Source organism: Phaethon aethereus (genome assembly GCF_964289735.1).
Source record: "Phaethon aethereus genome assembly, chromosome: Z".
Lineage (NCBI taxonomy): Eukaryota > Metazoa > Chordata > Aves > Phaethontiformes > Phaethontidae > Phaethon > Phaethon aethereus.
The window spans coordinates 42,139,483-42,200,430 of NC_138577.1; the positions used below are offsets into that span (position 1 = coordinate 42,139,483).

Here is a 60,948-nt window from a genome sequence, read left to right on the forward strand (position 1 = left end):
AACATAGAAATGATTGAGTTTTCACTGCTGAAAGATGACTAGTTGAGTGTAAAAGCACATGTGGTGCAAGCAAGCTGCTCTGCAGTGCTCAGAACGTACTCGGCAGTTAAGTTGGAGAGCAGAGGATTAGGTTTGGGACATAGTTTCTGGAAGAACAGAAAGAAGAACAGTGAAAATCAATTTGCTACAGCGAACAGGTGTGAGAAATGCTGCTGGAGGACTTGGCGTAATTTTTGCACTCTGGGATGGCGACTCCAGTTAATGTTTCAGTGTCTTTATTGTCATTGTGCGTACGTCTGGAGATGCATTGTCTCCCATGAAAGGGTAATCCAGCCTGTTCCATTCTCTTGCCTTCAAGCAGTCAAGTATTGGATTTTGCAGCATGTGAGACAAAAGGCTCCTTTGCTACTTCTCAGAATAAGATTACAGTTGTCACGTTTCTCTTTCACCAGTGTGCCTGGCACTTCAGAGTATAGCTCAGACTTCCCTTTGTTAATTGAAGAGAAAGAGGATCTTTATGCGCTTCTGTTATTGGTAGTTTTTATTTTCATAATTCATTTTGCTATTTAATACACATGACTTACGCCTAAATCCCCTTCAGGATTTGGGTTGGAAAGTTAGGTTTCAGTTAACTGAAACTTGAGCAGCCTTCTCAAAAAAATCCCATCCCTAAGAAAAGTTAATAAAAAAAAAAAGTAAAGATACCATGCCAACTTTGTGAATACTCAATACAGTGCAACAGAGTTGACCAGAAAGCCTGAGAAAACTGTCAAATGCAGTTTTGTGTCTCTTAAAGCAAACCAGAAACGCGTGATGGGTTAGAACTGGTGGTGAGGATGGTCCAGGCAGTGATGTTTTTGGTCATCGGTTGCTTTGGAAAAAGATGGAAACAATACTGGTAACTGATATAAAAGTAGCACTCACTTCTGGGTGATAGGTACAGAGATCTGGAGCAGTCATGTTGCTTCCAGGCTTTGTGTCCAAACCCAGGCATTTCAGCAACAAGGAAAACCACAAGGTCTGCTGAACAAGGTGTAGGTGACTTTCTTACAGGACCATTCCTGATGCACCTTTACTAGTAACCAAACCTCACTGTGCGTAAGTTAAGAGTTTGCAGGCTCTATATGCCTCAGCTTATTGAAAGTGTTAGACTAAGTTACATCAGCATGAATATAAATAAAATTGTGTTTGGTATTTTATGTATTAGATTTAAATGCTTTTTACTGCTTCCAGTGTGGAAGGAAGGCTTGTTCTCTTCAGCTTCTTTTCCATAAAGGAAAACAATGAGGAGTTTGTTCAGCTTCTGCGTGCAGAAGAAATACATTTAGGCATTCTTTGCATAACTGTGGGGAAGAAGGGGTTGCTAGCTTTCTCATTGTTCAGCTTGTTTCTTAATCACATAATGCAAGTTAACTGTGAAAACACTCTGTGAAAAATAATTAGTGGAACTATGAAGTGGTCTGTGCTGTACTGTGTTCCTATACCAGGTGCTTCTGAGTTTAATTTCGTTGAAGATACCTGTCTGTCTGTCTATCTATCTGTGTCTATATGTATGTAAACAATGTATACACTATTGTTTCAACCTGTTATACCATGGCAAATGACCAGTAGCAACTGAGTGACTGATACTTTGCAAATAGCCACAGTGTCAGTGGCTTTTCTTCTTAAGAAGGCATGTGGCTTCAAATTTGGTGGGTTTTGTTTGTTTCTTTTTTTTTTTTTTAAGTATTGTATTCTGTATTCTGAAAGTCTTGTCTGTTGTGTTTGTTTTTTTTTTTCCCCTGTGTGTTCTCTAGTGACTTTATAACATGCAAGACACTGATGTCAGGGGGAGTTCCCCTGCTTTCCTCCGGCCTCAGAACGGGAGCAGTCACAAGTCTTCGGGGTATGTCCCGGGGAGAATTGCCCCTCTCCGTCCCCCTCCACCTTTGCAGAGCCACGCTGCAGCTGAATTTACCTCTGCGAGACAAGAAGCCCGGACAAGACTCCCGTCCTTACCAGTGGATCAGCACCGCCGCCAGGCAGAAGCCAACAGGCATAAAAATACTCTCATTTGCTTTGCCGTTTCTAGCCTTTCACTTTTTGTTGCACTGGGGATTTTTTTGGGAATAGCTTCAAAATATGCTCCAGATGGTAAGTTCTTTTGCAAACAAAAATCATCCTAGTAGTTACGGTCCCTGGGAACATAATTCAGTAATTCGGCATCAGGATTAGCGTTAAAAGTTAAGTGCAGAAATAGAACGCCTACTGCAATTTTCACATGGAGGGAGGCAGTGTTTGGGGGGGTAAGATCAGCTCCTTTTTCTGTTACCAGTGTCATTTTTATAGGTTTTTACTGTGAATTACTTCATTTACTTACACAAAGCAAAAAGGCATAGCAGAAAATAAAGACTACTGGTGAGGGGAAAAGAAGCATGAATGTTGTATAAATGTAATTATTTTTGTCTGCAGAAGCAGCTGTCTGATAATTTTGCAAACTGCAGACAAAATGAAATCCTGTCTGTTTAAGCAGTAACTAAGGAAGGTAGTAGAAGAGTGTTCAAGGAAAAACATTTAAAAATCTGCAAGAATTTACACCAACAGTATGTGTTTGCTTTGTTTATAAACAAATTGTGCAGGGACCTTTTTGATCTGTTAGCCCCGATTTTTTTTCAGCTCATCTTAGAAAACTGGGCAACTTTCATGGAATTTGGAAAACCTCCCAAATGTGTCAGTGGTTGTAAAGCATGAACAGGTGATGTGATTAACTGCTGATCACTAAGTGTACATCCTTCTGGTCAAATACAGCTAGGAGTTACTATGAGGTACAGTTGCTAAAGGTTGGTAATATGATTAGGAGCATGGGTTGTTATGTTGTTTGGTTGGTTTTGGTTTTTGCTTTTTTTATAAGGCAGGTTTCTAAAAGCTAAACAGGGTTTTGAGTTGGAACTGTTGGCTGTTGGAACTGTTTAAGTCTGTTCTAAGACAACAGACTTAAACTCCTCAGTGACTTTTGGCATGGTAACTCAAAAGATTCTGTTTCCAAAGTCAGTGCAACACAGGCTGAATAAATTAGATAATCAGTTGAAAATTTCAGACGACAGTACAAAATGAATGCCCGCCTCTAACCAGAGCACTTCTGGTGGTGGCTTGCTGAGGCCTCTTCTTGGGTGAAGTTACTGAGTTTTCCTAATAGTTATGAAGGAAAACAAAAAAAACCCACCAACCCTGAGGGAGCAGTGAAGGGAAAGTTACTGCTATGTTGTGATCCAGATCACTGGTAACAGGGGTACATAGCGGCAGTAAGTGCTTCAGTTGTTGCCAAGTTCAAGAGAAGGCTGAAGGGTGACTTAGTTGACTCCGAGAAGTACTTTGTGGGGGGCAGAAAACATTTCTGCTTTGATACCGAGGCTTCAGCTTTTAATTAAGTAGAAGCTGTAGATTCTGACGATGGTTTTAGTAGAAGTCAGGTGTTACTGTGTGCTGTGGGATACGTAAAATAATAGTCCCTTTATGCTTTAAAAGCTGATAATGTGAAGAGGATTTTAAAAATGTAAGTGATTTTGGAATGGTCTTGCTTCATCTGCAGTAGCTCATTCCAGAGGCATTGAGTTGTGTGGATTTTTTGCACTGAATGCATGGTCAGTACATGGTTGATGGATCACTGGGGATACTGAGGATGTTGCAGGAAGAGTTGCTGTCATTTAGTAGATGGGCTTTTTTTTGTCTCCAGTAATGACTTACGTAAGGGCTAAGGAGTAACCCTAGGTCGTGACTGCTTTCCTTCAATGTCCCACTGCTGCTTGATGGAATTCCAGGCCAGTTTTCAGCATTAATTGTTGCACTGTGTCTTTCTGAAGTTTCCCTGCATTAGCCTTTAAAAAAAATCAGCATGCACCGGTAGAATAGTTTGAAAACCCTGACACAAGAGAAACTCCTACAGGCAGCAAGGAAAGTCTGGCTGAAATTTTAATCTTGCAGTATTGTTGTTGCAGTAACTCCCCAAAAGTTTCCCAACAGGTTGAAATGTTAATACACTCAGTTCCAACCTAGCACATGCGGTACTGCAGCCAAGGACACCAGTCCTAGCTAGGTGTGGTGGAAATTCATAATTGGAAATCCATATTGTCAGTACTTTTAACGGCTGTTTAAAAGGCAGTGAAGGGAATGTGAGACTTAGTAGTAATTGCGTGTAAATCCTAAACCTCCGGCATACCTTCCCCAAAGGGAAAATGATACTTGTCTGCATTTCTGTTGCTGCTTGTCAGCTGGTTTCTTTTTTCCTTCTTGCTTTTATTTTCCTGTCATCATCCTTTTTTTTTTTTTTTTTTTTCCCTAAGAAGTCCTGAACACTGGAGATCAGGGAGAACACTGTAAATGCAATTTCCTTCCCCATTTCCAGGAGTTTGTGCTGCAGGGTCAGGATGACAAGCTGGGGAGGTTTTCAGGGAAAAGTTCTGCTTGGCCTTTGCAGCTCTTGGCTGGAGCTTGCCCAGGGTAAACAGGATAACAGGATCCTCAGAAAATTTAGCTGCCAAACTGTGATAAACTTCTGCTGAGCATAATGTAACACTGATAACTTTTTCCCAGAGGCCTTAAAAACTCCAGACTTGGTGGCTAAGCAGGTAGAAAGCAACTATTTAACTACATCTTGAGAACTGCTTCCTGCCTTTTCTCCTGCCAAATTTCATAACCTTGCTCCAGCACATGGAAGGTTCTAGATTTTTTTTTTTTTTTGGCAGGGTGTTTGTTTGTGGTTTTCTTTTTGTTTGTTTGTTTGGTTTTTTTTTTCCCCTCCACCATTTGCAAAAATATCACTTTCTCCCCTCCCAAATCTACTAAACCTTAAGGAGAGCTGACCCAATCTTACAAAAATGCTCTGAAGCTTGAAGAAGCTTGACTTGAAAAATTTTCAACATGATTGGTTCAATTTGGCAAGGCCATAACTACCTAATGTCTTCTGGTCTGTGCTTCTGTTTTCATTTAACCTTAAATGTAGAGGCAGTGACTGTGGTCTGTAAAATCTAATCAGTAATTTTGGAGGAAGCATATGGTAGAGTACTAAATACTTTTGCTGAGCACATCTGATCTGCTTGCCAAAAAGTTGACGTGGGTCAACTTCAATAATGCGCTTCAGAAGCATGCGTGCATTAAAGGAGTGCCTATTTCTGATGCTGATGGTGTGCTTGCTGGATTGTAATGTACAATAGATTTAAATTAAAATTTTTAGTTATTGTGCTATACCTCTTCTTTCTGACTCAACAGAAAAATTTAGTTACTAGATCTTCTCATCTGTGAATCATGCTAAGCAGAAATCATCAGGTTGCTGACTCATGGTTTCCTCACATTGCCCTTTGCTACCAGCCAGGAAGTATGTGTTTCTTCACAGTGCTTGTGTATGTGTGGTGTCTGGGGGAAGGGGTTTTAGTGACTTTGCATGAGTCGGGCAATAGACTTGCATTTATCCAGTGGGTGCTCAGCAGTCTTGCCGATTGCAGTGCTTCTTGATTTTTGGCTTTCCCTGATGTGCTGAATTTAATTTTCTAAATTCTGTCTTCTTAGGATCCCACCAAAAGACTTTCCTTTGTTTTTTATTTTTATATTACTACTTGGATGCCTTTTGCCTTTAGGCAGTTCTGCTAATTTTTTCCCACTGGTAGTCAAATCTTGGTTTATGTGGGTTTCCTGAGTTGGAAAGGATTTGAAATGTGGAGAGTAATACCAAAGGAAAAACATTTCTGTCAGCAAAGCTAAGGCTGGCCTGTGTTAAACTTGTGGATAAGTTTCACTTTCTTTAGATTTTGCAAGAATGGGCTGTTGCTAATAGCTTTTCGTCCCAAAAGTTGCATTGCAGATGTGTGGGTGTTTTTCTCCAGAAGATAAGATGTAAAAAGGCTATTTTGAAACTTAACTGTCAGTTGGGCTGCTAACCTGTTTATTTTGGCACCTTTTTGGTTGCCCTTTGCTTAAGAAAAATATTTTCAGTCTGACTTCTCTTTTGGTAAGAAAATCCAAGGAATTTACTTCCCATTTCTGTTTTTGTAGTACATCTATGCTGCTGCGTTACTCAGCTGCTTAACATACTAAAGGTGTGCGTGTTGTAAATACAACATTGCTGTAACTTCATCTGAAATCGCACAACCCTGCTGCTTCTTGCTGCTGTTTCTCCTTTTCCGGCCTTGTCGTGTGGTGTTGCTGCCTGTGTAGCACCAGACCTTCAGCAGGATTTCAGCAAGGGTTGCATACATCTGCTCTCGCGTGGTTTGCAGCCCGATACTTAAGCTGGCTTCCAAAGGAGTATAAACTGTGAGTTTAGACCCAGATGTCTGGTCTCAACAGGAATCTGCTCTAACCAGTGAGGTGTTATACTAAATATACTAAGGATGTCTTGTCCCCCTTTATCCCTTAGCTACAAACGTACACTGAAAGAGGTGATTTGGATTTTAAGCAAAAGCAAGAAGGGATCAGCCTTTCTCATACAGGAGGAGACCTTGAGGGAGGCAAGATATTTAGATGCTTTACAACCTTATTAGTCAGTTGGCCTAGGACATCCAGTGACTAGTGTGTGACTAGTGCGACTGCTGTGGATCTGAGTGCTTCCCGCTCACCTCTCCTGATCTACTGCAGGTGATGTAGAAAATATCAAAAAAAAAAATCAGATGGGGTTCGAAAGTATCTATTGCCAACAGTACCTGCTGACACTTCAGTCTGTGGTCATCAGTAGTTTAATTCAGGGTATGGATGCCTTCCCACCCTTGAGAGTTTAGCTACCTGTCAGGTGTCTTTTTGGCTACTTGAATACAAACAGTAGCAGCGGTGGCTGCAGTATTGTAACCACGGAAGGAGGTGGGAATCCCTTGTGGGTCACTGACTCTGCCTTGCTCATGTTCATCCTAATGCTGCCTTGATTGATGTGATGATGCTGCTTTTTTTTTTTTTTTTTAAGCTGAATTTCACTTTGTATTGCAGAGAATTGTCCTGATCAGAATCCTCGACTTAAAAACTGGAGCCCTGGAAAAGATCCTGAGAAGAGAGTTTTTATCAAAAAAGGGGATTTGTTTCGTCTGAACTCAGATGCTACAGTGCACTCTATAGTTATACAGGATGGAGGTATGAAATGGCAAGATGAACATCACTCTTCAGTTTGCTGCATAGTTTTTACTGATGTGTTGGAAAATGTGTTGGAATTTTGTATATATTGCACTTTATTGACCAGTTCCTCTGCTCTTACTTTTCCTAGCCTGCTAGCAGGCCAGGAGTATCATTAGCAAAATGAATGAACACTGTAGAGACTTTTCAGTGGAGCACTGACGTGGTTTTCTGTAGCATTTAGTTTTCTGTAGTAAAACAAGACTCGTGTACAAGTACTTGTACTTTCCTTGTACAAGATTTGATTGTCACCTGATGGTGACTGTGGTATGTTAGTAATTCTGCCAAAATGACAGGAAAAAAGTAGGGATAAACCAATCAAATTCTTAGAAAGATAAATCACAATTGGTAAGAGTTACTTTCCCAAATATTCTTAACCATGTATAAGAGCATAACACCTTAATTCATGGGTGTGGAAAATAAATCTGCAATTTTGCTGTTGTTCTTATTGCAGAACATAGTTCTTTGAGTCTTACCTGAATTTTGTTTTGACCTATGGAAATTTTTTTTTTTCCTTTAGGGTTACTTGTTTTTGGTGATGACAAAGAAGGTTTTAAAAATATTACATTGAGAACTCGATTTATCCTGATAAAGGATGGTGGAATGCTTCATGTTGGAGCAGAGAAATGCCGCTATAAATCCAAAGCAACTATTATTTTGTATGGGAAGTCAAACGAAGGTGCTGATGTGCCAGAATTTGGCAAAAAATTTATTGGCGTGGGCCCTGAAGGAACGCTGGAGTTGCACGGGCACCAGAAGTTATCATGGACTCTTCTGTCAAAGACTTTGTATTTCTCAGGGCTGGCCTATGGTCATTATACATTTAAAAAGAATTTTTCCCGAGGACTAAATGTGAGAGTGATCGATCAGGACACAGCAGAGGTTTTGGAAGTGCTGAAGTTTGATACTCATGAATTTTCAGAAGAAAGCTTGAAGCTCCAGAACTTACTGAAAAATGGAAGTCCTGGTCGCATCATCGCTATTGCTGTAGGAGATTCAGCTGCTAAAAATCTACTGGAGGAAACCAGAGTGACTATTCAAAATCTTCTGGGAAGTAAGTTTGTCAGAGGATTGAGTTACAGGTAAATAATTTATTTTCCCTTTTGTGCTGAGTAAAGATTAGATACAGATTCTGCCGCCTTTGGGGGATTCATTAAACTTTGGCAGGGTCTGTTGTTGAAGTCTTAAGAGGATTCTCGGTGTTGTACGTAGTAATGCAGTAGTAGTACCCAGTATGCAGCATTTTGATAGTGCGGAGTCTGATAGTTGCAGGCATCTGTGTGGTAGACTTTGTCACTTACTTGTAATTGCTCTCTTTCACTGTTCTTTACAGAAATTAAAACTGAGTGCAGCAAGGAATTTTTTCTCGTTCAAGTACAGATAGAAAACAGTTGCCAGGTGAAGCTTTTAATGCATATGAGTTTATGTTTGGAGGAGCAAGGAATGCCAAGCTAGAAACTTAATACAAGGAAGGGATGCTAATCCTGCATATCAAACAGCATCTTACTCATACCTGTGCGCTGTTGAAATGAAAGTACATTACCCCTCCACTGACTCTGCAAAGGAACTGATCTGTGAAAATATTATGTTATTGAAGTACACTTGTAAGGTGTTTCTGTGTCTTTTGACCATTCTTTTCAGTTGGTCAGGGTTTGGATGGTGGGACATTAGAAGAGGTATAACAGAAAATAGTGTTATTAAAGCAGGGAACTTAAACTGCTGTGATGTTCATGTAATTGTTGCAAATGACTTTTTGCAGTGCGTGTTCTGAATGTGCTGCACAGAGTTAGCAATCCACGTGAAAGGGACGCCAAGTCTCCTAACCAACTGTCACTGTGTTCTTCAGCTTCCATTAAGCTGGTGTTGTATAACCTATTTCTGTTTTCCAGGAAATCAGTCCCTTGTATTTCCGTTCTGTTCTTACCCCTCGCTATCCCCCAACGTTTGGATTCCAGTTAGTTTCCTCCCTCTGCTGCGGCAGAGGAGGGCTGGGGCATCAGTCCGGATGACACGTGCTGGCCCCGGTTCCCGTCAGGAGCACGTTTGTCTAGGTGGCTGTGTAAGCGTGTGGTCATGGGGTGGAAAGTGCCGCCTCTGAAGCAGTTTGGTCAGAGATGCTGAGACCTGGATGTCCCGTAATAAGTACGACCTCCTGAAAGCAGTGAAGCGCATGTGGTGGTCGTTCAGGCAGCCAGCCCTGACCTGTCCTGAAGGTGTGGGGTTCTGGTGGTTATCTGTGTCCGTGACCTTCATGCCAGTTTGCCTGGAATAAGGAACTTCTTCAGCCTACAGCTGGGAAGGAGCAGCCTTTCTTCCTTCTGTGCTGAACGGATTCTTGTCTGGTTTCATTAGCTGGTAGAGGCTCTGTAAGCACAGAAAATGGTCTTGTTCTGCTGTGGAAGATGGGCGAGAAGCTCTCCTCAGGTGCTTACTGAGGAAAAACAGCGTTGTTTTGTTAAACCTGTAAAGCTAGTGAAGGAGATTTTGGCATAGGCGTCAATACTCCATTACATCCCTCTCCCATTCTGCCTCTTCCTGCAAAATAGCATGCATTAAAATATCTTTATATTTATTTTAAATGTTGGTTTGTGAAACATTCAACTTGCTTGCTGCTGCTACTGAAAAGCTGTCCCAGTATATGCTATTCCTATGAACAGGTTAACATTAAACAGTTTCATTTGGCCTTTTAATCCCAATCAATAAGAACATAATGAGGGGTCTGAAATAAAGGCAACTGGATTGAAGGTGGTTTTAAAATCTGCCTTTGAATCAATCATTAGCAACAGACTCCAGTCCAGCTCGCTGACGCTGTTTTCATTTGGGGTGAATGATTCAACTTTAATCACGCAAAACTGTTCGGATTTTTAATAGATGATCTCGACTGCTTCCTCTGCACACATAATTACGGCGTTACAGAGCAGTAAAGGACAGCAAAACAGTCTTGGTGGCAGCTTGCTGTGGCGTGCGGTTTGTTTTTTTCATTTCCAAAAACTTGGATGCATTCAGCAGAGCTGTAGGAAGGGGAAGTACATCCAGGACAGTTCCCGGCTTCATGCCAGTGCTCAGCCAACTGGGTGTCCAGCTGAGGGCAGGGCCAGTGAGGGGGAAAAGCAAAAATCCTTGGTGATTTTTGTGACGGTCATTCTGAAAAGCCTTCAGAAACATTGGAGATCTCTCACGCAAAGGTTGTGTAACAGTATGAGGTTCCTTTTCTGGGTCTGAGCGTCTTGAAAGATTCAAAAGGTGTTGCCCATCCAGTACAGTGATACCAGCTGTGTCCACCCTCCCGGCCTGGTGCACGCGTGGTCTCCTGGGACTCCTGGCCACCACGCCGGGACGCCGCTTGCCGCGGTGCCGTGACGGCAGCAGGCTGCTTCCTGTGCCCCAGCAACGCTTGTTTGGGAGCAGGATCCTGTCTTGTGTCTGTCGCTCATCTCTTGTGATTTGCTTTTGGAATAAGCATATCTCGTTGGAATTTGTACTAAAAATGTATCTGAAAGTCTTCTCTGTCAAAAGCCTTATATTCTCCAATTTGTATAAGGGACATCCAATTATTTTAAACTATGTTGCTTTCCAATGAGGTCTGCCCCTTCTTCAGCATTTTGAAGTTGCATTTTAAAATTAACTTGGGAGAGCAGGAAAAAGGATTATTTATGACTTCTGTGCTCGTTGTTGTGTCCTTTATCCCTTTGTGAAAAATTTTTAAGGACCATTATATTTAAACATTTACTTTTGTTTTTCACAGGCAAGCCTGGGCTTTTGTTGGTGTCATAGGTGGTGGAAATTCTTCCTGTAATGAATCGGTGAGAAACTACGAAAATCACAGCACTGGTGGGAAAGCTCTTGCTCAGAAAGAGTTTTTCACAGTGGATGGTCAGAAGTTTGTTGTGAGAGCTTACAGCGAATGGAATGATGGTAGGAAAGCATTTTGTGAAATCCTGCAGTTGGGGAAGAAGTAAAAAATACTGTGTATGCTTTTTTTCACATTAGCTAGAGATAAAGTGTCTTATAAAAGGCTGAAACAGACTTTTTTCTTTTAGTAATTTGTCAGTCATGTATAGTTTAAATCTAAGCTTCTGGGATGATGATTATGATCCTAAAAGGAAGACTTGGTAGAAGCCAAGAGAAATGTTTTATTTTTGTTATAATCTTCTGTTGCTGTTTGATGCTGAACTTTAGGCAGCTTCTCACATAGCAAATTGAATCTGTGGTATAGAGAGCCTGGAAGGCCTACCTCTCATTTGCTTTTGTCCTTTATTCATTTTTGTGTTTAAGATATCTTTGACCTTAGTTTTGCTTTTTATGGGCAGTCATCTTTTTCTGTTTGTAGAATCACTAAGCAATACTGCATTTGCCTCAGAATAATTTTTTTAAGGTAGTTGGATATTTATTTGTTAAGTAATTGAGCTAGTTGATACTACTTCTTCACTGTTCATCATAGCCCTGTGAAAATGTATGGACTATATATAGTAAAAAAAAATAATCACCAAATCTCCACCATGTTTTCCTTGCTGGTCCTGTACAGTTAAGATCAAGAGTAAGCAAGAGCTGCTGAACTTATGCAAATCCATCACCAGGCAGTGAAACAGCATGTGTGTGTCATTTAGCTTGCCAAACTGTTCTATTAGTTGTGAGTAAAAAGGAAAGTCCCCCCTACTTTGTTTTGCCATGTCCTTGATTGCATCTGTAGAGCTTCAAATGGCAGAAAAACATCACTTGAAATAAGTAGAGGTAGCTGAAACTACAAATTGTTGCCATATATTAGTGTTTGGGGTTTTTTTTTTAATTAATAGATTTTTTCCTGTCACTATTAGTTCCACCTTTTCTGTTTGTTTTATTTGAGATCCACCAAATAAGCAGGCTTTGATGGTCTTTCACACTGGCATGTTTCAGAGCAGGATTGTACTTTAGAGGGCTTTAAATCTTGTGAAATCTCATATATTTCTTTTTTTTTTCTTGGCGATGGTTACATATAAAGGCGCATATAATCTTATATTGCGTTTACTTTTTTTTAACTAGGTGTCCCAATTTCAGGCTTCGAGGTAGAAGCTGTAGGTGGAGTGATACTGAATCTTCTGGATGATGTTAGTAGTTGGGAGCCTGGAGACCGGATTGTGGTTGCAAGCACAGATTATTCAATGTATCAGACGGAGGAATTCACCCTCCTTCCCTGCCCAGAGTGCACTAAGCATCAGGTCAAAGTCAAAGGTATGAAACCTGTCACCATTTGAAATTCTTGTGAAATACATACTCATGGTAGGAGATCCCAGATGGTCCCTTTTGGTGAGAGCAGTAAAGAACTGCCTGGTTGCCTATCTCTGTATTGCTTGGTTGCTGTATACAGGAACGTGTACTTCTCCTTGCTGTAAAATCGCTCTGTATAACGTCAGGTCTGCCTCACAACTTACCATACTAACTTTTCTTTCTCCTTTCTTCCCAGGCTCATTGAACGCTTTAGTTTTCTTCCAAGAGGATTATGCTTGTTGTCCTTTCTTGGCTCCTTTCTGTCTTTTCACTAGTTCTTTTTATATGTGCTTGGATGGCTGTTGTGGTCATTACCATTTCCTTTGCCTTTAGTGCCCTTCCCATCTTTTGAAGTGTTATCATTATAATTTTTTATGTTGTTTTTAAAAAAGGAGAAAGGAAAAAGAAAACGGCAATCTTTAAACATGTCTCTTTTTTTCAATTTTTTTTTTTTTTAATCTTTCCTCAGTTCCCCTTCCACCCCCCCAGCAAAATGCTTATGAAGTAAGTGGCACTTCCAAGCCTCTGCTCACACAGGATATCCCTGAGTAGTTGCAATCTGTTTTTCCTTTGGGCGTGATGCATGCAAAATGGTCATGCATGTTGTTGACCGTTTCCTCCTTTATTATCTGAGTCATTCTGCTTGACTTCACAAGAGCCTCCTGTGGGACTGGCTTGCCCACTCTGACGGCGTCTGTGTTTCCCGTCTGCCACTCCGTGCCCGCTGCGTGCCAGTGCCCTCCTCCCTGGTGGTCTGCCAGCCTCAGGTCTTCACCTTCCCCTCCCGCTCCCTTCCGCTGGGCTGCGGTGCCAGTTTGTAGCACAAACTAACTGGTGTTATTTTGCAGTGTCAACTTACAGCAGCTGCTCGTCAGGGCCTGCTTTTGTCCCATTCACCTCTGTACGGTGCAACTTCCTCTTCTTCAAACCACTCTTCTCATCTCTCTTCTTATCTCTTCCTCTGTTCTTGAAAGTTTGCTTTCAAACGAAGTGAACGCCCTCAAACTCTCCCATTCCCCTGTGTCTTACGGGACTTCCAGTTTGCATGTGCACTTTGCAGTGCATTTTGCATCCCACGGCATTCGTTAGGATGGGTCAGATATGTTTTACTGCATTGTGAAGCCCCAGAACTGGAAAAAGCTTCTCAAAGTTCACCTTATTAACCCATTGGAGAATACCAGGGTGCGTGAAGCTGCAGAGCTGATTTAGTGCCATTGAGCATGACACTGGCCTTTGTGCTTAAGTGTCTCGCGTTGCGTGTGTTATGGGGCACAGTGTTTTAAAGAGCAAGGTTAACTTGAAGGTTGCAGTTCAAACTGTAAGAAGGTTTTTGAGTGTATGTGCGGTCTGTTTCATTTCGGAAATCATGTACTGTGAAAAAGCAGACGCTTTTAAAGGATGAAAGAAGAATTTTTTTACAAGTTTAGAATATGGCATAAAATACAAAATCTTGGCTTTTATTTTAAAATAAATACTGTCTGGACTATATATAGATCTTCAAAGGACATTAAAGGAGATGAACTGTCCCATATTGTTCCCCTCCACCCACTCAATATCAAGTTTCCTTTGTCATAGTAATGGGTACTGTTAAAAAATTGCCAAACCACCCTATGTGTTTGTTCCACAAAGAATTAATTTTCTGTGCAATGGCAAACTTGACATGCTGAAGAACTTGCCATCTTTTGAAATTATTTCTTGTATATTTTGCTAAGATTTTGGTCCCTTTGTAGTAGGAAAACTAAAAAGTGTTGTCTCCTAGGAGGCCTAGCTGCTCTTTCGTTGCTTGATTTATGTATGCTAGTCAAATATAGGGAAAAACAGTAGGTAAGCCTTCAAGGAGAGGAGTGCAGTCCCATTTACAGACATCTGTTGTCTTTTTAAATCCTCAACAGCAGGTACAGAATTACTTGGTTCTGCTTCATATTGTGGTGATGACCAGTTTAGGCTTGTATCCTTTTCTAAGCTTTTAAAGGATAGTGACAGTCTGTATTCAGGGTATCAATAAATGGAAAAAAAAGGGGGGAGGGGAATATTTTTTAAAAATAAACACATAAATACCTTTTTTTTAAGGTTTACAGGACCAGATAATTTTCTTAGTTTGTATAGACAAACAAGAGATTGATTGTTTCTTTGGAAGAACCAGGGTATCTTGTTTTCCTAATTTTACTTTATGTGTTCTCAGAATAGCTATCTAGGAAAGAGCAAATTTAGTTAGGAAAGCAAATTTTTTTTTTTTTTTCCCCCAGAGGGGAATGAGATGAATACAGTATATTGTAAAGGTGTTTTGGCCTCATTTTTAGTTCTTAATTTTTCTTCAGAACAGATTAAGCAGCCAGTGTCTCTTTTTTTTTTTTTTTTCTTTTAAAGCAAATCTACATCTATGTTTCGTAAAAAGTTTTCTAGATACATTGGATTAAGTTAAATTTTTCTTTGTTTTTTAACCATTCTATTCACAAACTCTTGGACTGAAATTAAGATGCACTTCCAAATAAAATGTGGGGATTTGTTTAGGATTAGTTGTCTTACTAAAATGAAAAAGACATCAACAGCACTTTGTTTTGGAAGGAAATATGCCGTAGTATACTTGATTTGTCATCCTGCAAGCTGCTTCACTCTCATTGAATCAACTGCAGTCTGGAAGCGGACTATTTGCTTCGTGTTAGCTGGGTTAGTGTTTTTCATCTAAAAATTATGTGCTTTTTCTGTGCCTTAGCATAAGAAAAGCTAAGGGAGAAAAGCATATTAAGGTGTCAGAATGCATGAGGTTTGTTGCAACAATTAACCGTGCTTATATAAAATAAGTTGATTTTGTTTTTAATCAATGATAACTCTTCCCTTCCCCCTCCCCAACTTTTTTTGGACAGAAAATCCTCAGTTTCCTCATATAGGAGAAGTTATTGATGGAATGGACATGAGGGCGGAAGTCGGAGTTCTTACGAGGAACATCTTAATCAAGGGGGAGACAGAAAATACCTGCTATCGTGAAAAGGAGTGTCAGTTCTTCAATTATGATACATTTGGTGGACATATCAAGGTCTGAAAAACTTTTTAAAGTAGCTTTCTGTCATGTAAAAGCATATTGAGGACAAAAAGATTAATGCTAAACTTGGAGGGATTTGAAAACTTAAAGAACATCAATTAGTACAATTGCTCTGTGTAGAAATTATTTCATTCTCAGCTTTCTCAAAATTAGATTTAACTCATCAAGATTTAGTCTGCAGAATTGGAGGAAAGGATAACAATGCATGAAATGCTGTAGAAATATCCAGCATATATTGCACTGTCATATGGCAGGGATTAAACCTTTCAAGCGACATCCATGCATGTGCATCCTGTAATATTAGAGAATAAAGTTTGATCTCCCTTGTCTCTATCTTCTCTCCTTTCACTGCCTTTCTCCTTCCCCAAGTGGTGAGCATTGAATCCTAGAGTTCTGTCTCATCTGAAATTTGGCACTAGAGGCATGGAGAGGAAAAAACCTGACTTTGACCATGGTGGTTTGTTTTTGTTTTGTTTTTTTTTTTAATTGAGAGTTCTAACCTTATGTAAAGGAAACTCCCTCTAATTTCTTGTATTACCATAAGCATAAAGAAAGCTGAGGAAAAGTAGTATTATAGAAACTAATACTTAAACTCATATTCACTTACATTTTTAGATGAAAGGATTGAGCAGCACTGTATTAGCTCTTTGCTGCCACTGGAGAAGTTTGAGTCCTCGTATTTTAAATGCAAATTTATTTGTGCTCGTTATGTGCTGGTCACAGTTTAAATCTCTCTTTCTAATATATTTGGATGCAGATAGTGGAGGACATAATAGTGGGAAAGAAAATATGCCCTTTCCCTACTGTGTGGCATCTTTTGTTTTGTGGAAGAGAAGTAGGTGGGCTCGAGGCACTCTTGTGTTTAAGGTAACGTAATGAAAGAAGATAATGACAAGCTGTGAATCTCACAAAGCAAAGCGTGACCTTGATTGCCACAATGGTGCAAATACAGCAGACCCCTCAGACGTCTGGAAGATAGAAGAGAAAACAAACATTTTGAGTCATCAAAGCTGTTAAACTGTTCCCAGGAGACTGTTGAGAGCAGCTGAGTGTCTGCTGCCAAACCTAGACTTCAGCACTAAAAGCATTTTCGGCTTACGTTAATCTTGCGTGCTCAAGCAGAGGGATCCTAGCACTAGCAGGTGTTCATGGCCTCGGGGGTTTTGGTCATCCTGCATTTTCTACTGGTCACTGGGACAGTAGCATAAAGGAGGCTTAGTGGCAGTGAGGGGGCGTGTTGGTTTGTAGTTTCATGACTGTGTTAAGTGCTTTTAAATGTTAAGAGGCAGAGATCTCAGGATGCCTCTTTTTGCCTCAGGATGCCATCCCTCTGTAACTGCACTCTATTGTATGTCTAAAATAGAGAAGGGGGGAAAAATTCGTGTTACTAATTTCCCTAGAGGACAAAGTACATCTGAAAATTGTTATTTTTGGTAAATACCCAGTACAGGTAAGTTAATGAAATAACAAAAAAAGCTTTTTCTCAGCTTAGCTCCTTGCAGTTTGGCTGTTGCACTTGGTTTCTGTTTTTGTAGCAGGTTAGCTGGAAAAAGATACTTCTGCTTTCCTGTGTTACTGGTACAGACCCGTTATGTTTTTACTTTGTATTATGTAGTGTTACTGCAAAGTTGTATGATTCTGAAGGCAATTTCATATCTTCCTTTAATAAAGAAGTTCCTCTGGAGTGCTGTGTCCAGTTTTGGGTTCCCATTGTAAAGATGATGTAGATGCAGTGGGGTGTGTCTATACTGAAGCTGTACCAGTGTAGCCCACCTGAGACAAGCTCAGTTGAATAAAGTAACAGAATAATATTTTTGTTATTGATTATAATTATATAATTATTGATTATAATATTCTGTTATTGAATTCATCCAGTGAAGATGGGCTGCGGGACTACATGACCATGAGTGGGGAGGAGCTGAGAGAACAAGGTTTATTTGGTGTGGGGAAGGTAGAGAGGGGGGATCTTGTTGCTGTCTTCAGGCACTGGGGAGGGTTCAGAGAAGCGAGAGCAATTCTTGGAGGTGCACAGTGATAGAACAAGAGGCCATGGGACCAAGCTTCAACAAGGCAAATTCTGCTTGGTTACCAGGAAAATGAAAGGGAAGAACCAATTGACATTATATGACCATCTCTGTGGCTGGAGGTATTCCTTGGGCAATGTGCTGAGCTGCCTTTAAACTGATCCTGTGCTGAGCTGGCGATTGGACCAGGTATCTCAACAGGTTCCTTTGAATCTGTATTACTCTGTTACTTTATTCAACTGAGCTTGTCTCAGGTGGGCTACACTGGTACAGCTTCAGTATAGACAGGCCCTGATGTGGGTGACATCCCATTTATTTGGACAGTATGTAGTTATACGTAAAGAATATTTGACATGCCAGCTGGTAAAGACCAAACAATAAGGTGTGACAACATGTCTGGTGAAAATTGCTCAGTTTTAGCCACACAGAGATTTAGCTTTTCCACTTATTTATGAAGGGTACTGTTTTGTAAGGCAGGATATAGAGCAAAACAACGTAATGTTTGTTCTAACTTTGATTGTGTTGGCCTGTGGTAACTGTGTGCATCTAACTCCTGTACATCTGATGGAGATGAAGTATTTACTTAAATTTCCATTTGTTAAAAAGAAAATAGTAGGTTATTCATTCTGGAATAATAACCACTTCTAATTATATTTTTAGATTTTTAAGAATTTTACATCTGTTCATCTCTCCTATGTGGAATTGAAGCAAATGGGCCAACAGCAGATTGGAAGTTACCCTGTTCACTTTCACCTTTGTGGGGATGTGGATGAAAAAGGAGGTTATAGTTTTAAGACTTACCTGGAAGGTCTTTCCATTCATCACTGTTTTTCCAGATGCGTGACTGTTCATGGAACTAATGGCTTGCTGGTAGGTGCAAGGAGAGTAACACATACTGTGTTGAAATAAATGTTATAAAGAGCATTTAAAGCAAAAATAGTCCCCTCCCATTTGCAGGTTTAATGGTCAGCAATTTTTTTTTTTTTATTGTAACGCATAAATGAACAAGTGCAAATAGTAACTTACTTTTAACAGATCTCACCATTCTGTTTCTTCAGATTCTTCCAGGAAGCTAAGTTCTGTAGACATAGTAATGTGTTTGTAAGGGATAAATAAAACTGTATGCCTGAATCATCTGCACTGCTGATACCGAAGCTTCACTCGGCAACTGTGCCAAGATAGTAAAACTAAATGGTACTTGTCAAATAAATCTCAGTAAATGCTATTGCTACTGACATAATGAACTTGTATTTCTGCAGATAAAGGACACCATTGGCTATGATACACTAGGTCACTGTTTCTTCACAGAAGACGGCATTGAGCAGAGGAATACTTTGTTCCACAACCTTGGGCTAGTCACGAAACCAGGCACTCTTCTTCCTACGGATAGAAACAGCAGCATGTGTATTAGTATTAGGGATAAAGTGTATGGAAGTTATGTCCCAGTGCCAGCCACAGACTGCATGTGAGTATTTCACAGAGAAAAAGTGAAACCAAACCAGCTGCAGCAGTTAAACTGCCTGACAACATACAGATGAGAACGTTTTTATGTATAATTTAATGAATGCAGACACCTTAAATGTAGTCCACATAGTAGTAGTTATTGGGGGAAAAAAAAAAAGAATTAGGGTTTAGTGTTTTATTAAAGAGAAAAACAAGTTGTTCGTAGGAAGATTGTTGCTTCTTGCGGTACTTGTTCAATAGACTTTTAAAGCTTCATACTTCTGTGTAAAGGCATGCACATTCTCAAGTTGTCACTACTAATTTTTCTGCATACCACTAATCTGTTGTAGAAGTTTATTGAAACAGTTTATTATTTTATGGCATATCTGAACAACATTAAATAAAATACTGTGTATTGAACTTTAAAAAATAAGCATTTTTGACTTCTAAATGTGGGGAGGTTGTGATTTTTATTTCATATGTGAAGTAGTGAATTCAGACACCTATTTAGCTTTTTCTGATGTGCTTGTTACAAAGGAGAGGTATTTTTGTAGGAGCCAAAGCTTTTCCATAATAACCTACTTCTGAATAATATTTCAGGGCAGTTTCGACATTCTGGATTTCTCATCCCAACAATCATCTTATAAATAATGCAGCAGCAGGTTCACAGGTGAGGTGTATGGACGTAACTCAACACAAACTACTTACGCTACTGGTATTTGTAAAACCTGTAACATTTACACTGCCAAAAATACATACATTTTTTCTTTTTATGTTTGGCAGCATATTGGCATTACAAATGCGGGGTTTGTCTAGGTGTGCATACCAAATATCTTTGTTCTGTCTGGAACAGAGGCGATCTCTTCCTCTTTGTGGTTAACAGACCTGACAGTAGTGTCAATATGCATATGTAGAAATAAATCCTTTTATTTCTGAAGAACTAGTGCGTTTCATATTCAGGCTTCTGTATTTTCTGTAGGTTGTCATGAGTTTACTGTGTGACTGCTCTGCGAGATTTGTCTTCATAGCTGTGGTCATTGGAATGAAAAATGACTACAAAAAATGTTCGTTGTGTAAGAAACAGCTAAAACACTTATTGTTAGTCATTCGTTTCCCATCAGTGACTGCTGATATGTTTTTACTTGTTGTGAATCTTGTATTAGTGCACATCTTGTGACAGCTGCTTGCGAAGTAAAGCTGAAGTAGTCAGTACAGATTGTGGAGGAGGGGGCTGGAGTCTGTTCTACTTCTACATTGGATTAGATGTGCATGGTTTTGAGTGGATTTTTCTGAAGAGATCAGTGGGAATGGAAAACAGGAAAGATTGTTGTTGGTGTTGCAAAGGCTCCAGTGCTGGAAGTAGAATATGAGTTTGTGTCAGTGTATTCTTAGGCACAGATTACCTAATAAACTGTTATTAATAGAACAGGATTCAAAATATTTAAATGAGTTGAAATACGTATTTAAAAAAAAAAATTATTAGGACGGATCTGGACACACTTATTGAATCAAACCAATTCTCTTCCCTACACAATGTCTTTCCATGTTGCCTTCTTTATGTAATATTCCTTTACCTTGTTTTAGCATTGCAGGCTGAGGTAAAGGGAACAGCTTCCTTTATGTGGTGCTTAAAACCTGCAAGGTATTTTTCTGCCTCTGTAGTGTATCCCAGTAAATGTCACTTCCTTTTGTTACCAGCATGTACGTGCTCAGAGCAAGCATTTACATATGTTATGAAGTTTTGCCACTCTGATATACCTCCCTTGTGTGGATGTGAACACATTAGTGTAAAGGGACTACAACTTACTACATTTCAGAAACAGAATACTTCAACTGTGTTGATACAAACTCTGCACTGTGGAGCTTTTGCTGGTATGAACTATAACAATTCACAAGCAAATAAAATAATTCCATTGCCACCCCCAGCTCCTTCATTACACAGTGAAGCCTATTGTAAGGGTAGGCATCAACAGTAGATGTTTCTTTTATTTGAGCTGTATATGAGAGAAGGGGTGAAAAAAAACCCCTTTTTGATTTTTCTGAATGCTTGCAAGTGCTTAAGGAGCTTTTAAGTTTATTAAACTTTTTTCCAAGGATCAGGATGTGTTTTGGATAAAAATCGCTTGAGTCTGCCAAGCACAGAGCTGTATTTAATTATATGTGAAGTAAGATTTTGGTATTTTTATTAATGGAACATCCACATTTGCTTTGGAATTGTTAATCACCAGAAATGTCAAAGCGTGTCATCATTACAGATGGGAATACATTACTGAGAAGCAGAATTTCCAGGACTGTTTGGAAAATTAGTATATTCTCAGAGTGAAATCTTTTAAGCTGGACTGAATTGGCTTTGTCCACCTTTCTTGCACAGGAGGATGATGGCTATTTTTCATGAGATGGAGCACTCAGTACTCAGAGTTTCTTTAGCTGCTGTTTAACCCTTTAATGTGCCCTATGCAATTATTTTTTTACTTTGTAATGGCACAGAGCATGTGGTCAGGCAAAATTTCGCACGTTTGTAGGTATCTGCTATGCAGGTGCTGTCACGATGCCACCTTGTGTGAACCCAGATGTGGTTGAAAGGGAAACTTTTATGGGTCTCATTTAGAAGAGAAATCCAGCTTCTTTAAGACCAGGGATGTTGAAGAACTGGAGAAAATGAACAGATGCTGAAATTATTACTGCATGTTACTGGCACAGTGCTCTGAACTGGCCAGACTTCTTGATGTGCTTTTTTTCCCTTCTTCTGAAAGCTCTTGTGGTTTTTTTTGGCTGTGTCATTAATTTCTGATGTGAGCAGGGATGAACAAACCTTAGTCAGACTGTAACAGTAAGGAGGAGAGGAGGGGTTTGAGTATTTTACTGTAAGTGGTATGATTTACTAGTAAACAAAGGAAAATCAACTGTGTGATGAAATATAACTGAAATGCAAAAATTACATTAACTCTGACATTTTTCTGGTTTAAAATATTAAACAATCTTAAATGTGTGGTGTTAGATGGCTTCACTGAGAAGCAAAACGGCTTTTAGTGCATATTATTCACTAGAATATAGCCTTACTTGCAAACTTCTACTTTCTCATTGGGCAGTTGTTTGCATACTTTATTTTGAAATTGTGCACGGTTGGTTTGGGCTACGTTCTTACTCGCTTCCTCACTTAAAATACCCAGGTTCAATTTAGCATACGTTTATTTTGTGATGAGATAAATCAGCACTGTTAGTAGTATCAGACTCACTTAAAAGTAATGTTGTTCTCTTCTTACTTGCAGGATGCTGGAATATGGTATTTGTTCCACAAGGTTGCTACAGGAGATTCTCATAGTTTAGCCATTGAAACCAAGTCAGAGCTTACACCCCTAGGGATCTTCTATAACAACAGGGTTCATTCTAACTTTAAGGTAATGTATTATCTCATTAAAAAAAAATTTGAAGTTTTTTATTTGTAACTAATCTATACTGGGAGTTGACCGTTTACATTTTAAGCTGGTTAGGTGCTGGAGTTATGCTGTGTTTGAACTGTGTGATTCTGTCTCAGTATTGTAGAAGTATGTATAATCAGCATGTGTTTAGTTTCTTGCCACACTTCGAGTGTTCACTGTGTTTAATATCTTCGTAAGGCACAACCAACTAAAATCGATTAATACTGATAATGAAACACACTTTCTCAGGATTAGCATTTCAGATGCTAGTCTCTTACTGATGGTCTTGTTTTCTACTCTCAAGAAAGCTGACCCTTGAAGCATCAAAGTTTATTACAGTTGTGATTCACCTAATAGCTTCCTGGAGTAGCTGCGACTTGTTTTCCTGAGTCTGTAATATACAGTAGCTCAGGTGTTTGCATGTGGTGGCACAGTCTCTGACTAGAAATTAAGTTTCCAGGTTGTCCTCAGGAGCCCAGCCATTGGCAACAGTTTTTTGTTAGAGGGTTCTCAGCCTAGATACAGGCATTCATTATTGTTTTGTTAATGTGACTTTATCTTTTCCACGTTCAGCTAGGTGAAGTTAAAGTCTTTAAATTAATTATTGCATTTGGAATCTAACTGCTCTGTATGTGTGTATAGATATAAAAATTATATTTTATGAAATATTAGATATATTTTATAAAACTATAACTAAAATAATACCTAAAATATAATTACATTTACAAACCACATAACGTTAAATATTTATTTGTGTTTGAAGTTCACCTAATAAAGTTCAAGATCACTAATGGATTTTTTTTTTCTTTTTTACCAAGTGAAACTGATTTTACTTGACAGTTTGGTGTCTGGGATACCAAGAAATGATGCACTATTTTATAGAAGTTTTGTTATCAGTGTGATTGGGACTGTAGGACATTTGTTCAGAATGGAATTAAAACACATTGAATATGAAAGTGCATTGTAAAGAAAAAAGTGTTTCAGATGTATGACTATAATCTTTAAATAAGGGTAGCAGTTTGTGTGCTAAAATTCAGTCTTAAATGAGCAAATTCCACTAGCAGGTCTGAGGATCTACTCGTGTAGGGCCGCTCAACTGTAATCATAATTTGGATTAGATGTGAAAGTAGCTGCAGGTATTTGTGTATGTAATTCAGATTAAATAACACATATGCTTCCTTCTGCTTCTGTTTTCTCATGTACATTATTTCATATTGGATTATTGAGTTTCAAGTTGATTGCTTGGGCAAAAATTGGCTTCAGTGGTGAAGGTAGTTTAGTTTTTAAGTGAAATACAAAGCATTTTCCCCAGTGGGTTGTGGGGCCATTTTTTTGTTTCCATTTGTGAGAATATTTTGAATTCACCACAAGACTGGCTTCCAGATTCCCCAGAACAGTGTCTGGAAATAAGTGTAAAACCTCAAATAGTTAGATGTTGTGAAAGAAATCTGAAATGAACTTTAATGATTTTTCCATTACTTTTTTTTTTAATCCCAGGCAATTATTTTCCACTGCCAAATTAGTGTAGACAGATGCTGGTTTTCCCTTAGACAATACGTCAATTAATGCCAAACTGAAAGATCTAAGAGTTTCTAATACATGTATTGAATGCAATGTACAGTTTGAATTTTAGAAATTTAATGTTTACTCTGTCTTTAGTTTTGGATAGTATGAATTTTCTTTCCTTGTTTCAGGCTGGTTTGTTCATTGATAAGGGTGTTAAAACAACTAATGCTAGCATTGATGATCCCAGAGAATACCTTTGTTTGGACAACAATGCAAGGTAAAGGATATTGTCTTTTAAGTGAATGAAAAATGGCAAAGTTGTGAGATTGCTCTTACATCCATGTGAGGAAAAACATTTGAAAAACAGTATGATGATTTATAAATAATAATTGACCAATAAGTTCATATATATGCTTTTCCCTCATTTGCTTATTTGTTTTGGGAACAATAAGCATGATGTGACTTAAAGGAGTTGGCTGTTTCTTCTGAGCCCTTGCTCAAGGTAGTTTTCAGCCTCTTAGAAGACATCGTTTAAAACATGCTTTACTATCATGCTTAAAGTATTTTCTAGAATTGCTGCTAGAAGTAAAGTCTTACTTCAAAATCTGCTGTTCTGATTTATGACTCAGTTTTAAATAATTCTTAGAAAAAGGCTTAGTAGAGCCAAGTAATACATCCATTTGCCTTTCCTACTACTGAATGCTTCCTGCTGTACCCTCTAGACTAGGAGATCATAGCTCAGTGGTACAATTTTACTGAAGGCTATTTCCAGAGACACTACAGTCAACTACACTTTCTTTAGTTTACAAAGTGAGAGAAAACAATGGATAGTTCGTGAAAATTCCAGGTTATACTGTGCCTGATTAGTCTTGTCCTGAACTTCAAATAAAATAGCCTGGGATAGTTGTCAAATGACAATATTGGATAACTATCTGTCAACGTTTTGTTGTGACAACTAAGCATTAAGACTGAAAATATAGGTCATAGGGTTATCTTTATTTCTGATTGACCTGTGTTTAGGGTGAAGATAGCTAAGTGATAGTTGCAGATGCAGAGAGGAAAGTTTCTAATTTTGGTGATACTCGATACTTCATGATTTGGAAATCAAATCGCTAGTTCTGAGTTTTGACAAGGAAACCCATATATCCCATGTGGACTACCTCAGTCAGAACAGGTAGTCAAGAGGAACATATGAGGGGCAAAACGCCCTGGGAGAATATGTAGTGTGTTAACAGGTCATCAACAGAGGCAAGAAACTTAGTGCATGAAATGAGGTTCATGTTCCACAACAGCCAAAGAAGTAATGAGGCACTCTGTAACTACATGAGGCCATTAATCATTGTACATGGAACCAAACTGAAACTGGAGGGATTTAAATGTTAATTGAGGCACCTGCGACTGTCAAAAATAGTCATTCACATGTTCTTTTCTTCTTCCCCTGGTGGGAGGCAGGGCAGATCCAAATTAAAGTACAAAGTGATCGGGTAAAGGGCATACATATCTTCACCTGCTCAAAATGCATTTTTGTACTATTTTTAATGTATTACTTTTTCTCTGGGATCTTGGGGATAATCAAGTGAAAGCTTCCACCAGTCTTTAATCAGGCTGTTTCTTCCTGTTGTCTAAAATAGATTCCAGCCATAACTTACCATACAAGACCATCTTGGTAGCAATACAGAGTGTCTGGGTTGGAATAGAAAAATATCTGCTCAAAGAGCACTCCCCAGAGTCAGAAGAGTTTGAAAGACTTGAAGGAGCAGTTAGACAAACCTCCGGCCTTTTTTTGTCGAGTGCATGTCAGCCCTGTGTATCCTTCCAAGGAGCTGTAATTTCCTTCATTGAACTTGCACATTAATGCTGCAGTACAAGTGGGGAGGGAGTATTTGGGGAAGGCAAAAAAAAAGGTGGGGGTAAAAGGAAGTGAGATGCAGCTAATGAAACTCGGGAAGATTGAGCAAAAGTCTGAGAGAGTTACTGGAAAAGACAAATTTTATGTTCCTGCTTCATTATACCCCAAAAGACACTTTTCTAGAAACGGAGAGCTAGAGATGCACATGATTGTGGCTTCTGTCATTCCAAACATGAAGCATAATGGATTTTGTCCATCAGATGAGCATGAGTGTTTATCTTTCAGGCTCTCTCAGCCCAACATATTACACATGTAAAACAAACAGTATTCTTATGTTGAGTATTTGGGTTTTTATCTGTCCCAGGTTTCGACCTCATCAAGATGCAGACCCTGAAAAGCCCCGAGTTGCTGCCCTGATTGACAGATTAATCTCTTTCAAAAACAACGATCATGGGGCCTGGGTCAGGGGAGGGGATATCCTCATTCAAAACTCTGGGTAGGTATCTGGAAGCAAACAGCTGCATGTTGTTAAGGAGTTTCCCCTGAAGCTTTGTTTATAAAAGTGCATTACAACAGAGTTATAAGAGTTGATGCTTAGCTCAAGGAACTTCTCAATATCTGGAACCGCTTTCACACCATCCCACTACTTTAAATGAAACAAGTTTAGATGTGATTAGATGAGAACCTGCCTTATGTGGCAAAAAGAAACTATGTAATAAAAAGAAGTCTAAAAGTTGGTAGAGACAGTAAATTTATACTGAGGTGTCTGGTTTCCCTGAAGCTCTATCTTCCTGCTTAAAATATATAGAAAATTACTTTTTTTTTTTTTTTAACGGCAACATTTTTACAAGAGTTAAGTGTGTGGTGGTTCTAAATTCCATTAATAGAAGAATTCAGGCTTTCTTCAGTGTATAGCAGGATGTGCTCTTACAGTAGCTTATTGTGGGATAATCCAGAAAACATGATTGAAACTTTGAACTTCCTTCTAGGTTTGCAGACAATGGAATAGGTTTGACATTTGCTAGGTGAGTACTTCGTTAATCACTTCTGTTTTTTCTTGCCTAGAAGCTTAGAAAATATAGATCCATCTATTAAAATTAATAAGTATACTTTCATAAGGCTATATTTTCATTTTTGGTCCCAGTTCTATTTCCAGTGGTGCAGGTGATGTTATAAAGGCTGTAAATCGACACAGCTGCCAAAGGTTGCACTTTAATTCAACCTGTGTTTGGTTTACACCACAACTTGCTGCCTTTTCACCAGAAAGGTTATACTTATCTAGGTATTTTTGGTATTGTATGATTCCTCAGGCAGTTTTGATTTTCCTCCTGAACAGATGAAAGTGGGTAATGGAAAAGAAAGCGGATGAGCATTTAGACAGGGCAGAGTATCTTTCTAACAAAAAAGAATTGAGTAACCTAAGTAGTAAGCCAAAATTGCTGCCATTTAGGTTATGAAAAACTGGTTCTAGGATTGCAGAAGTGGGCTGCAAAAGAAAGAGTGCTGCACTACAAAGGGAGATAGAAAATCTAATGCTCAGCCTGCTGGCATTTCAAACAGCTTTGTAATACTGTTAATGATTAAATTTATTGTTATATGTATTGTAAATGAAATCTAGACTGCTGTGCTTTCAGAGGACTGTTACAGAAGTAAAAATAGGATTATGCCTCAGTGTGTTCATCAGCTGGAGAGTCTTGGCTAAAACCTTATCTCTGATCTTGCTTTCATAGTGATGGGAGCTTCCCAAATGATGAAGGTGCCAGCCAGGAGATATCAGAGTCGCTGTTCATAGGTGAGAGCAAGAATTACGGGTTTCCAGGTGGCCAAAATAAATATGCGGGAACTGGAGGAATAGACAACAAGGCACGTACTTTGCCTAGAAATCGGTAAGTATGTTATGAGTGAAGAAAGTAGAAATGATATAAGAAATGTTCTGTGTCAGATGTAAACACCATTCTTGCTTGAGCTGTGAGAAATTAGGACTCTATTGAAGGTATGCTCTCTTTTCCTTTTTAAAACTTCGTGTGCAGCTATGTCACTCTCCCTTTCTTGCTAAGTCAGTTTTCACCTGATGCTACCACAGGTCGCTTTTCTGTAGCAATTTAAATTATCCTACTTTAATGAAACCTTAGTCTTAAACAACATTTGGGCCTGGAAGAGAGAAAAACAAAACTTTCAGATAAGAGGACTTTAAGGGTCAGTTAAGGACTAGGGCGTATAGTCTTCTGTGAGAAATCTCAATCTGTGACCAGATTCTGGCTTGCTATGATGCTTGTTTAACATAGTGTCAAGTCCTACCCTCGCCACAGAATAGGAAAGAAGGGTAAGGTAGGTCTAGGCTGCTCTGTCTTTTTTACTGCTTAGCCATTTAGAGGGAAGAAGTTAATGTGGTGATGATATATGAGGTATTCAGTCTAGTTGAGTAGAATCAGAGAAAGTTGAAGTTGGAAGGGACCTCTGGAGGTCCTTTTGTCCAACTCCCCGGCTCTAGCAGGGCCACTTAGAGCTGCCTGTCCAGGGCCATGTTCAGGCGGCTTTAGAATATCTCCAGGGATGGAGACTACACAACAGCCCTGGGTAATCTGTGCCTAAGTACTTAGTCACACTCACAGTGAAAAAGTTTCTCCTCATGCTCAGGAAAAACCTCCTGTTTTTCTGCTTGTGCCCATTGCCTCTGGTCCTGTCACTGGGCACCGCTAGAAAGAACCTGTCTTTGTCTTCTTTGCACTCTTCTTTCAGAGATTCTTGTACATTGATGAGATTCCTGCCTGAGCATTCTCTGGTCCAGGCTGAATAGTCTGATGTCTCCCAGTGTTTCCTCCTTTGGGAGATGCTCCAGTCACTTAATCGTCTTTGTGGCCTTTTGCTGGACTCTCTCCGGTAGCTCCATGTCTGTCTGGTACTGGGGACAAGCACTCTAGGTGTGGCTTCACCAGTGCTGAATAGATGGGAAGGATCACCTCCTTCAGTCTGCTGGCAACACTTCTCCCAGTGCAGCCCAGGATACCACTTGTCTCTGCAAGAAGGGCACATTTTTGGCTTATGGCCAACTTGGTTTCCACCAGGTCCTTTTCACTGGAGCATAGGTGCAGGACTTTGCACCTCCCCATGTTGAACTTCATGAGGTTCCCATCTGCCCATTTCTCCAGCCTGTTGAGGTCTATCTGGATGGCAGCATGACCCTCTGGTGTATCAGCTGCTCCTTGCAGTTCTGTGCCCTCTGCAAACTTGCTGAGACTATGCTCAGCCCCATCATTCAGATCACTGATGAAGGTGCTGAACAAGATTGGACCTGGTATTGACCCCTGGGATGCACCACTAGTTACTGGCCTCTAAGTAGACTTCATGCCACCACCCTCTAGGCCCCGCCATTCAGTTAGTTTTCAATCCACCTTGCTGTCCTTTAGTCCAGCCCATGCTTAAAGAGGATCTTATGGGAGACAGTGTCAAAAGCCTTACTGAAGTTTAGGTAGACCATGTCCACTGCTCTCCCCTCAGCTACCAGGCTAGTCATTTCATCACAGAAGTTTATAAAGCTGGTCAAGCATGACTGCTCCTTGTTGAAACTATGCTGATTACTCCTCATGACTTTCTTGTCCTTCATGTGCCTTGAAATGATTTCCAGGATTAGCTGCTCCATCACCTTCCTGGGGATCAAGCTGAGGCTTACCAGCCTGCAGTTCCCTGGGTATTCTGTCTTGAGTTCAGAAGTGACACTTGCTTTCCTCCAGTCTACGGCCACTTCTCCCAGTTGCCATGATCAATCAAAGAGCAGGTGGTATTATTCTCCTGCTGTATTTCCCATACTGGAAAGGGGCACATTTGTGAATGGACAGTGATAACTCTTCTAACAGGAAAACTCAAAAGAGTGGAGGATTTTTTGATTCATTGGGTAAGTGCAGAAGCATGATTTCCTTTGCTGAGATCTAACCTGCAAGTCATTCTCTTAATGTTACTTTCTTGATTCCTTTGAAAGGAAATCTAATTATGACACAGATTCAAGCTTATCATGGGTTTTGTTACAGCATGCTATAAATATTTTCTTGCATTAACAGGACATTTCCAATCAGAGGATTTCAAATTTATGATGGACCTGTTCATCTTACCAAGTGCACGTTCAAAAACTTTGTGCCAACTCCAGACAGATTTACCAGTGCAGTTGGATTCTTGATGAAAAATCCATGGCAGATGACACCAAAAAACAACATTTCTCTTGTGAAGTTTGGTCCAAATGTAAGTTTATTACAAGTTTTCTTTTATTCTTGCAAATGGCTTTCTTTTCTTCTTGCTGTATTTAAAATAGACATCCAAGGGTCCATACAACCCTGCTCTAAAGTTTCTCTCTTGGTTGGAAGTCACCCAAGGTGTATCCTTTGTCTTCCAAGTAAAAAGTAATACCAAAGGAGATGTAGGGTGTGTTGAAATAATGATCTCTTTCACAGCTAACGGTAAAGCTGAAAGGTGTTTTTTCTGAGGTTCGGTATATCTTTAGCAATGAATTTTCAGCTGCAAATATTAACACTGTTCAGAAGCAAGAGCCAGCCTGAGGCTAATGCTAAAATCAGAATGTCTGTTTTACAAGATTCCACTGTCCTTGCCATAATGAACTTTGTCAAATTCCTGTGTTTCTGCAGGTGTGCAAGTGTTAGCCTGTGCTTCACCTGGGGAAAAAAATAAATATTTTAATTGTTGTTGCCAGGTTTCTTTGAAAGCATTCTTTGGAAAACCTGGTCCTTGGTTTGAAGAAGGAGATCTGGATGGTGACAAGAACTCAATATTCCATGATCTAGATGGTTCAGTGACTGACTACAAGGATACCTATGTGGGCAGAATGGATAACTACTTGATTCAACACCCCAAATGCATTAATATTACAGAATGGAGTGGCGTGGTTTGCAGTGGGACCTATGCACAGGCTAGTACTCTTGTAGCTTTCTGTTTGGGGCAAATCTAGAATATGAACAACTTGTGGGGCCAAGAGCTACAAGATTACGTATCTTTGCATTTTAAAATTCTTTGACTTTTTTTAAAAATACTTTTATGCATATTACACTTTTCAGCCAGTTGTGTATATTGTGTTCCCTTCAGCACACAAACTGGGAGTACAGTATTAGATGCTGCAAGGTAAAACCAAATGTGTATACATACCAGGAGTTCTGTGTTGCAGGCCTATCTGCTAAAACATTTTTGCCTTGGAGGTGTTTTCTTCCACTGGAGTTCTGTCGTTCGTTTTTTCACAGAGTGAGTTTTAAGAGGTGCTTTTTTCTTTTCTTTTTTTTTAAATGGAGATGTTAAATACCACCTTCTGACTACAAATGTCACATGTTTGATTCCCATTCTGGTTCCTGTTCTATAGGAGTTTGGCCAAGTACCATAGCTGATTCTATATATTTTAATTTTTTTTTTCCCTCCCCTTTTTTTTGTCTGTAAAAGGGACAAAATCTACAGTAGTTTTTCAAGTAGGGCTCTTCCTTAGGAGGTATTTGTGTGTTGCATAACTTAGAACATGAATTGCAAGGTTTTGGCTAATAATGTACTGGTTATTCTTCACTATTTCATTTCCTTTTGTACCGTGTCCAAATATTTCTCTTTTTTTCATCCTTCTTAATATCATATAGGTTTATGTCCAAACGTGGAATGGACAGAATCTTTCCATGACTATTGTACGAGATGAGTATCCAGCCAATCCCATGGTTCTTCGAGGTATTAATCAGAGAGCTGTCTTTCAACAATATCAGCCAGTAGTGATGCTCCAAAAGGGCTACACAATACATTGGAATGGAAAAGCTCCAAACGTCACCTATCTTTATCTAATTAACTTCAACAAGTATGTTTACTTTCTTTCATGTCACTGATCCATAAGGCAATAGTGAGGTAATGTCCTCTAGAATTAGCATGTATGAGAGTTTGCAACCATCAGTAAGATTGGATCTTGGGTTGTGGGGGGTTTTTTGTTTTGGTTTGGGGTTTTTTTTCCATAAATACAAATACTAAAATATGAACAGCAAGAGGTGAAGCAATAGACCTGCACCTAAAGTTAAACTTCTGTCCAATGCAGTGTCTTTAAGGAAAATCCTTTGGAGAAGAAAATGTACAAATCGTGAAGTTGAGCAGAATTGGAGTCGAATAGTTTAGGATACTTGATTTTGTTGTCAGATAAACTCATTAAATGTATAAAATATAAAATCAAATCCATCCTGGGAGTATTAAAGTTACTATAACATTTAATGAAACACTTTGTGTAGAGGCGGGAAGAAAGACAGAATCACAGAATCATTAAGATTGGAAAAGACCTTCAAGATCATCAAGTCCAACTGTTAACCCAACACCACTGTGCCCTCTAAACCACGTCCCAAAGTGCCACATCCACACGTTTTTTGAACACTTCCAGTGATGGTGACTCTACCACCTCCCTGGGCAGCCTGTTCCAATGGTTGGCCACTCTCTCGGTGAAGAAATTTTTCTTAATATCCAATCTAAACCTCCCCTGGTGCAACTTGAGGCCATTTCCTCTCATCCTATTGCTAGCTACTTGGGAGAAGAGACCAACACTCACCTCACCACAATCCCCTTTCAGGTAGTTGTAGAGAGCAATAAGGTCTCCCCTCAGCCTCCTCTTCTCCAGACTGAACAATCCCAGTTCCCTCAGCTGCTCCCCATAAGACTTGTGCTCCAGACCCCTCACCAGTTTCATTGCCCTTCTCTGGACACGCTCCAGCAACTCAATGTCCTTCTTGGAGTGCGGGGCCCAACACTGAACACAGTACTCGAGGTGCGGCCTCACCAGTGCCGAGTACAGGGGCACGATCACTTCCCTACTCCTGCTGGCCACACTATTTCTGACACAGGCCAGGACGCTGTTGGCCTTCTTGGCCACCTGGGCACACTGCTGGCTCATGTTCAGCAGGTTGTCAACCAGCACCCCCAGGTCCTTTTCCGCCGGACAGCTCTCCAGCCACTCCTCCCCAAGACCTTCTGGTTGAGGGTTTGGGAGCTTTTTGTGTTCCTGTTACTTGTTTTTTGAGTGCTCTGTTTGCTGTGTCCTGTCATCTAAACTGTTCCTACGGTGAGTCATGCTTTTTATTTTGTTTTCAGGAATGACTGGATTCGTGTTGGTCTTTGTTATCAGCCAAATACAGATTTTGTTATAGTATTGGAAACCTTTCAAAGGCGGTCATCTGCTCTGTCAAGCAAGGTAGAGCGCTACATGCCTGTATCTTCAATGATGGAGCTCGAAAAGAATCGATCAGACAAGAAATTTTACTTTGACAACAGTACTGGGTAACTCCTTGTAACTTGACCCTATTGGAACATGATGTTTAACCTTAAAATGTCTAGTTAGATAGTGTTAAAAGCAACTGTTTGAGACACCTGCATAGGAGGAATGCTGTTCTGAAGGACCCCAAAGCCTATCTGAAAGAATACTTTATGTGACTTCAAATCTCCAAAATACAGTGATTGTCACTGAAGTACTTTTCTAAGAGCGCCATGGTTGCCACAGGTATTTCCTACCCCATGCCTAGGGAAAATGTGGTATCTGGTGTGTTGCAGAGCAGTGTCTTTCAGGAAGTAACTTTCTTAAGTCTTCAAAGAAAATTTGTGCTGCCTTATTAAACTGAAAATTCTAGAAATTTCCCAGAAGCTTTATGTTGCAAAAACATTTTAAGAATGTATTTCTAAAAAATCCTAATCCTTTTTCAGACTTCTTGAAAGTCATTAAAATTCCTAGTCTCTCTTTCAAAAGTACTTCTGACAGAGGCCACTGAGATCCTTCTGAGAGGTTTAAGATATGGTCAACACTGAGTAAAATCGTCACTTGTGTGTTTCGCAAATGTTGCTATTTAATTTGTCCTCTTACTTATTTTGTTCCCTTATCTGCTACTGTGTCTGTAGTAAATATGCAGATGAATGTAGCTTTTGAAAAGACATTTATGTTTCTTTTGTCTAAGAGCTACAGTGATAGCAGTCTAATATATAATGGAAGAATTAACAATCGCTGTGTACTGTGAACATTAATGACCACTACTCCCTAAATTACATTTCCAGGCATTTGCAACACTGCAATTACATTGTCCAGTGCTGGTGGGTGAAACTGAATATCCAAACAGTTATTGTTGGGTATCTGCAAAGATCTGTGATCAAAGAAAACATCTATGCTTTGCGGGGTTTTTTTTGTTTCCTGCAAGCCACTGATTTGAGGAGTGACTGTTGTTTTCAAAGCATATACATTCATAATGATGTCTCCTTTAATTGTTGGGAATTTCAGCAGCAACTTCCTAACCCTACTAAACTGTAAATATTTTGAAAAAGTTTGAACAATGATGCAGAAGTGAATTCTATAGTCTCTCTGCTTCTGAAAATTATGAAATATAGCTGTTAAGGTTTAACAGATATACCTATCTTTCCAGCAATTGATGTAGATTCTTTCTCCCCCTCTTGTGTAGATTACTGTTTTTATTTCTTCAAGCCAAATATAATAGGGATGGTCACAGTTATTGCTCATCTCAGGGATGTGAAAGGATCAAGATTGTGACCAAAGATTCAGCAAAAGGGATCAGTAACTGCATGGCAAAAGCTTATCCAAAGTACTACCAAGGACCTACCGTCATAAAGCGGATGCCAGTAAAAACTACTGTACCATGTACAAAATGCGGCACAACTCAGGTAAAATAAACTAAGCAAAAACTTTCATGAACTGTGTAGTTGGTGTTGCTGTCTACTCGCTTTAAGGCAGAATTTCAGTCTTTCAGCACAGAATACTGCACCTACCAGTTTGTGATGGCCACGTTGTTAATCCGTGTGCTGGAAGGTGGGGAGTCCCTTGTAGTACAAAGGTTTCCATTTTTGTTCTTTAAAAAGTACTGCTTCACCTCTCACTCAGTGCTATGGAGAAGGGACATAAGTAGACCTGGTGTCTTGTACTACAGTATTGTCTGTACTTCATGTAGGATAGCTTTGCTGCTGAGGTCTATATGCTATTGGCCAACCTTCTTGTTTTTTGGATCTTTGCTTATCACCATGAACATGAAATTTCATTATCCATTTTAGCTATACAAGCTGAGAAAAATACTGAAAGTAAGAAATAAAGTATCATGATGTACAGTGTAACCCATTTTTTAGTATTGCTAGTACCATAAATAAAGCCACTGACAAATGGATGCATTTGCTTTGGAGCATGGGTGGTCTGTTGTAAATTGTCTGGCATGGTAGCGTTGAATGCACATGGATATGTGTACTTAACATGTTACGTTTGATATCCAGATGGTATTCACCAGTGATCCTCACAAAAACTACCTCCTTGTGCAGATTAATTCATCTGGTAAAAAAGAGTTAAGCAGAGGTCCGCAATCATTTATTTCTGTAAGTATTCTTTGTGATTTTCTTCTGACTATCTTTCTTTTTAGCAGTTTGTTTTACAGCAGTTGTACAGCTCTACGTAATGCTGACCTCGCTTTTCTTGACTTGAATGAAAAGTATTGGTTTGTAGTTTAAAAACCAAACACTCAAAAAGCTGAGGTTTTAACCTCAGAAAATGAGACTCCAAAGCTCCGTTTTGTATTTGAATTCTTTCCTGCTGGAAAGAAAATTTCTCCAGTAAAGAAGAGTTTAAAATCTTCAGATTCATATTGAAATCTGGATGGATAAACATTTACTGATGACTGCTCTGCGGAGGGGGTGGTGCGAGGAACACAAAAACACCAAAACCAAACAACTTGTTAGTTAAATCCATGTTGTTGAAATGTTTTGTGCTAACAGATTGGTGAGTTAATGGGATGACTCATTCGACCCATTAAGCTTTCATAAACTCCCTTCAAAATGGCAGTTACTAAAGAATCCATAGAGGTTTCTGTATCTGTTCTGATGTGGTCCTGAAAAGCCTAGTGACCTGATACCGTATAAAAAGTAGTTTACTTAGATTTTTCTATATGGATGATGAAGGGAACTTGCATGTGATGCTGAAATAGTGTTTGCAGTCATCCTCACACCACAAAGCTTAAAGTCTGTATGCGGCTTACATTCAGCAATGTCAGTGCATTAGCTTGGTTGAAATAGTAAAACTCTTGAGTTCTTTAGACAAATGGCATGAGAGCAGCATTAAACTTAGCGGCTGTAAACTTCTACAGGAACACGTTTGTTGTATCCAAAGCAGTAAGAGCACTCTGTAGGAAGGAACTGGGCTGCTGTGGAGACAGATTAACTGTACTATTGCTAAGAAGTCCAGGTGGTTCAGTATCAGAATTTTAGCTTCCTGAAGCAGAAGCAATGACTGAGGCAGGTGGTAAGTCACCTGAAGTGTATGATTTCCCTGTAGAAACCAGGGACTGAAGGCCCCCAAAGCAATTTCAGAAGTCCCACTGAAAGCCCCCCCTCAAGGGAAGGCATGAAGAGATGCTAGGGAGCAGCATGTATGTGTAAGGAAATGGGTACACTGCTGTGTCTAAATTAGATGAAGATTTAACACCGAGTGCAGTAGAATCACTGTTGAATTCATGTTGACTTCAAGAAAGACAGACAAAGCTCTTTTCTGCTTTTCATCTTCCATTCAGGTCAACGACACTATGTTTTCCTTCAAGGATGATGGTATACTTATTGTTGTAGTTGATGCCTGCATTGGCGCTGTGTTGGGAAACAAATTATTTTCTGGAGTAGACACTAAGCGTGTAGATGGATATTTAAAATCTGGAATTCCACAAAGGTATGTGTGATGACCATTTATTTCCAGTATGTCCTGTAAGCTGTAGCTCTGTTGTCTAATGAGGATTTAAATAATGATGTCTGTATACTGAAAATGAGCAAAATATATAAGTTGAGGGGAAAGGAGAAACATAAGAGCATTTTAACAAATAACTTAGCCTTATTTGAGAAAACAAAGGAATTCTAATTTTGAACATTAACAGCTTTCCAATGTTGCCTGTCTTTTATCTCAAGAAGAATTTTTTTTAACTAGACATCATGTAATAACACTTATTTGCTTAAAACAAGAATAATTTTTTTTTAATGAGGTCACTTAAGGACCCTGGCAAGAATTATGTGACAAAATATCATACTGTTCTCTCCCTATCTATGGAGAAAATTGATTACCATTAAAGAAAGATAAAAAATTAGGGTCAGAAAAATCAGCATTCTAATATTCTTATTTTGGATCAATATCTAAACTTTATTTTTTAATATAAAATATTAACTATATTTAAATAACACTCTCCAATGATTTTGAAGTTAAATTTAAAAGTCAGGTAAAAAAAAAAAATCTAGTTGGGTGTTTTTCTAGGTACTGCTTTCAGAGAGGGTTGCCTATTTCCATGTCATGAAACAACATGGCATGAGCACTTTTAAGCAAGTTGATTATGAGGCCAGCTAACTGTAAAAGCATGTAACAGAATATTAAGAAAACTTTGTGTTTATGACAGCTGCTGTCTCTGCACTGTTTCTGTTGCAGGTCTATTGTTCTACTCGGCACAAGAGGTGATGTAGCAATCCCTAATAATTTATCAGAAGCCTTAGTGTCCCTGGGGACGGCCAAACCGCCTTATCTTCAGAGCAACGGTTGGTGGAAATTTTGCGCATTTCTTTGACACTGCCTGGGTCTGTGTGTTTATGTTGGCACAGTGGGTTTCTCACAGGGTGTGTGAGGAGGATGCAGCTGGTGGAGGATGGTTGCCAGTTTGCACTGCTGTGGGCTGCTGCATTTCAGCCCTTGTTGGGGGGTGTGAGGTGGGCCCTTGAGCAAGACGGGGCAGAACACCCTTCCTCTTGCCCTGAAGGGCATTGTGTGAAGCTTGTTGCAAGCAGAGAGGTGACTAGTGGTTCTTTGTGTCTGTGGATTACAGAAAAAGAGCCCTAGGCTTTTTTCCCAAAGCCTGTATTTTGTGCCTCACCCAGTGAACCTATTTTTAAACAATCTCCTCTGCCAGGCTTGTATTTCCTGTTCTAAAAAAATTTGAAGGTAGAGATGAGAAGTTGTTGGTATTTTGAGGGATGATCACTTTGTAGGCCACATGGGATAGCTCTCCTCTGTTCAGGGCCCTGGCTCAAGTTCTGGCTGAGAAAGCAGGTTTTATAACTGTCTCGATAGCTGTGTTTTCAAATTAAGATTTCAGTGTGTTTAATACTGAATATTGAAACGGGAAATTGCAAATCAATATTTCCTTGGGAGGTGCATGTAAAGCTGAGAGTGGATTAATGTCCTGAATAATACGGGGCAGGGGGGGCAGAATTTGAGAGGAGTGTGCCGTTCCCTTCCCAACTGGTCCTGTGTTGTTCTTGGACGGGCTTGGCTGGTTGGGTAACACTGAGCTGTTTTTTGTTGCAGGAAGCCTGGCCTTTCTGGGCTTCAGAGGAAACTTTAAGCCATCCTGGATTAAGCTGTTTACTGGCCCTGCTGGGCATGGGCTTGTTCAGATAGAAAAGTATATCCCTTTACAACTGGAAGAGTATGGCTGCGCCAGAGCAATCAAAAGCCGACGGAAAGACCTCGAGCTTCTGAAGAAGGCTACACGATCTCATTAAAGACTAAGATGTAGATAAAAGCTGGGGAAAAAAATGTGAACTAACTTATTTTTTAATTTATGGCATTTTAAACTATATTGTTATCCAAGTAAACCATGTTATTGTTTGACATGTTTGCCAGCATTGACTGCTTGAATGCCAATCTGTGCACCTTCTAGTTGTACAAAATATTAAAGAATTTATTAGTATTTGTATAAACAGGTTCCAGAGATTTTTCAGATGTTTGTATTTACTGTAAACAAGTTCCTTCTGTTTAATACTCCTTTTTGTAAGTGGGTGTTCATAAAAGCCTTAAATTTTTGATAACACGTGTTGCAGTGCATTTTGGATTACTTGAACATTTAACATTAAAGTCTCCATAAACAGCTTGAATTGGTTATAATAACTTACGCATTCCCCTCAGTTGTTGAGGTGTTTTCCTGACGGTTTATTTAGCAGTAAGCTCAGTTACATTCTCAGTCTTGCTTTCCAAGGTGTTAAAACCCAATTTTCCTTATGCATGCAGCTGACTAAAGGGCTTTTAACTGCAATAAAATTTCTGCTTTGCTGTATGAAAGATGGAAAGGGGGGATTCAAAGACCCAGCCTGCGGCTGGGTGGGGAATGTGTACGGTACAACAGAGTTTAAAAAAAGCTATGTGTACCAGTATGGCATACAGAGCAGCAAATGACTACCATTCTTCAGGGTCACTGTTTACCATTCACCCCTAAATATACAGGTATCTGTAAGAATTACTTCAGTAATTAAGGCTGCAGTCTTGGGTACAGCTTGATTTCAGCTTTTTCTTTTAAAGCTTTTAGCCAGAAGGGCAAAGCTGAGATATTGTTATTCTCAAGCTTCTACTCTTGCAGTGATTTTTTTTTTTTTTTTTTTTTTAAGGCTATCCCAGCTCTAACTTTCAAGTGAATGGAAAGTGCTCTCAGTTCATTCAGGCATGTTATATCTTTTCCCTTAACTTTGATTCTTTTAATATACTCATATTGCTAATTCCTATTTATTTTTATATTAGGTCCGTTTGATTTCTTTTGGTTTTGTTGCAATTATTTGAACTTTCTGCACATAGTGTGAAAATCATTTAGAAGAAGTGGGGCACAGCTGCCCTTTTTCAGGATCCTAGTCTTTGAAATTAAATTTCATGGACTGTGAAGATGCATTTCATAATAGGGAACAATAGGTGCTGTAGAGCTAAAATGTAACCATAGTTGTAATAAAACTGACATAGTTCCTTCTTGTATGTGTTCTCATTCATTCTAGCTGGTATAACATATCTATCATTCAGAGATGCTTTGTGCTTTGAATTCAAAATGGAGTGGCTGTTGGAAATGAACTATATGCCTGTCTTCTCCAAAGAAGTTGAAAAACTGTGGGGATTTTTTTGTGCTTTAAAGGAGAGGAGGCACAGTAGCAGACCTATTCTTCTGCTCAACTGAAATATGCTACCTCAGTGCTACGATTAAACTGCCTGGTCTAGTGTAGTTTCCGAAGTGAGAGGGGAGGGGAAAGGAGCACCACACAAGAGGTGGAGTTAACAAATAGATGACTGATGTTATTTTTATTGTAAAACCAAGCCAAATGGATGATTGTGTATTTTGCAGTTGTTGATGCACAGTTCTGTTATAATGGTTGTTTTTTTTTTTTTTAAATTGTTTTGTTAGGGGGAGATGTGGTAAATCTTTAAGACTAGCTGTAATGTTTGGTGTTACTAATGCAGGGCAACGTGATTTAAATGCTCTGAGTGCAGTAGTGATAGTGTTTGGGGATTAAAATGGTGTTAAGACTTCCACTGTTCTGTGGGTCATGCTCAGCAGAGAAATACCAATGAGGTAGTGACCTTCAGGCTTGTGAAGTTGGCCATTATTTATGAGATTCTGCTGTTCTAAGCCATCTTGTAAAAATTGTACTTGGAATCGTCAAGGGTATTCTGATGTAAGGCTTACTGATGGACAATTGGACCTGAAGTTGAAGTGTTGTCTTCTGTGTAAATTTAAAGACTTGATAAATAGCATAAATAAAGTTTTACATCTGTCAAGGCAATAAAATCTTGGGTCTCTTCTGTTCTTGTATCAAGTGATTTTTGTCATGTGTGTTGTGTGAATACTATGAACTATTTTATTTCAAACACCAATAGACCTGTGAGGTTTAATGGAGAGTATCCTGCTCTTCATTCAGAGACAATTTGGGAATACTGGGAAAGGAGACACTAACGGCGACTGAAGCTATGGGCCTGTCTCCAGAGTCTCTCATCTTGAAGTCTGTCTGAGCTGTTAGCTGAGTGTAGAGGCATTTCAGCTTGGCGGCGGGCAGTGCATTATTCTTATCTGCTTGGGGGCATCTTATCCACGTCTATAACTACCTGCTGGGCGAGTAAAGAAATTGGAGGCTGGCTATTCTCAATGGTCCCCAGTGGCACAGGACTAGAGGCAGTGGGCACGCCTTGCAACGCAGGTAATTCCACACAGACAGAAGAAAAACTTTTACAGAGCAGGGGCTCGAGCACTGGAACTGATTGCCAGAGAGGCTGTGGAGTTTTCATCTGTGGAAGAGCAGCTGTAGCTGCATGTAGTGTCCTGGGCCATCTCCAGAGGTGGCTTCCAGCCCGGGTGCCGCTCTGGTTGTGTGCAGTTAAAATTAGCAATGTACCTCGCCCCTCTTTTCCAACCGCACCAGCCACCGCAGCCTGCAAGGGCTGAGCCATGCACTTTTCACCTCATGCCTGAAATTTGGTGAGGTCTGAAAAATGAGGCATCACTGCCCCAAACCCAGTCCAAAGGGCATTGTATTTGCCTCTTCATGGTCAGGCTTTGTATACAAATAGATTGTTTTCCATTCCTTACTCAAATGGCATCATTCTGCAGTAAATAAAAAAACTTGCTGGGCTAGAGAAAGGAAGGTGAAGTTAGAGCTTTTTAGGGCATATCTGGGCTCATGTTCTTGCTCCACAGGGTTTTTTTGCATTTTATTTTGTAATTGTTACAAAGTTTTAAAAACAACAACAAAAAAACCCAACATAAAGAATAAGTAAACTACTTGGACCAGGTGTCTGATTAAGTATACTATCAATAAGGCTCTCTCTCTGGCCAACGGCACCACTGAAAATCCACCATAGAAGGGGCTGGAGACCCATCTGTAAAGACCCAGGGTGATGGCAAGGGCATGCTTTAGGAAAAGATAGACTTCATTCTGCATATTGTGGGAATGCAGTGACAGCTGAGATCCCAGATAACTTCTGACCCAGGACACGAAAATAAGTTCTCCTGTTTGGAGCAAGTCCTGTGATTTTCCGCCACTTCCCCTCAACTCCTTTTCACATTATGTAGGAAGGATGTACATCTGAGGACAGTCACGCAGCTCTGACTGAAAAGCCCAGTCCACCGGGTTTGATGATAACTGTATGATGCAGTGGTCAGTGAAGGACAAAAGGGTATGTCACAGCTATATTTGTTCAAGATGATCCTGGCGTCATCTTAGTGTCCAAACATCTATAAAGTGCAAGGAAAATCAGTACCTTCTGAACATCAAACCTGCATTTATGTGAGCTTTTCTCAGTAATTACTTTTCTATCTCTTTCTGGTCATACTTGTTCTAGTGCTTTTGGAAAATTTCTGTCCTTTCCTAGAGTTGTTTTTTCTTTTCTAATGCTTTCTTTTTCCTGTCTCATGTGCGAGTTAAAATTCTAAAATAACACTCCGCATTTAAGTATATAAGGCCACCTTTGGCTCGAGAGAATTTATGGGCTTTTTAATTATATGGCCTGGGAGAACTGCAATTTTGCATATTAAATTATATTAATAATAGTAACTTGCGAAGAAAAAAAAAATGCTTGTTTGGCCATTGACTTGCATGACTGGGAATGATGAGACTGGCAAGTCACAGAAGTCCACTTCTCTTTTTTTATGTGATGAAACTCTGAAAAATAAATAGTTTTGGACACAATAGGAACAATTTTGGGAGAGAGCAATCTGGAGATCCCCTGAGATCAGCCTAGTCTTTTCTGATATGTCATTTTGTGCCTGGTCTTGTGTCCTTCCTTTAAACCATTCTGAAAATATTCAGAGTGACTTGATTTTTTCTTGGAAGGTTTGTGGTTGTTGCATTTGGTATACTAGTTGAGAATTTGGCTTGGTCAGGCCATACAGAAAATTCAAAGTAATCAGTCTGTATAAACGTTGTCCTTAAAGGCCAACTTTTTCACTTTTCTGACTCCTATTGTATTTAAAAGTACAAAGCAGACTTAATTGCTATGCCTGGGAAGAAAATTCTTTGTTTCATCTTTGTCCAACTTGAATGGGGTGACAGCTGAATATCCTGATTTATAATTTTTTTCTGAGGAAATGTTCTTAGACCATGCAATGGCCTGTCTATATATAATTTATTCTAAACAGAACATAAAAACAAAGTGATATTTCAGGGTTATTTTTGTGTGTGTGCAAGTTTATAAGTAATAATGCTGTACTAGAACTGCTATAAACATTTGGAAATACAGCTATCTCTTTCCTGTGCAACACTGGCAGTGACAATTTCAACAGGTATACTATGATCAGTTCAGGGTGTGTTTTGTGTAATTGGTAGCTTTTAGGAGTGGATCTCAGATGATGATGTCATCTTTCTAATATCTGTGATGTTCTTCAGCAGAGGATGATTTGCTCCATCTGCAGGGTGTGAACTATGACCTAAGAGTGTTCTTCCATCTCTGGTGCAAATGACTGGCGCATGTTCTCAGTAATAGCAGACAACAGCATAGTTGTCTGTGGTCTCATACTGTTTCTAATTCTGAGAAATGCTTATAATGCGCATAACTCAGCAGTATGTATTGCACTTTTCTGCTTTTTAGTAGTTTTTCAAATAGTGTAATATAAATGTCAATATGGCAGCATGTTCTGGGTTAAGTTTTTCTTTTTAATATACCTATATTGATATCAGATTTTTCTGCCCTTCACAATAGTGAAATGTGAAGTATTAGAAGATCCAAGTATGGATACTCACATAAATCATAGCAGCATGCACAACTGCCATTGGGTTCCTTCTGCTAGCTGGCAGACAAATATAAAATAAGAGTTCATGTCAGGCTCTAGTCAGTTGGACATGGAAGAAAACAAATAAAGGATCAAGAAAAATTTGTTTGTAGTCTCTTTTCCCTATAAGCCATACACACCTCTCTCCTTTTGCTTTGTAGGGACAGGGTTCTCCTCAGCACTTCCCTCTCAGTATATAAGGGCTGAGATGCTGGTCTGGTTAAGCTTCTTGTTCCCGTAGAAGTCTCCATTGCTGATATTCCCGATGTTTTGCTGCCTGTGGATATTTTCTGAGTAATTGTCCATCCTTCTTCTCCATTAACTCTATTTCCAAAGCATCATGGGGAGTGGGTTGGACCTCTCCTGTGTTCCTGCCCTTTTACTCTACCCAGCCTGCCTTGAGTTTCAAAATGTCTCTTTTAACAGAGCCATTACCTAAAATATACTTCTTCTGTTAAATTCTCTCGTCCCTGTGACTCACATTGTAGCAATATGTTGAAGATCAGATACATGCAAGGAAATAGGTCCTAGAAGCTGTGCTAAGGCACCTGGAGGACAGGGAGGTCATTCGAGACAGCCAGCATGGCTTCACCAAGGGCAGGTCCTGCCTGACCAACCTAGAGGCCTTGTATGATGGAGTGACCACATCAGTGGACAAAGGAGGAGCTACGGATGTTGTCTATCTGGACTTCTGTAAGGCCTTTGACACGGTCTTCCACAACGTCCTTTTCTCTCAGTTGAAGAGATATGGATTTGGTGGGTGGACTGTTTGATGGATGAGGAATTGGTGGGAGGGTCACATCCAGAAGGTAGTGGTCAATGGCTCAGTGTCCAGAGGGAGATGGATGACAAGTGGTATCCCTCACGGGCCTGTACTGGGACCAGTACTCTTCAATAGCTTCATCAATGACACAGACAGCGGGATCAAGTGCAGCCTCAGCAAGTTTGCAGATGACACCAAGCTGAGTGGTGCGGTTGACACACCTGAGGGATGGGATGCCATACAGAGGGACCTTGACAAACTCGAGGAATGGGCCTGTGTGAACCTCATGAGGTTCAACACGGCCAACTGCAGGGTCTTGCATCTGGGTCGGGGCAAGCCTTGGTGTCAGTACAGGCTGGGGGACGAAGGGATTTAGAGCAGCCCTGCCAAGAAGGACTTGGGGGCACTGGTGGATGAGAAGCTGGACATGAGCCACTCACAGCCCAGAAGGCCAACCGTATCCTGGGCTGCATCCAAAGCAGCATGGCCAGCAGGTTGAGGGAGGGGATTGTGCCCCTCTACTCCACTCTGGTGAGATCCCAGCTGGAGTCCTGCATCCAGCTCTGGAGCCCTCAGCACAGGAAGGACACAGACCTGTTGGAGTGGGTCCAGAGAAGGGCCAGAAAAATGACCAGAGGGATGGAACACCTCTCCTGTGAGGACAGGCTGAGGGAGTTGTTCATCCTGGAGAAGAGAAGGCTCCAGGGACACCTTATTGCAGCCTTCTTCCCTGCAGAAGGGGACTTCTAAGAAAGATGGGGACACACTTTTTAGCAGGGCCTGTAGCAATAGGACAAGGGTTAACAGTTTTAAAGTAGAAGAGGATAGATTCAAACTAGATACAAAGGAAGAATTTTTTCACAATGAGAGTGGTGAAACACCGGCACAGGTTGCCCAGAGAGGTGGTAGATGCCCCATCCCTGACCAACATTCCAGGGGGTGGACTAGATGGCCTTTAGAGGTCCCTTCCAACCCAAACTATTCTGTGATTCTACGACTCTATGAAATACCTTTTGCAAACAAGCATCAGGTATGGGGACACTGCCCATGTCAAACTGAAGGAGTTAATGGCACAGAACTTCTATAAAAATGTTAATCTCCACTGCTTATTTTTGTGTGCAGAGTTACTTGCTGAGTGTTAAACAGGCTCTTTGCAATCCGGGAGTCAGGATGGGTTTGCGTTCTTCCATAGCTATCATGTTGAATGAACCAAATTAAACACTTTATTTTCCAGAATATAGAATTGGAATGAGTACCAATATGAAGCTTAGAAATGTTGATATCCGCTCTTTGTAGGAATAATTGTCTGGATTTTTTCTTATAATACTTCAGTTTCATTATTTTCACACTTAAGTCATTGTGCACACTACCCTCTCCCCATCTGCTCCCTCCCCTGCCCTGGGCAGTCACACACAAATTCCATGACATCATTGTTAATAGTGACATACAAGCAGTTTCTAAAATGAAGGTAATAAATTAAGTTCACATTAATAAGCATATGCCCAGCAGTTACTGATTATACAAGTAGTAAACCAAGGTCTTAAGTGAACTGCAGTTTCTAGATTTATATGTTTAATACATGAGTGTGTAAATAACTGTACTAATATATTTCTCAAAACAGATCCTAAAATTATAAAAATATTTTTGTGTGCAAACAGTTCCCCTCTTTACCTGTGAAAGATTGGTGTTCAGGCTCTATGCAAGAGTAAATGACATTGCAAATTGCCAGGAATCTATACTTAAGTTGTTAAGGAAGGTTGTAGCTGAAGTGCCCCAGGACAAGAAGTCTCGACGCAGAGCTTAAGAGAGAAGCAAATGCTCTGTTAGGAGCACAGTGTGATGTAAGTTTGAGTCAAAGTCATGTTTTCCCTTTCACAGGTGGATATACATACACTAAAACCAATATCTGAAGACACATCTATAGTTAACCAAATTCTGATCAAGCACTTAAAAGACTCAAACACTCTGTGTCTTGACTGCAAATGTTAATAGTTTTCAGAAATGTTATGCAAAAGTAATAAAGATGAACAAAGACATTCCATTTGCTAGAAAATACCTGCGATGTGAAAGTATAAAGTGAGATGACATTTCTCAGTAGGGAGAGACACAACAATATACAGGCAAATCCTTGATCTCTAAAGACAGTCATTACTCTTGACATCTTTGTAATATTTTAAAGTTGCCATCCCATGAATGCTTAACCTGTGAATAATCAGCTAGATGAACTTAATGTCAACAGGAACAAGTATTTGAACAAAAGTGTGGTTTTTTGTTCACGAGAATTGTTGCAGAAGTACTTTGGCAATTTGTACTGAAAGAGAGTGTTTAATTCTGCTTTTCTTTTTGTATTTTGTTAACTCTGCTTTAACTTCTCGCAGACCAAGTACTGGATCTGTAAAGCTCCTTCTTATACAATTAATGAATCCAACTACATGCAGAGGAGACATCAGTGAGATTTTTGAGAGAAAAATAACACAATAAAACTCTTTCCCAATGTAACAGTGGGTAGGGAGGAGCGTGGTTTTTGTGTATGTTCACTGACTCTTTTGCAGATTTGTTTGCACCTTCCCTAGCATTGATACATTTGCAATAGTATGGCTTATTTTTCATGTGAGACAGATAAGTTGCATGGACACAATTGTACGTGGTTTTTTGGAAGATGGGAAGCCAATTATATTAGTACCAAGAAAACACAATCCACATGTACATACATAATGCACTAGGAATGGGGTATCCTGATCTTCAGGACTGGCTTTGGAGTCCAAGGCAGTAATTATATATATGAAGAGTTTATCTTCCAGCCAAGTAGCCAAAGGTCGTCCCGAAAGCTTCTTTCATTGGGTGTGTAGAGACTGTCCCAGAGAAAATGTGGAGGGATCACAGAATACCCAGAAAGAGAGCTGATTCATCATGGAAGAGGATGAGTTTAGGAAAAGAAATGTCTGTAAATGCTGGTATGGTTTTCCTTTTCAGATAATGTATACGTCACAAACAGGAACGGGTTCCCATGCAGGAAACAGCTCTTCCGTAAAAGGGGCAAGGGAACAGAGTGTATTAGGCCAAGGCAGTGGCAGAGCAAACAAAACAAGTACAGCGGCTACTGATTTCCTTCCTCTGTTATGCCACAGCATAATTTATTTCAGAGCTGCAGAGAAGCAATTACTCCAGCTTTCAACACAGTTGTCACCTCTGATTCAGACAGAGGGTAATGCATGCGCTCATCCTCACAGATACTCAGATCAAAAGGTACCAGCTATGGAAAAACAAATGCAGGCAGCTGAATATATTTGCTATCAAAATAAATTTCCCTGAGATATTACCAGAAAAAAAGGGAAGTTCTCTTACGAAGGAAATTGTTCAAGAAAAGATTAGCATGAGGCTATAGAGTGTTTCAGCTGAAGGAAGTTACATTTTTGTACCTCGAGTTATCTAATGCTTATGAAGCAAGAAGCGCTGTGATGTCCAAAACAAAAACCTACCCCTACTGATTTTACAAGCACTGCCAACAGATGCAGAAAAAGCCCTCCCGTGCATATTGTGGTCTCGCACGCAGAGGAAACATACACAAGCTCCCACAAGAGCAGCAGAGGTGTCACACCTGCCTGGCCAGAGCCAGAAGCCAGTGAGAGAAAGAATGCTGCTGAGCAGCCCAGAAAGAAAAGAGAATCTGTAGCCAAATATTTCTGAAGTGGAATGTTTTGGAGTGAGGCTTCTTGAAGCACGACTTTCCTTGAGCCTTTTAGGAGCATTGACTGCTACAGGGTATGCCAGGCCCTGGGAGGCTTGTGCCCATTTGCAAAAGGTGTGTTTGGTGGGTCAGCTACAGCCTGTAAGGGTGAGCTGATAGGAACCAGCCTGGGACCAGCAGTCGCCTGATGGGGTGTTTGCAGCTCCAGAGTGCTTGGACCCAGAAAAGGCAGTGCCAAGTGGCAGGGATCTGGTATTGCTTTACTACTTGGCATCCATCCAGCAAATATTGCATCCTCTTAACGAGATCTCGCTAGCCAGGCAAAGCAACAAAGAAAGGCTTGCTATCACACTAACTGATTAAGGTGAAGCTTTTGTAATAAAGTCAGTCATTTTAATTAATGGGTTAATGTGAGCCTCTAAATTGAAATCTTGATGGAGGGAATTAGAATAACCTCTGGGTGAACTTAGTTGGAGCTATCTGCTGAGCTTCGCATCAAGAAACATAAAGTGTGGGTTGTTGTGTGTGCAGATGAAAGAGTATCTTGGGTGGGAGCACTGGGGAAATGAAGGAAGGATTAAAAAAGACAACACAAATTACTAAAGAAGATATTTTTTTTCCGCTTAGCTCCCACTCCATCTTGAGCATTAAATTCCAGATGTTCCCCACTGAAAATCTCCAACAGATGTCCATCTTCAAACAAAAACCTGTGAGTAGGCTGTCAAGTAAAATCTGAGGCTGTCTCTCAGCATGACCTAGGATCGTGGTTTAATCAACCAGCAAAGATGTTCTCAGATAGCTCTGTCATAGCTCTCTTGCCATTTTACATTGTAATTAAAAACACAAAAACAAAACCTCAGAAGCTGTTGCCTCTTGAATAAAATACAGCAACCATGCATTGGAGACCAGGAGAAACTGAACTCAGTTGAGAGGTAGGAGTCTGGTTTTCTTTGCTGGACAGATTTTTTTTTTCCTTTTAAAGCTATGCTTCTGCCAAAGTAACGGCTATTAGTCTGTGGACTCTAAAGAGGAGATCTGCATGGCAAGAAAGATAGCCTCAGTCTTTCAGTATCAAATTGAAAGTTACAGATAGAGAGAGAGGACAGCAACTGCATTGGGATATTTGGTGCCAGCTGATAATTGTAATAGCAGCCTGCTCCAAAAATGCCATAGCAGACCCTACAGAGTTGATTATTCCTAACCTAGTGCCTACGTATCTTCTTTAAACATTGTGCAGGGACTCAGGCCCCATGCATTTCCTGGCATGGCATATCAGAAGGGGCCATTTCCACCTCTGTCATCTGAGTCCTTTCTTCCTTGCCTGTTCCAGAGTTCTTCCTCCCAGATCAGTTTTTCTCCAGATGTCAAATATCTAAAGCTCATTAGTCAACATTAGTTCAGTCTTAAACATCCATTAGATGTTCTTCTCTCTTCTGTTCTTAGTCATCGTGGTTTCCCACACCCATTAGGAAAAAAGCCAGTCAGCAAAATGACACTTATTATTAACCCTTCCTCTTCCAATGGAAAGGCAAGGTTAAACACTAACTCAGTATAGATATAAACTAGAGAATACTGATAAAAATCAAGTTTTTGGACTTTCTACTGCCTATTTTGAAAGACAGCCACCAATTTACCACTTCTTTCCTCCATGTGTAAGGGAAAGACAATTCCACTAGCATTTTTGTCTGCATCAGTAGTGTCAGCAATGCTTTCTTGCTTTTGTTGTGAGCCATGCTGCACAGTCTACATAGCTGAGCAATAAAGTTGGAATCGAAATGGTTCCCAACTATATTACTGTGAAGAGAAAGCCTAAGGTCCCAAGTAGCATTTCAAAAATGTTTTAAGCATTTATATGTTGAATAGGGATTATGTTATTCTTGTGTCAGTGTGGTTTTTTTAAATGTTAATTTTTTCATGTAGGGCTTTGTATTTCAGCAGAGGGCACTGTGACCTTACTTAGAACTCAATCTGTTAATTTGGCCACTTAGGCATGGAAAAAAATTATACCATTTTTCCTCAGCATCAGTCCTTAAATCGCAGGTTTATATACTCAGGTTTTACTCATTCTCCATTTTAATCACTGCCTCGTCGTCATGGGTAAAAGACTGGAGCAATTTCATGGAATTAATATATTAAAAAACCCTGTCCTTACATTTCTGTAGGGGAAAATTATCTCAATAAAGGGTTGGACTTTTTTCCTCGAGGGTAACATCGTTTCCCACAGAACAAACCCTGGTGCGGGCATTTTAACAAAGACTTTACAGCAGCGGCTATATTAGAGGGTAACAAAAAACCACCTTCAAAACTCCCAGTCCTCACTGATGTGTACAAGTCACTGGAGCACAACCTGCTGTTCTCTGCATTACCACCCACAAAGGGCAAAAGGACCAAACCCACTTCCACAGTAATTAAACCTGGGGGAAGCCAGGACAGACAGGAAGATTGGCAGCCCTGCTTTCCTCCAGGAGCTGGGCCTGTGCTTGCGAGCCTCAGCCAGCCTCTGGCTTTTCTTTTGGGCTCAGCTCTTGCATTTTGGCACCGGCACATTGTCTTCTGAGGCTTGTTTTGACTCTCAACTGCTGACTAAGTAGGCACTAGGACTTTGCAGAAAGGAGGACTAAGTAAGGAAAAAAGAAGGAACAGGGTCTTTGCTGCCTGTCTCCCCACCAGGCTGGGATGCCCAGCTTTATACTAGCTTGCTCTGATGTGGAGCATTTTAGGATGAGCATCTCACAGCTACAACGGGGGGTGCAATTACAAGCAGCAAGGGTAGTGCAAGACGGTGCCCTGTGGTGCAGTGAGGCCATTAGCATCACCCACTGCCAGCCAGCAGCCTGCCTTTGCTCTCACCAAAGGCACACCAACCACCGCGCCGCTGGCGTCGCGGAGCGGGCTGCCAGCCCGTCCATATTATGTCAAATGGTGTGAGCTGAACAACTTCTGTGTGAATGGGAAGCAAAAACGTTGCTGCCAATTGCGCTTTTACTGGTTCACTTTATTCTGCTGCTACACAGAAAATGCCACTAAAACGGTAGTAAATAGAAAGAGACCTTTCATGTGAGGCAGTTTAGATAGAATCATAGGATCAGAGAATAGTTTGGGTTGGAAGGGACCTTTACAGGCCATCTAGTCCAACCCCCCTGCAATGAGCAGGGACTTCTTCAACCAGATCCGGTTGCTCAGAGGCCCGTCCAACCTGACCTTGAAGGTTTCCAGGGATGGGGCATCTACCACCTCTCTGGATATCTGACGATATTCCCTAAAAGATAAATCAGTCATTCTTCCCTATCTGTTTGTGTATATATGTATCTATTAACAATGAAAAGACGAAGTCAGGGTAAAGAAAAGAGGTTAATATAGGCTAATAATGCCATCCTTTAAATTTTAATTCCCTGCATGGTGTGGATTATAAACTTTCAACTGCTATTTTGCCCAAAGGTAGTATTTGTATTCCTCAGAGATCTTACATAACTCGGTAGCATGTACAACAGTTATTTGAGCTCCTCAACTAGGAAAGCTTATTTAAGGTATCTCCATTTGGTTTTCAGGGTAGCATATGCCTGAGGAAAAACAATTTATTTTCCAAGAACGACCTTCTTCTTTCCCTCCCTCTCTGGGATTAAACATGCTGTTTTTGCAAAGCAGAAATATGACCACCAGTCACTTGTGCTTTAGACTGCAGGATTATAATCCTGGGTATGAAGGGGTGCTATTATTTTCTGTGACTGGTCCATATAGTTGACCAGCTGGTGTTGGTTGTGATCCATTTATACACTGCTTGTACCGTAAGACCTCTGAGAACGTGAGACTCTGTGTGGTTTACAGGCATCTAATGCCAATGATGGAAACAGGTAACACAAAAATGGGACTTTCCTGTGGGCAACTTGGTAGAGTCCTGTTGTGCTGGAATCAAGTGTCCTGAGAGTTATTTCTAGCCCCATGGGCATGCAACATACCTGACAAGCATGATAGTTATATATTATGTGTAGCCAAAAGTTTGTGGCAAAATTGTCTACCACCTTGTTGACAGGCTGTCCTACTAGGAGCTGTCATCAAAATTGTTTTCTATTTCTTCACATAATATATATGTGACAAAATATATTCTTTCACAATATATTAAATAACAGATCTACCTGCATGTAAAAGCCATATGTCACCTCTAGCTAATTATTGTGCCTATTCCACCCACTGCGCCCACAGGAAGAGTTGCAGCAGTTCAATTTCTCTGACCTTTTCTATGTCTTTGCTTTTGGGGTAAGCATGACAGCTGAAGCTAACAGGGATGCTCTGTGACAATGTGAGAACAATGTCTTGGTTTTTACTTCAGTTTTTCATTTGACATGTTACCACCCTTTCTGCTTTCAGAAGATTGACGGGTTTCACTGTGTGGCTCCATTTGCCTGGTACAGTCCCCCATTGCCCCCCAGCAATAACCTCTGTGTCCACTCTGGCCAGGCTGGTAAAACCAAGCAACTTCAAAACAGTGATTGACTAAATTGATTGAAATGATGCAGTTCCTATCATGTTCAAAAGCCTCTCTGCTGTGTCTTGTTGTGAGCCTGTAGGTAGTACTGGTTCTGAAGAAAGCAGTCTCGCCTCTGTACGCTGCACATTTACAATATAGCTGCCACTTACTCTTTTAATTGTTTTTTGTCTTGTAAAATATACAAAGAAATCCTACCTACTACATTGCCTTTTACTTGCCACCCTCAGGCCTGCATAAAATGGGGGACATGGAAAATAAGGTTAGATATTCAATTTTTTGAGAAGGTTTTAAATGATTTAACATTATGGTAAGGAGGAGGAAAGAGACATACTGTGTACCTGTAGCGGCTTGAAAAGGAACAGGTGATGACCACAGTGATGAGAACAAACCATGGCATGACTGGCATAGACCAGGTCCTTTCATGTGAAGATAGACCTTACATAGCCAAGTTGTCATTTATATCTATGGATTTCTGAAAGAAGTATGTTTTTCAGTTGAGTTCTAATAATTTGTAGCAAATCTGTTGCAACAGAAACAAATTAGAACTCCAATCTTCCAGTGTAAGTAGCATTTCAGTCATGTAAGGTCATCACCTTGCCTTTCTTGTGGGTCACATCGCATCCATGAAATCACAGCTGTGCCCCATCAGGCTGCAGTAGAATGCAGAAAAAACTGTGTTTGGTGTAATGGCATGTCATGGTGGCGTGCCTGAGAGGAAGAGCTGGTCTGAGAGTGGGACAGCAGTGAAGATGAGCAGCTGTGGTGCAGAGCAGGTGCTGAAGACATGAAAAAACACGTGTGAGGTTGGACGGCCCAGCTGGCTGCAGGAGTGGTCAAGGGGCCATAAGCAGGAGCTGGGGAAACACAGCATTGCTCACAGTGACCATGGGTGACTGGGACTGCTGGTGGAGCTGGCTGTCCCAGGGCCAGAGCAGGGTGTCCAGGTGCCCCCGGGGGAGGAGCACCCCGTGTCCGAGCAGATCTACCTGTGAGACCTCCCCTCAGCCGCACGCTTGGGGTACTCTTCTGCCGTAGCCGTTGGCAGACGAAAGAGCAGCAAGCCCCCGCAGAGCAGAAGAGAGGGCAAGGAGACTACGGTGAGAACGTCAGGAAAGAGAGAGATGGTCCAGTTCATCGTTTGCTCCCCATCAGCTCCTTTCTTCTGCCCCCCTCTTCATTTCCTTACATGCTCCTTCTGCAGAGGCAGCATCTCTCCCAGTGTCCATATCAATTACGGTAATTATGCTGATGTCTCTGAATATACTAATTCATTTAAACCATCAATCCTATTTGATTCTTTCCTTGCAAATGGTTTAAATGACTCCTTCAGGGCTTAATGTTCTTCCCTTCCCCTCCCCTTCCCCAAATATTGCAGACTCTGTGATCATGGCTAGGTTTTGATTTAAACATGGTACAAGGGTGTTATTAAATTGTGATTATTTGTTTTGTAATCACTTTTTCTTAATTTAGATCTGAGAGCTGTGAAAGTGATTCCCCCTCACACTTAACGTTGGCTGTAGTTTCTCACTATAATTTGCACACAAATCCACCAATTCTTGATGATTTCTGTCTGGTCTCCCCCTTCTCCTTTTCCCAATCTTTAATACAGTTTTGCAGAGTTTTGGTTAGCCCACTCAGCAGTATTTTTCATAACAGATTTTTGTAACATCTGCTCCTGTGTACACACACCAAGTCTAGCTATTAGAAACTCTCTGGATGACAACACATATATTTCATTGTGTAATATAAGGGGAGCTAGCTTAAAATTGCGTACTTGTTTTCTGAATGATGAGATGCTAGCAAATGTTTGCAGGCCCTGGAAGTGGTGATTTAACGTGACTGAATTCTCCAAGCAGAGCTTTGCTCCTTTTAATCTAAGCAGGATACAAGGCAATCAAGGCTTTATGAAAATTTGTTGAATATGGACAGTGGTTAAAGAGGAGAGTTTTCTCTGTGCTGAGGCTTGGAAACTTTGACCTGAAAAGGGAGGCATGGTAAGGAGAGTAAAATCTTGAGTCAGCCCAACAGCGGTTGCTTACAAAAGTATGTCCTTCAAACCCACTGGTTTACAATCTAAGCACATGTTTAACCCAGCAGGCAACACTGTATTATAAACTCTCTCAAACATAGCTTAGAGCCAAGAGCAGCAAACTATGTTTACCTCAAGACCTAGCTTTGTTACCCCGTAGACCCCATGCCACGCTGATGGCATGAAGGTCTGCAGGCATATTCACACAGAATCATAGAACATCTCAAGTTGGAAGGGACCCGTAGAGATCATCGATTCTAACGCCCTGCTCCTTGCAGGACTACCTAAACTTAAACCATATGACTAAGAGTGTCATCCAGACGCTCCTTGAACTCTGACATGCGTGGTGCCATGACCACTTCCCTGGGGAGCCTGTTCCAGTGGCCCTGTTTAGTACTACCAGGATCCAATGAAGTGATGGCATTTTGAAAAAGCCTTTTTGTGGGAAGGGCATCCATCTTGGCATGTGCTGCTTTGTAACAACATTGTTTTTCAATTAGGGGTTCTTGCTTCACAATTGCTGGTTTTATATTGCAGCAAGAGTTTTGATGGCTACTTTTACCAGGAGAGAACCGTTAGACAGGTAGTTATTGCAATACAAATATTATTAAACGTGTTATTTTCTACAGGCAAGAGGTACTGTTCAGATACAGAGATACTGTCCACCATACAGCGTAAAAATGGATGCAAATGGATAGATCTTTAAAGATACAAATACTTGTGGCATCCTGGCTGTAACTTTGGCTCTCAGTGCTCACAGGCAGCATGTACTACAGCGGCTCTTTCAGGCTCTCATTTGCTCAAGTTGAAGTATTACCAGATTCATTAAATTGTGTCCCTTACATGGGAGATAATTACATGAAATTTTTTGTATCCAAACTCTGATTTCATTCCCTTGTTAATGCAGGAGGCTTTTCTCTGTCTGGCTCAATCCTCATTTATCACATATGGTATTGATGAGGAAAGTACTTTTCCTGAAAATAAATTTTTCTGTCACACAGCTCTGCATCAAGTAAATAAATCTTGAATGGAGATTTTGGGGAAAAAAAGTTTTGAAGGAAGATTTATTTTTTTATCAAATAGCTTCAAGCTATTCAAGTTAAGCATGCATGTCACTATTCAACCTCCCCTGTTTATGTTGGACTTTGCAAGTGATTGAATTTTTCTTATAATGATTTATTTCTGGAGAACTTACGGAACAAATAATTTTTCCCTTTTTCCTCTTTTGTTTTGATTCTTGTCTCTGTAATATTTATCTTCTATTTTCGTCATTGTTCCCTTCCCCTTGTGTTGCAAAAGTGACCTAGGCACAAAACAGACTTGTACAGAAGAGAGCGTTCTATGCCTAAAAGCTGTTTCCCAGAGCCTCCGGCGCAGTATGTTTCCCATATTGTTCCCACACTGCTGTGGATACGCTGTCGGTCCTGCGCACGCCCAGCCCTGTGCTGCTGTTATGGCAGGTTCTGATGGGACGCGGTGGCCGACGGCATGCGGTTCACTCGCCCCTTTCCCTATCCAGCAGCTCTGACTTTCATTTGGAGACCCAGTGACGCTCCCTCGCAAAGCTCCAGAGCCGGCCAGGCATGCAGCACCAGCCCACACCAAAGCACGCTCCTGCCAGTGGTAACTTCCTGATGAAGACCCGGCCCCCCTTCTCTTTTACCTAATTTTTCCCTGTAATTAACTTTGACCATTAGAATTGATAGATGTCAACAGCTACAGACCCTGCCAACACGTCTTTGTGCATGGGAATTTGTCTAAACACATTTTGCACAGCGACTTTCTCCCACTGCTGTGAATTGTCATGAAGAGCATTTTTGTGAAAGGCCTTGCTTAAACTTAGTAAGAATTTATATATGTGCTATATTTGTATGGCATGCTTAGCAGTCCTGAGCCTGGAAGAGAAGTAAAGGTTTTTGAAGCAAAATAAGCCTCATCCCTCAGAAAGCTGTCACATTCAAACTTCTTATCTAATTAAATGACTTGCTGGGCTGCTGCCACGATGGCTAGATTTAACAGGTTAGCCTTGCAGTAATGCTTCTGCTCTCGTCTCTGTCAGGGATCCCAGGTACAGCTATCTTATCCATAACTTCGTTTTCCTGTCTACCTCTTAGAGTCTTCCAATGAGGAAGGAGCAAAGAGATTATACAACATTTCGTTAACGGCCTGACTGAAAAACAGAGATTTTCCTTTATGCCTTCCACTAAAGATTCCAATATATTTTTCTCTGATCATATTCTGCTCTTTCCTTTCCTCACTGACTACATTCAAGAAAGAAAACTGTGCTCCGGCTTTTGCTCCAGTATGAAGCCTGTTTTTGGCACAATCATTTTCCTGTGAGTTGGCATATCACACATTCATAAATCAGCCTTGTAAAAAACACAAACTAATGAACTTCAAGATGTTCTGTAATGGTGCATGCCAAACTCTTGTAAGAAAAACATGTGATGTCAAATGCAAAAATACTGGTGGAGATATGGTTCTTTCATGACTTTTTTGGTTTGTGAAGACCTGTGTAAAAGTGAAATGTTTTGATTGATAAGGTCACGCTCGTATAGGCCCACTTAAAAAAATTGCACGTGTAGTTGTGATGCAGCACCTACCACATTTTCCAGCTGATACAAAAGCTTCACTGTTTTCATGGCACAAGTTCATGCCTGACTTCAGGCTTTTTTGCTCACTCCAAGGTTGTGTAGACGTGTTGGAAAGCCAGACAAGTTTAGGGCAAAAGGGACTTCCAGTTTTTGTATATACTATTAAGTCCCACTGAAGTCTCCTTGGTTTTAAGAAGACAAGGGTAAGAAAATATCTTAGTGCTGTCTAAAACTACTTACTGGCCCAGTTGGAGAAATTCCCATTAGATATTATGAAAAATCTTTCCGTAAGGGTGATCTGGGGTCAAGTCGCGTGGACAGTTCATGGTATCTCCACCCTTGAAGATATTACAGATATGACAAGCCCTGAACAAGCTGCTTGAGCCAGCCCTGACTGAGCAGAGGGTTGGACTGGAAATCTCCTGGGACCCCTCCAGCCTCCCAGCTTCTGTCCTGTAATTATATCATCCCTCTCTTTCCTCTTCCTTTAACCAGGCTGAACCAATGCTCCTCCCTCAGGCCCTCCTTGTATGCCAGGTGCTCCTGCCCTGTAACCACGTCAGTGACCTCCACCGCTTGCTCGTGGGCACCTCTCTGGTGCTGGGGAGCCCCAGGCTCCCTTCCCTCAGCCTGATGCCTGCGCTCCTGCTAATGCTGCCCAGTATGTGCTTGACCTGTACTGAAGCCATTAATCTCAATACCACTTAGCTATCTCCCAGGATGCAAAATGTGCATTGTTTTTATTTGTACTAGTGAAATCCTTTGCTATTCGATAATAAAAAGAGTAGTTCTGGTTTGAATTTCAGAAGGAACATCTTCATTTTTCTTGTTTGGAATATAGCAGCCTGGTTTTGTATAAATGAAAAGATAAACACACACACACATACGTGTCTGACTATTCAGTCTTTTTCCCTCGAATACAAACATATGCCTTAAAAATGTTGCAGGTGCAGCTATGGAAACCCTTTGAAAACTTGGCACCTTGTGCTGAAATTACTGAACTATCATTCTGGATAATCTGGACATATTTATATTGCAAAATACTTAAACAATACAGCTCAACGTAGTCTTCTGGCTCAGTCTTAAAACTATTTTAGAAGCCCATAACATAATTTGAGATCTTGTGTGAAGACAGCAGTGTAGCCTATGCATGACAGTCTTCATTTAGCCTAATCTTAAACTAGACTTAAAATTTCACCTCAGCAAAAACAGTAGGAGCTTGTATTCAAGGACAGAAATGTAAGTCAAAATCTTGCAAATTATTTTTTCTAATTGTTTTTAAATAGCAGCTATTGCTAGCTTGCACATGACTTTTACAACATTTCACTGAACAAAATTCACCAGCTGAGGTTTGTAGGTATCATTAACTCTTGTGTGGACCCAAGCTTTAAGTACGTGGTATAAAGTTGAACTATAAACATGAAATCAGAGTTATATTAGCAGTCCAGTTCCTCTATGGAAAAACTTTCTTTATTTGTTTTGGCTTATTTTTCTCTCTCTTCAAAAGAAATTTAACACTATCTGGAAAGCTGCATGCACTATTTCACAATTAGCATTGACTGACTTGTTTTAATTTTATTGTAATATACTGATAATCACAGCTGCATCTTATGTACAAAAAAGTTTTGTTTTCCTGAAGATATCAACTATAAGAAAGTAAACAGCAGAACTGGTGCAGCCATGGTAGTCTAGGTATGTAAGTGAGGCAAAGCTTGTGGAGGCTGGTGCACAGTTTTGCAGGAGGGAGAACATAAACTCTCTGGGACATAGCCCTCTTTGGAGCTAATGTGAGAGCGAAAAGGTCTTTGCTCTCTTTCAGGACAGCGTTCATAACCTGGAGAGTGAAAGTTCTCTTCCTCCAGAGGTGCTCTTTGAATAGGAAAGCATGTAGTTTTATTTGTTTTTCTTTAAGAAATAGTGTCCTCTGTGTTCTGCTACCCGGACAGTTCTGTCTAGGCTACGAGGAGTTTAAATAGGATGTTCTTCTAGTCACTTCTGGTATTTTATTGTATTTTATTTTATTTTATTTTATTTTATTTTATTTTATTTTATTTTATTTTATTTTATTTTATTTTATTTTATTTTATTTTATTTTATTTTATTTTATTTTATTTTATTTTATTTCATTTCATTTCATTTCATTTCATACTTTCATTTTATTTATTTTTTATTTAATATAATTTAGTTTTACCTTTAATGTTAACCATGGTGCTTTCCTTTTGTCTGAAGGTATCATCTCTCTGTTCCTGCCTGATTCCTCGTTTTCCCATTGCTCCATTTGGTCCAGCTCCTGCAGTGCTTCTCCTGTCAATGGCAGCAGCGCCCAGTGGTCACCCTAACCCTCATCCCAGCCTGTGTCTCATCCCTGCTGAGCGGCCCCAGGCCCCCCGTGGCTACTGTGTGCCTCCCCCGGCGGGGATGACGATTTGCTTTCTGTATGGCTCCAGAAGTCTGGCCTTTCCCCCCGGCATGCTTCGCGAGATTTCTTACTTCGATTTTTTAGCTCTGCTTTGACATTACATTAGCCATCTTAAGTCATTTTGTGGATGGCAGAAGAAAGGATCTATGTTGGAGAGAAAAAAAGAAGTGGCAGTTTGAAGATAAATTGAGTATAAAATAGAAACATCCTAAGAGAAATGTCTGATATATTTCTCTATGCATTAAAACATTTCCAGATTTACCGAATTTTTACACAGGATGTTCTGTGGCGGATCCTTACTGCAGATCCAACTATTTGTCCTATTCTGTCAGCTGATTTTTGATGCAAAACACCTGTATTTTCACTAGCATCATCTAGTTTTCTCTTTTGTGGTTTTATTCTACATTAGCTACATTAACTACAGTGCCAGCAGCGTCCTCTAGCCTGTGACTAGGCTCTGGAGAAGGCTGAACCATTTCCAAACTGTGAGTAGACCTCGGTCCTCTTTAATCACTTAATCAGAAGAACCCACAAATTTAAAAATGTAGTGTAAATATTTATATGCGTAACATGATCATGACAGTTGCTCTCTCATTGTGCTAGCTTATTCTTAGATTTTTACTACTCTAAGGTACAAACATGAGAGAAATACAGCACGGAACTCACAAAGGCCACAAATTCTGACATGCTGTTAAATAAATGACAATGATCTTCATAATCTTTATTAACATATACGCAGGGGGAATTGGACACCTTCTGCTCGATCCCAAACTGTCTCTTCCAAGTCCTCCATAGCCATAAAATATTTCGGCAGTGGGAGGGAAGGTTCTTAAAAATATACAAAATTGGTTGACTCTGTACAAAAACAGGTAAGTACCTTTAATTAGCGTACAGAATTCTGTTTGAGATGTTATTAAATAGTTATAAAGGACTCATTTTCTTCTTGTTAAATGGTTGCTTAGACAGACTGAGTAGCAGCTTAATTTGTTAATGAAACCATTATCAACTAGCTTTTTCCATCTATCTCCAAATATTAATTTGAATTTTAAATGACAAAACTCCATTAATAATTTGGCTGTAAGTGTCTTCTCATTTCTGAGGTTGAGAAACATTGCCCTGAGAACAGATGAGCAATAAGACATCTGCAATCTGGGATTCCTTGAGGGATGAACCCCAGCCTAATGCCAGCCTCTCTGGAAGCTTTCACCATCCTGCACGCTGGTGGTGGGTTAGGACAGCTGCTCTGCTTGTCTCAGCCGTGGACGGTATCCTCCTCCTGCCTCTGAATGCCACCCTGTAGAGTTTGAAAATGCTGTGATATCTTTCTGGAGGTCTGGATATAAGAGTCTGTACATAAATGCCATTAAAAAACAACATGCCACCTAGCTGGTTCCTTAAATCTTGGTCCAGACTCCTCTCTGCTTGAAGGATAAATTTTAAATTTGTTATGAAAACAAGATAAGAAACACTTTGCAAATGAATTTCTGATTTTAAAAGAATGGAAAAAAGTGAAATGTCATGGTTGACTCATGTTGCCTATACAAGGGATTTTATTTCCTACCAGTTATATAGTTGGGGAAATGAAATATGTGAGCCATACAGAGGTCTGGCTCTCTTCAGAAGTGACAACAGAAGTTAACTTTCTAGGGTCAAAGGAGAGAGCACCCCAGATATGTTTTCTTGGCCAACACTAGCTATTTTGTTTTCAATCTTTTAATATACACAATTTCTTTGAAGAATTTAAAATGACTTTATATAAAGAAACACTACTCGCATGCTAGTGCTGGGAAAAAAAAT

General features: G+C 40.1%; 1 protein-coding gene across 1 annotated transcript; it reads left to right on the forward strand.

The window, feature by feature from the left end:
* Positions 1 to 1,368: 1,368 nt before the first annotated feature.
* CEMIP2 (cell migration inducing hyaluronidase 2) lies at positions 1,369 to 38,160 on the forward strand (the record flags this gene model as incomplete). The annotated part of the gene is made up of 23 exons (XM_082012886.1): positions 1,369 to 2,133; positions 6,949 to 7,089; positions 7,649 to 8,210; positions 10,874 to 11,043; positions 12,148 to 12,336; positions 15,237 to 15,406; positions 18,097 to 18,306; positions 18,696 to 18,901; positions 19,480 to 19,549; positions 22,149 to 22,277; positions 23,993 to 24,081; positions 26,018 to 26,149; positions 26,643 to 26,678; positions 27,384 to 27,539; positions 29,709 to 29,886; positions 30,353 to 30,568; positions 31,272 to 31,480; positions 32,749 to 32,934; positions 34,098 to 34,317; positions 34,915 to 35,013; positions 36,201 to 36,349; positions 37,091 to 37,201; positions 37,968 to 38,160. Exons 1-23 carry the CDS (start codon positions 1,809 to 1,811, stop codon positions 38,158 to 38,160), a joined length of 4,146 nt encoding a protein of 1,381 aa, XP_081869012.1. The 5' UTR covers positions 1,369 to 1,808.
* Between the last annotated feature and the right edge of the window lie 22,788 nt (positions 38,161 to 60,948).